The sequence below is a fragment of the Gobio gobio genome (assembly GCF_949357685.1).
Source record: "Gobio gobio genome assembly, chromosome: 14".
In the NCBI taxonomy this organism is placed as follows: domain Eukaryota; kingdom Metazoa; phylum Chordata; class Actinopteri; order Cypriniformes; family Gobionidae; genus Gobio; species Gobio gobio.
The window spans coordinates 48,881,766-48,941,429 of record NC_137107.1 but is presented as its reverse complement, the minus strand read 5'-3'; the positions used below and the strand labels follow the sequence as shown (position 1 = coordinate 48,941,429).

At 38.3% G+C, this 59,664-nt stretch overlaps 3 protein-coding genes across 6 annotated transcripts; all 3 read right to left on the bottom strand.

Moving 5' to 3' along the window:
• Positions 1-5,703: 5,703 nt before the first annotated feature.
• Positions 5,704-17,054, bottom strand: LOC307137974 (E3 ubiquitin-protein ligase TRIM17-like). 2 transcript variants are annotated; one of them, XM_079836033.1, is made up of 6 exons: positions 16,413-17,054; positions 10,850-10,945; positions 8,932-9,156; positions 8,815-8,837; positions 8,616-8,731; positions 5,704-8,527 (listed from the first exon to the last, which is right to left on the bottom strand). In XM_079836033.1, the coding sequence occupies exons 1-6, from the start codon at positions 16,809-16,811 to the stop codon at positions 8,055-8,057; spliced, it is 1,332 nt and encodes a 443-aa protein (XP_079692159.1). In that variant the 5' UTR covers positions 16,812-17,054; the 3' UTR covers positions 5,704-8,054. The 2 variants fall into 2 exon arrangements, with proteins under 2 accessions (XP_079692159.1, XP_079692158.1); XM_079836032.1 differs by having other exon boundaries at positions 8,932-9,162; positions 16,413-17,043.
• A 15,240-nt stretch (positions 17,055-32,294) lies between these two features.
• LOC307136987 (uncharacterized protein) lies at positions 32,295-39,019 on the bottom strand. The gene is made up of 6 exons (XM_079834405.1): positions 38,591-39,019; positions 37,975-38,070; positions 37,658-37,888; positions 37,530-37,552; positions 36,756-36,874; positions 32,295-34,549 (listed from the first exon to the last, which is right to left on the bottom strand). The coding sequence occupies exons 1-6, from the start codon at positions 38,984-38,986 to the stop codon at positions 33,495-33,497; spliced, it is 1,920 nt and encodes a 639-aa protein (XP_079690531.1). The 5' UTR covers positions 38,987-39,019; the 3' UTR covers positions 32,295-33,494.
• Positions 39,020-43,177: 4,158 nt separating this feature from the next.
• Positions 43,178-57,748, bottom strand: LOC307136809 (E3 ubiquitin-protein ligase TRIM17-like). Of its 3 annotated transcripts, XM_079834088.1 has the most exons (6): positions 57,299-57,748; positions 56,643-56,738; positions 56,323-56,553; positions 56,191-56,213; positions 46,327-46,445; positions 43,178-46,240 (listed from the first exon to the last, which is right to left on the bottom strand). In XM_079834088.1, the coding sequence occupies exons 1-6, from the start codon at positions 57,710-57,712 to the stop codon at positions 44,217-44,219; spliced, it is 2,907 nt and encodes a 968-aa protein (XP_079690214.1). In that variant the 5' UTR covers positions 57,713-57,748; the 3' UTR covers positions 43,178-44,216. The 3 variants fall into 3 exon arrangements, with proteins under 3 accessions (XP_079690214.1, XP_079690216.1, XP_079690215.1); XM_079834090.1 differs by lacking the exons at positions 43,178-46,240; positions 46,327-46,445 and having other exon boundaries at positions 55,290-56,213; positions 56,323-56,380; positions 56,464-56,553; positions 57,299-57,741; XM_079834089.1 differs by lacking the exons at positions 43,178-46,240; positions 46,327-46,445 and having other exon boundaries at positions 55,290-56,213.
• Between the last annotated feature and the right edge of the window lie 1,916 nt (positions 57,749-59,664).

The window sequence follows — 59,664 nt, the reverse complement described above, 5'->3', positions numbered from 1 at the left end:
AAAACAAATCGACAATATACATCATTCTTTTGGAAAAGTCATATTCATGTGAATGAAGTAAAACAGAGGACAAATTTAAGACTAGGTTGCAATTCATTTTAACACTAGAAATCTCATACCAAAAGAAAGATTAAAAAAATACATGCACAATAGATTCTCTTTCACAATTACAAAAAGAGCAATTGTAATCAATATCCAGACGAAAACGCTCAAATGTTTCTTTCACAGGATATATTTTGTGAGCAATTTTAAATGACACTTCTTTGGTTTTATTTGTTACACAATACCGACTAAGAACTCCCCAAAGATGTTCCCACTCAAATGAAGGAAACATATTAACCCAAACCAATTTAGATGGAGGAGAAGAGATATTAACAAAAAGAGATCTAATCGATTGGTTACTGCATTTATCATGAATTAAATCAAGTTTATCTAAAAACAAATGTTTAGAGACTTTACTCCCTAGTAGGGATGCAACAATACAGTTAGTCCACGATTCAATACATACCTCGGTTTTTTACTACGGTTTCAGTTCGGTTCTGATGGCTAGTCGCATCAGAGTTTTGCGATTCTATTCTTAGCCGAACAGCAAGAGCTTAAGGAGGAAAAAAAAATACTATTTTTTTTATTGCAATACTTTTGCTTTATTTTACTTAAAAGACTTGAAAAACCTTACTTAAACTTAAAACTTTCCTTTAAAGGTCCCGTTCTTCGTGATCCCATTTTTCAAACTTTAGTTAGTGTGTAATGTTGCCGTTAGAGCATAAATAATACCTGTAAAATTATAAAGCTCAAAGTTCAATGCCAAGCGAGATATTTTATTTAACAGAAGTTCCCTTTCAAAGCCTACAGCGAACGGCCGGTTTGGACTACATCCCTGTACTTCCTGCTTTAATTACGTCAGTAGAGCAGTTTGTTGACTAACCTCCGCCCACAAGAATACGCGGAAAAGGGGGCGTAGTCTTGTTGCTCCCTCGTGGAGAAGAGGGAGTGTTGCGTTCGGTTCGGTTGCGTTTGTCGCCATCAGACGCTGTTATTTTCATCCCGGAGTCAAATCACCTTTGTCTGGCCTTCAGGGGCTGTAGTTTGAGCGCGTTCATCTCCCCGTGATGGTAAGAGGCGTGACCTTCCCGGGCAACGTGCCCTAAGCTGCTGTCGAATCACAACACGGGAACCGCTGGCACAATCAGAACTCGTTAAGTATTTCTGAAGGAGGGACTTCATAGAACGAGGAAATTCTCAGGCCGTTTTGAGGACAGTGAAAACAGCAGTATACAGATAAGTAAATTGTGTGAAAAATACTGTGTTTTTTTACACATGAAACATTAACACATGTTATATTGCACACTGTAAACACAATCAAAGCTTCAAAAAAAACACGAAAAACGGGACCTTTAAAAAAACCTTGTACACATTCCTAGTGTACTGTATAATATAAAATAAATATATATAAAGATTTACACTGGCAGCTCAGAGCTGTACAGCAGCATTTAAATATGAAATTGAATGAATGAATGTAAAAATAAAACGCTACATAGACTTCACTATAAAATATACACTGATTCTTATTAAAGCTACTGTATTCAAGTTCTTCAGTCAAGAGCAGTGAGGGATTTTCTCTTTGTCTTTTGTTATTTTATTAACCACTAAAGGAATAGTTCACTCAAAAATGAAAATTCTGTCATTGATTACTTACGCACAAGTTGTTTTAAACCTGAATAAAATTCTTTATTCTGTTCGACATAAAATATATTTTGAAGAATGTTGGAAACCAAACAGTTGCTGGTCCCCATTGTAGGAAATAATAATATGGATGTCAATCGCTGCCATCAACTGTCTGGTATTCAACAGAAGAAATGAATACCGGTTTGGAACAACATTAGATGAGTAAATAATGACATCATTTTAGAGGTGAACTGTCCCTTTAAGGACAAGCTGCAGCGTGTTCACTTGGCTGCCCTGCTGTCAATAAAGGGATAGTTCACCCAAAAAAACGAAAATTTGATGTTTTTCCTGCTTACCCCTAAGGCATTCAAGATGTAGGTGTCTTCGTTTCTTCAGTAGAACACAAACGAAGATTTTTAACTCCAACCGTTGCTGTGTGTCACTCATATAATGCTTGTCAATGGAGTCTAATTCTATTAGAGTAAAAAAAATATAATGTATAATAAATATATAATGCACTGTCTGATCGTTCCCTATCCCCTATATAGTGCACTGTCTGATCATTCCCTATCCCCTATATAGTGCACTGTCTGATCGTTCCCTATCCCCTATATAGTGCACTGTCTGATCGTTCCCTATCCCCTATATAATGCACAGTCTGATCATTCCCTATCCCCTATATAATGCACTGTCTGATCGTTCCCTATCCCCTATATAGTGCACTGTCTGATCATTCCCTATCCCCTATATAGTGCACTGTCTGATCGTTCCCTATCCCCTATATAGTGCACTGTCTGATCGTTCCCTATCCCCTATATAGTGCACTGTCTGATCATTCCCTATCCCCTATATAATGCACTGTCTGATCGTTCCCTATCCCCTATATAGTGCACTGTCTGATCGTTCCCTATCCCCTATCCCCTATATAGTGCACTGTCTGATCGTTCCCTATCCCCTATATAATGCACTGTCTGATCGTTCCCTATCCCCTATATAATGCACTGTCTGATCGTTCCCTATCCCCTATATAGTGCACTGTCTGATCGTTCCCTATCCCCTATACAGTGCACTGTCTGATCGTTCCCTATCCCCTATACAGTGTACTGTCTGATCGTTCCCTATCCCCTATATAGTGTACTGTCTGATCGTTCCCTATCCCCTATATAGTGCACTGTCTGATCGTTCCCTATCCCCTAAAAAAACGAAAATTTGATGTTTTTCCTGCTTACCCCTAAGGCATTCAAGATGTAGGTGTCTTCGTTTCTTCAGTAGAACACAAATGAAGATTTTTAACTCCAACCGTTGCTGTGTGTCACTCATATAATGCTTGTCAAAGGAGTCTAATTCTATTAGAGTAAAAAAAATATAATGTATAATAAATATATAATGCACTGTCTGATCGTTCCCTATCCCCTATATAGTGCACTGTCTGATCATTCCCTATCCCCTATATAGTGCACTGTCTGATCGTTCCCTATCCCCTATATAGTGCACTGTCTGATCATTCCCTATCCCCTATATAATGCACTGTCTGATCGTTCCCTATCCCCTATATAGTGCACTGTCTGATCGTTCCCTATCCCCTATATAGTGCACTGTCTGATCGTTCCCTATCCCCTATATAGTGCACTGTCTGATCGTTCCCTATCCCCTATATAATGCACTGTCTGATCGTTCCCTATCCCCTATATAATGCACTGTCTGATCGTTCCCTATCCACTATATAGTGCACTGTCTGATCGTTCCCTATCCCCTATATAGTGCACTGTCTGATCGTTCCCTATCCCCTATACAGTGCACTGTCTGATCGTTCCCTATCCCCTATACAGTGTACTGTCTGATCGTTCCCTATCCCCTATACAGTGTACTGTCTGATCGTTCCCTATCCCCTATATAGTGTACTGTCTGATCGTTCCCTATCGCCTATATAGTGCACTGTCTGATCGTTCCCTATCCCCTATATAATGCACTGTCTGATCGTTCCCTATCCCCTATATAATGCACTGTCTGATCGTTCCCTATCCCCTATATAATGCACTGTCTGATCGTTCCCTATCCCCTATATAATGCACTGTCTGATCGTTCCCTATCCCCTATATAGTGCACTGTCTGATCGTTCCCTATCCCCTATATAGTGCACTGTCTGATCGTTCCCTATCCCCTATATAATGCACTGTCTGATCGTTCCCTATCCCCTATATAGTGCACTGTCTGATCGTTCCCTATCCCCTATATAGTGCACTGTCTGATCGTTCCCTATCCCCTATATAGTGCACTGTCTGATCGTTCCCTATCCCCTATATAGTGCACTGTCTGATCGTTCCCTATCCCCTATATAGTGCACTGTCTGATCGTTCCCTATCCCCTATATAATGCACTGTCTGATCGTTCCCTATCCCCTATATAGTGCACTGTCTGATCATTCCCTATCCCCTATATAGTGCACTGTCTGATCGTTCCCTATCCCCTATATAGTGCACTGTCTGATCGTTCCCTATCCCCTATATAGTGCACTGTCTGACCGTTCCCTATCCCCTATATAGTGCACTGTCTGATCGTTCCCTATCCCCTATATAGTGCACTGTCTGATCATTCCCTATCCCCTATATAGTGCACTGTCTGATCATTCCCTATCCCCTATATAATGCACTGTCTGATCATTCCCTATCCCCTATATAGTGTACTGTCTGATCATTCCCTATCCCCTATATAGTGCACTGTCTGATCATTCCCTATCCCCTATATAATGCACTGTCTGATCATTCCCTATCCCCTATATAATGCACTGTCTGATCATTCCCTATCCCCTATATAATGCACTGTCTGATCGTTCCCTATCCCCTATATAATGCATTGTCTGATCATTCCCTATCCCCTATATAGTGCACTGTCTGATCATTCCCTATCCCCTATATAATGCACTGTCTGATCATTCCCTATCCCCTATATAATGCACTGTCTGATCATTCCCTATCCCCTATATAATGCACTGTCTGATCGTTCCCTATCCCCTATATAATGCACTGTCTGATCGTTCCCTATCCCCTATATATAGTAATAGTAATAATAAATAGTAAATTAATGAACAAGTGACAGATTCCAGCCACAGCTTCAGCGTCTGTTTATAATGCAAGGGGCGGGGCTTCAGATTCTAAAGAGCATTTGATTGGACAGAAAATCTGATGAAAAGCTGAAGTGCAGAGTGATGTCATCAAAATCATTTATCCATATTGGCAAAAGTGAGAGACTGTATGTTTTGAACGCTTATATCTTCTGAATGTGAATTTTGTCATTGTTTTGGAGCACACTAGCTTTTGGAGAACAGTAATGGTGCGTCCACACCGGACGCGAATGGCACTAATAATTTGCGCTATTCGCGCAAAGTTGGACGCTTGAACATTTTGAGTTTACCCGCTTCATTCGCGTGTGACATTCACTTCACAACAGATGCGAATTCGCGTCATGGAAGGGGCTTCTGCCAGCGGCTCGTCTGTGTTTACACGTCTTTTTTGTTAAAATCTACTGTTAATGTGTGACAAAACGTAGTTTTAAGACTTTTTTAGGCGATAATGTAGTTGTGTAAAGCTCAAATCTGTGGTTTATTTATAAAGAGAGTGTCTATTTTAACATGTGATCTGGCGTTTTCTGAGTTTCGCTCCGCGCTCTCTAACCCCGGTGAGAGCAGCCTTTCCTCGGCCAGTCCTTCAGCCGTCTGCCGCTGGCTCTGATGTCTCTGTGGTGTGTCTCGAGCTATAATTCGTCTTGTGTAGATCTAACGGCCGATCTTTGGTCTCATGGATCTATAATTTGTTCCCTGGCAAATCGTTTAGGCTGAGGGCAAAGTGAAGTTTCATTACATTTTTATTTTTAGGCTGTTTAACTTTACGTTACCGTTGTAGCCGACTAGCACTGACTTTGAATGTTTGACTGAATTGTTTGCTTTATTTCATGAAGAGCTTATTATACCTTTTACTTATACTTTTGTATTATTGATCATACATAAACTTGCATTTAACAAAAAGAGACTGGGTTGTGTTTCATGTGATTTAATTTTATTACAGTGATAATCATATGCACACTTGCCTGAACCAGATGTTAATATATGATTAATATAAACCAGATTTTCTCCTCATTGTTGTCACTACTAGAACAAGCTCCTGATTGGTTAACGCGGCGCGAATATCCGCTAAAGTTCAGATTTTTCAACTTGCGCGAATCATGTGCCAAACATTCAGTTCGCTCAATTCGCGCCGCAGAATGTCTATTCGCGTCTTTGTATTGACTTAACATGTATATCACTCGCGCGAAACGCTTCATTCGCATCCGGTGTGAACGCACCATAAGACTAACATTCTTATTAAAGGGGTGGTAAAACATTCTTTTGAAGGCTTGACTGTGTTTGTGGGGTGCACTGTAACATGTGTTCATGCTTCGTTTAAAAAAAAAAAGCCTTATTTTTCATATATTTGACCTTTATTCTACACTGCTCTGTCCCTCCTTGTAAAACGGTCTGATGCTTTCCGGGTTGTATGAAGCCAGTCCCTCAAAAATACGCGATGGGCTCTGATTGGTTAGCTGGCCCAGTGTGTTGTGATTCGCTAACCGCCTAGTGCACGTTTGTCGGAAACGTCACGCCCCTTACCTTTACCGGAGGCGGTGCTTTGGTCAGTGTTAGAAACAATGGCGTCAATAAAACCATATGAGCCCGAATCAGACCCAGAACATTTGAGTGAAGATGATCGAGCAGAACCTGTTCAGTCCTCAAGAGTAAAGACTGCGGGTCTATAGTGATCGCTACTGAATGGCACTGTTACTTTTGTATTTTTAGAACGATTCTAGCCAAATATCTGTCGCAAGAACTAACCCAAAACGGACACTAAGCACTGGCTTTAACTAGTAAGTTAGCCAAATCACACACAGAACCATGTTTAGCATGCCTGTAGATAAACAATACATAAAAGCTCTAATCAAAGAATCATTTACACTAATGCCAAGTTCGCTGTTGAGATTTTAACGTTAGTGTTTGTAACGTTAGGTGTTCGTCGGATAACGCTAAGTATGAATGAGCATTTAACAGACTGGTTTGCAGAACAGCGCTGTCATCTGTTTACTTCCTTGCTACAACCTATTACAGGAAAACACATCGACGAAATATAAATCAGACTTACAGGTTGTGGCCCGTAAACAGCTTCTGTTTGTAAATCCAGCTTTCAGGACAAGCCGAGGTGCATATCCTGCATTGAACTCGCAAAGTTTGTGGAAGTTTGTGTTGTCCTCCGTGAAATGTGCAGCGCGCGCGTCGTGCATCCACGCACTGGCAGTGTTTTTTTCACGCAGCTGACGTTGTGCAAATCCGGCATTGAAATCGCGAAGACGGTGGATGTTTTCCTCCGTGAGATGTGCTGCGGGAGCCCGCGCGCGCCTGATTCCCCGCTGTCTCAAACACACGTGCATATAACATGCTGTATGTTAAACGCTCTGCAACGCACCCCCGTCCCTATGAAGGCTGAACAGAGCAAGTGCCCCAGACCTGCAATCCGGATGAAAATAACAGCGTTTCCTCGGCATCGCGGCAACAACACTCCAGCCTAACTATACCACAACAGCGCCGCGATACAAAATGGCCTCACCCCCCCTTATTTAATATTCTCGGAGGAGGGGTTTATGTAAATATTGAGCCTGTTGATGTCACCAACCCTGGAGGAATGTGTGTAGTCGCCTACTGGCCGTTTGCTGTAGTTCTTAGAAACTGATTTCTTTAAAAGCAAATATCTCCCTTTGCTTTAAACTTTGAACGTTGTAACTTTGCAGATGTTGTTTATGCTCAAGCAGCAACATTACACGCTAGCTAAAGTTAGAATAGTGAAATCGTGGTTTACCACCCCTTTAAAAGCCAAAAAACGTCCATTTTGATTTAATGCCGACTTTACGGATGGTGTCAATTTCAAACTTATTCAAGCCTGATTTAGACTTAAGATGTTAACAAACAAGAGGATCGAGCAGAACAGAACGCATTTTATTCATGGACTATGCAAGCACGGATTTCACAGGGCGTCTCTGAGTGTGTTTTTTTTTTTTTTGTAGTTTTCTTAGACACTTTAGATATGATGTTATACACCATTTAATCGTGATATTTGTTGGAAAACTATGGTAATCCAAACAGTAATATAAGTGTTTATTACTGGATTATTTAAATGAGCAACATTATGACTTCATAAGATCGAGAAAAAAATGCATTGTAGCCCAAAACGAGCCGACCGTTGTAGTTCTTCAGAGTGGATTCTGTTAAATAAAAGATCTCCCTTTTAAAAATATCTAAAGTTGAAAATGCATAATAGGACGCCTTCAACATTAGTATATCAGATTGCAACATTTCAGTTGTATTTTGTTTACATCTTCATCTGTTCATTTATTTTCTTCACTAAATTCTTGACACCTGGGAACTGGATCTCTTGATTTTGAAGCTCTAAATTCTCAAGCTCATCTTCGTTTTGGCTTTTTTTGGGAGTGAAATTGCGTACGGGGGTGGCTCCCCCTCCATTGAGATTGTGTTCTGGGGGGTGGCTCCCTCTCGGTTGAAATTGTGTACCGAGGGGAGGTGGGGGGTTTAGACTTCCCCTCCGTTGAAGTTGCGTTTTTGGGGGACGTGGGGGGAGATGCTTAAAACCACGTACTGGGGCGAGTAGAGGGGCGCTGGGCCCATATGCACACTCATACCCACTGCTCTGGGGAACTTTGCTATCTAGGTTGTAGTAGCTTCTTCTACTCCGAGCAGAGATTTGCTGTGATTTCTTATACTTCAAGGAAATGTATCTTTGATCATCAGGTAGGTCACCAGAAAGCTCAGCGTTGACATACGAGGCTAAAAAGAGAGGACAGATACGCACTTGTTCACACATATTAAGGCACATATGCATTGACATAACTGATGTGTTCTGATGCTCACTTACCTTTAGCAACATTGTCCTGCATCTGCTGTAACACAGTGAGCTTCAGGTTGCTCAGGTGTTTCGGGACACTGATCGTCTCTGTAACGTTCTGTGGATCTGGAAGTCTAATCTCAGCTCTGGAAAAACATTCAGGAGTCAGAGATGCTGAAGGTTTCATTCAGAACCACAGAAAACATCAACCGGAAATAAAAACACAAACCTCTGCAACGTGCTCCTAAAGTTCTGTAACAAAAAAAACACCGTTCAGCAAAACTGAGTTTGGTTTAAATCTCGGAAACTGACGTTCATATGATGAATAGTGAAGATTGATGGACACCTGCAGGAATGAAACATCTTCAGTCTTCATCTGCTGCTCGATGTCTCTGATTGTGCTGCTGAGAGATGAGATCTGTCTGCTCGTCTCCTCAATCTTCTCCTTCATCTTCTGACTCTTCTGCTTCCCTTCCTCTCTCAGCGCGGTTATTCTGTTTCCTTCTTCATTATATAGAAACTGGTGAAGTTCCTTAAACTCCCCCTTCATTTGAATCTCTGTGTCTTTAGTCTGAATCTGAAATGAAAGACATATTTATACAACAATATACAACCCCAAATCAGAAAAAGTTGGGACAGTATGGAAAACGCAAAAAAAAAGAAAAAAAAGAAGTGATTTCTAAATTTACTTTGACTTGTATTTCATTGCAGACAATATGAACAAAATATTTCATGTTTTGTCTTGTCAACTTCATGTCATTTGTAAATATGCATCCTTTCCTGTCATTCAGACCTGCAACACATTTCAAAAAAATTTGGGACAGGAGCAATTTAGGGCTAGTAATGAGGTAAAATGGTTAAATACTGATGTCATTTGAAACAGGTGATGTCAACAGGTGATTGTAATTATGATTTGGTACAAAAGCAGCATCCAAGAAAGGTCTAATCCTTCAGGAGCAAAGATGGGCCGAGGATCGCCAGTTTGCCAACAAATACGTGAGAAAATTATTGAAATGTTTAAAAACAATGTTCCTCAAAAAAAAGATAGGAAGAGATTTGGATATTTCACATTCAACAGTGCATAACATAAAATTAAAAGATTCAAAGAATCTGGAGGAATTTCAGTGCGTAAAGGACAAGGGCGCAAGCCTAAGCTGAACAACCGTGATCGCCGATCCCTCAGGCGGCACTGAATCAAGAATCGTCATTCATCTATAAGCGATATCACCACATGGGCTCAGGACTACTTTGGCAAACCTTTGTCAAGGACCACAATACGTAGTTACATCCACAAATGCCAGTTAAAACTGTACTGTGCCAAAAGGAAGCCCTATGTTAACAGTGTCCAGAAGCGCCGTCGACTTTTCTGGGCTCGGAGGCATCTGGGATGGACCATCACACAGTGGAAACGTGTACTGTGGTCAGATGAATCAGTATTTCAGGTATTTTTTGGGAGGAATGGACGCCGTGTGCTCCGGACCAAAGAAGAAAAGGATCATCCAGACTGTTACCAGCAACAAGTCCAGAAGCCAGGGTCTGTCATGGTATGGGGTTGTGTCAGTGCCCTTGGCAAAGGTAACTTGCACTTCTGTGAAGGCACCATTAATGCTGAAAAGTACATAGAGATTTTGGAGCATAATATGCTGCCTTCAAGAAGACATCTTTTCCAGGGACGTCCATGCATATTTCAACAAGACAATGCAAAACCACATTCTGCACACATTACAAAGTCCTGGCTGCGGAGGAAGAGGGTACGGGTACTTGACTGGCCTGCCTGCAGTCCCGACCTGTCTCCAATAGAGAATGTGTGGAACATTTTGAAGCGCAAAATGCGACAACGAAGACCCCGTACTGTTGCCCACCTTAAGACTTGTTTGCAGGAAGAATGGGACAAAATTACACCTGAAACACTTCATCACTTGGTGTCTTCAGTCCCTAAACGTCTTTTAAGTGTTGTGAAAAGGAATGGCAACATTACAAAGTGGTAGATGCTTTACTGTCCCAACTTTTTTTTAAATGTGTTGCAGGTCTGAATGACAGGAAAGGATGCATATTTACAAATGACATGAAGTTGACCAGACAAAACATGAAATATTTTTTGTTCATATTGTCTGCAATGAAATACAAGTCAAAGTAAATTTCGAAATCACTTCTTTTTTTTTTATTTGTGTTTTCCATACTGTCCCAACTTTTTCTGATTTGGGGTTGTAAAGGATAAACTAAGATCTATATCAACATTTCTAGAATCACTGTTTATTTCAAACCTTAATTTGTTGAGCAGTTCGATCCAAAGTCTGTTTAAAATTCTCAAATATTCTCAGTCTCTTCTGTAAATGTCCCAGTGAATGTCCGAGTTTCATCTGAAAGAAAGCATCATGAAAATAGTGTCTTGCCCTTATTTTCTTTTAGTTTATATAGCCCAGACAGTGAAGGGAAGGGACTTGTGCTGACTGACGCACACAAAATACGACTACTTCCTGTTTTATAACTTAAAGGGGTCCTGTTATGCTTTTTCACTTTGTCAGCTTTAGTTATTAATAATAATAATAATTTGTTACATTTATATAGAGACAGAGCGTATTTAGGCCACGCCCACACCGGGGGGGGGAAACAATCCAACACTCTCCATTGACTTTGCATTGCGTGAGGCTGCCTCATTGTCATTTCGGACTTATAACAAAAAACTGAACAATGGTTAAAAGCTGATATGTGACAAGGTGTACAGCAAACAAGCTAAAAAACACAGAAATACGTTTTTATAAGCTGTCGTGTCGACCCAAAAAAAACAAGCGTTTAAGAAGATAAAAGTGGCAAGTCAATGGGCTAGGGATCAGCCCATTGACTCTTGTCCTGTTAACCATCAACACACAACCCCAGGTAACCTTCTCCACTGGGTCTTCTGGGTTCAGAGAAGGTGAGAAAGACCTGATCAGTGCCCTGACCACTGAACCAGGAGCTGATTGAGACCTGCAAGGCCAAACTTTTCACAGCATGTTGGAGCACTTAAAGAGGAAACAACTAAATAACTAGCGGTAAATCTCTTTAATAGAGAATGCAATACTACTAATAATTGTGTAAGGTGGTGCCGATCGGTCTGGGCCGAGAGATGCCGTTCAGTCTGAACAGAGAAACCGTGATTTCCCGGAAACAAAGGACTTTCCCAAAGATTACCATTCGAACACTTCCCCAAATACACAACAGCCCCACCCGAGACACATCACACTGAGACACACACACCACACATTCACACCCTGCACAGCACCCTCTGTATAACTCACTCTCACCCACACTGAAAACTCATTCAAAATCTATGCAACGTTAAATGTATACAATGTGTAACTATGCATGTTTAGTATCATTTGAAACGTATCAGTGCGTCTGGTAAAATGGTCTCATTCTCCTAAATCATAATGCAAACCTCCAAGAAGTTATGTAAGTTGATAAAAATACTATGTATCACCAAAAGGTGACCCCCCACAGATCATCTACTCAAGTGCCTCCTGTATGTAAATAAATGCCCTCCTTTGCAGATGTCTAGAACCCATTCAAACACAGATCCTGGTTGCCCATTTGTGACCCCCCTGGATGAGGGACCAAAATCTAATTATAACCTCAAACACCACCATTTGTGGTCTTATTGAATTATCTGGGTATTTAAGGGAAGGTGATACAAGAATCGGGGAGTCTGTATTGAGATTTCCCACACTGCTTGTGTGTAGTTTTTCATGACCAGGTAAAGATTTCTAGAATCCTTGATTCTTGAATTATTGTTTCTGTATATGATTGATTGATGCTTTTTTACTCTTTGAGTTGACTTTTGATTGATGTTTCTTACCTGGTTAATAAATCGTTATGCTTTAAACTTACTGCAACGCATTTTGTGTTATTAACTCAGTATTTCATGTTATAACCATAACAGTACGGATATCTGCTCAGGTTAGTTTAACACGGACTAAGACACGGTTTTGGTGAAGCTTAAAGAGCACACCGGATCGATGCTTTAGAGATCCGACTAACACATTGGCACTAGGTAACGTATACTTGGACTGTAGAGGTTGATAGGCTAAACAAGTCTTTCCGTTTAGAACAATAGTAAATTGTTAGACCAATCTAAATAGGGCAACCTCAATTCCTGATTATTGCAATATTGTTCTAATTAACGTATACGTGGGAAACCACGGCATGATTATAGAAAGTTATCATCAGAATTAGCAAGTTGGTCGCTTGATTCTGTGATAATGGTCATGGCCTCTGATTAGAAACAGTTTTGCATTAATTAAGTGAATTCAGATCTAAGGGAACTGAATAAAAATATTCTGGAATGATCAACGTATTGCACGGGCGTCCAGAATATCAGTGTGTCGCCTCTGCCTAGATGACCAAGACTGACTGGTCCGTAACAGAGATCGTAAACCCGGCCGGTGCGAAACTCTAGACCGTTACTGGAATCTTGAATGCTGAGTATAACATAAGATAAACGATTTAAATTGAAAGACAAAGTATAAATCTAAAGTTAATGGTTAACAAAATCATTTAACACATTTTCATTTAATGGAGTCAGATGAAACAACAAGGTAAATACATACAAAAGAATGTGTTTAAATTGAACTGTTTTATTGTGTAAAAGGAAAGACAGCGATACGCAGAAACACCTTCTCCCTGCCATTGGACGCCGAGAATTGGACCAGTGGGCGGGGTTTTACAATTGTAATAATATTAACAATAATAATATAATTACAGTAATGTGATGATTTATTTAGCATAGAATAAAGTTTGATCGTGCTTGGAGTCAGGACTGTTTTTATTATTATAACACTATTAGGTATTAAAGTCTCATCACTCGCCTGTATTTTGTTCCATATGCATGAAGACTTACAAGAGGCGATGTTAGGAAGAATATCATGTCAGTTACTTTTTCATATTGTTAATTAAAAGGTGAATGAGAATCTGTCAGCTCAATTGTCATGTAAGAGATTAATATTATGTCATTTTGTCTGCAATGTCATTTGCAGATTAATATTTTACCATTCGTTGTGTCCTGAAGTAAATGTCCTCTTTTTCTGTTTCAGTTCTAAGAAAAGCAGTGGGTCAGTTATTGTTTTACAAATGAAGCTCGATACTGCTGCCAAGAGATGTTTACATTCAAACATCTATTTTATTTGATTTTTTGTCTGTAATGCAGCTAATTTTTGTTAATTATTATTTATTTTTTCAATTGAAAGTGAACAGAATATTTAAACAATGCTTGGAGAGCATTTGTGTGTGATTTGAGTTCTGAGAACTTAGCTCAAAGTTCATTAAAACAACCATTTCAAAAGCTGAAGTGACTTTCTTTTTTATATATTATAGTTAGAATATGTTTAACTCAAATGTTTTAACTAATTGAAAAAGCTGAATAATCGTTAAAAATGTACGAATTAGTCGGTGATGACAATAATCGACGATTAGTCGATTAATCGTTCTAATAATCGTTAGCTTAATCGATTATTAAAATAATCGTTTGTTGCAGCCCTATTTATTTGTTGCAGACCCTGTCTTTGACATAGCCTATATTACGCATCTATGCACTTTTCATTATCAATATAGCCTAGATGTTATTTATAAATAACAATATACTATTTAAACATAAAACAAATGACATTGTTTAATGGCATAAAAGTATAGTAGGCTACAGTACAGATACATGTCATGTCTGACATGCGGTATAAAGCAGTTAGCTACTGCTTTAAAAGTAACTGAGCTACCGAAAAATGTAGTAGCGCTAGTAGCGTCGCTACTGCCCAACACTGCTCAGACGTCACACCCACGGACCGTTGGCTGAACGTCTGATGCATATGGCACTCTTATCTGGAAACTCTTCAGTAGTTTCGAAGTCGTCATCTGATTGGTTGAATTCTACAGGATGTCTGTGAGATGTGTGTGTTGCGTTCTTTAACGGTCCGACTGGAAACAAATGCTGTGACGCCAAACTTACTCGTGGAAGAAGAACGCTGTCGTGTTTACAACTGTGACAAGGAGAGCTTATATCAGGATCATCTAAACGCTGGATTTTCAAAAGTAGGGGAGAGCGGGGCACAACCTAACGCTTTTTGACTTTCTCAGTTTGTGTAAATCCACTTAGGACTTTTGTCTTGATTTACCCCGAAAGATTGGAAGTGAAATGTGACAACGTGCCTCGTAGGTGGGGTACATTGTAACATGACCAATTGACAGCTTAAAATGTTCTCTGATATAATCAAAAAAATATCCAAGACAAACTAAAATATTTTGTCAACAAAATACAATTATTACATTTTTAAATTAAAATAATGGCATTTTTTAATCATTAAAAATATAAGCATTTTTGAGTTTGACTACAAACACATCGCTAAATTCAGCTATACAGCATAATTCAAAACATAATAATAATTAATATTATCTGAACATTAACTCTCAGTCATTATTCACCCTTTTCTCATGGTTTCTCAAAAGAATTCATAAAAGTATAGAATATAATGGCATATTTCTAATAGGGGCTCATTGTAACGCAGTGTTAACACACACCCCAATCTGCACAACTGGGATTTAAATCTTGGCTCGAGTCTTCTGCTGTTAGATCAGCATTAAAGAACCATCTCAACTGTTAAATAACAGATATAAGATTAAAATATTATCGGATTTGTCTTATTTTAAATAAACACAAAAAACAGAGATGAAAACTAAACTTAAGTAAGAAATTTACTTTTGCTATGGTTAAATACATGTTCAGTAATATCTCCCAGAGATTTTTTAATTTTGGCGCTATTTTTTCTCTAAATAATGTTGATATGGCAACTAGTAAATACACTAAGTTTCGTCATTCCGACGTGTGGAAAGGGTTAAAACGTCCCCTATGTGAGGGTTCGCAGCTCCATTGTTGCAGTAAACTAGCACAACGTTCATGAATGAATAATTTATAGCGACCGCCGGTCTGTTATTGAAGGGACACCGACTTTACATGTTCACGCCAATAAACATGACGCGAAACAAAACTAACTGGGATTGGTTGCTTTACATGTCAGTCAAACGTCCTCTTGAGCGGTCCTCGACCAATGAAAGCTGCGATAGAGTCCAGCAGACCTTCTGCCATCAGTTTGAAGCTCTGACTACGCTAGCCTACTGTAAGGGGACCCGCGGTGTATAGAAATGGCTCATTCTGAAGGTAATAGAAACATAACGGTCTTTATACACCCCTGAAAACATAGTTGTGTAGCCTATATACTATATTGCATTTCTGTCAATAGATCCTCCTAAATATTACACACGGCACTTTTAAGGTGTAAGGGATGGGTCAACTATAAATATAATTACAGAAATGACATACAGCTGAGCTGTAATTACAGTTTATATATATATATATATATATATATATATATATATATATATATATATATATATATATATATATATATATATATATATATATATATATATATATATATTATATATAAGTACAAAGTACAAAAAAAAAAACATAAGTGCATTGTATCAAATTATTAATATACAATTAAGGCCACCTAAAGTGGGACCATGCATTGATTTAGTTTAGAAAGTGCCGGAGTAAAATATGAAATAATTAAAGAAACTTTTTTTTTTTACTATTGGCATCTTTACAAAATATTTGTGAATAGACTCGGTAGGTGAAATAAACATCAATGATGCTTTGCCACAAGCAAAACTACAGGAGAAACTACGGATGCAATATAGGCTATTCGTTGGTGGCAGCGTGATTTAGATTTGATAGATTTATATTTTTGTCAGTTGAAGATTAATCATTAAGTAAAATGTTTTAAAGATCATTGATCTGACCTTATTATCCGCGGCAGCTTCATCGACGGGACAGAATCTGTGGTCGGTGTGTTTTCTGGAGTCTCGACACACCACACACACGGGCTGTTGATCATCCAGACAGAAGAGTTTGAGCTGCTCTTTATGAACACTGCAGACGGTTTCAGATGAAGATGAAGATTTCTGCCTTCTCTCCTGTAGGAAACTCTCACACAGGTTCCCCAAAGCCAGATTTAACGGAGGACGACCATTTGATCTTGTTCGGCAAACCGGACATTCTTTAAATCTTGTATTTCCCCAAACCCTCTGAATACAGGTTGAACAAAAACTGTGGCTACACGACAGAAGAACAGGATTTATAAAAATGTCCAAGCACACCGGACAAGACAAATCCTCCTCAGCAAAAGATCTACACGCCATTTTACAAGTTACTGCTGCCTTCACGCGCTATCGGAAATGTCGTTGCCACTTCCATTTCTGCATTTAGGTTTCGAGTTGAGAGGGCGTTCATGTCCAATTTTTTAACTAGGGAACTAGTATTTACAATCATTCCGATAGCACGTGGAGGCAGCATTAAAAGTGAATCTCAAGGTTTCACTTTCAGTAAGGGTAGGGTAGCACTGGCAGCAGTAGTGATGTTTGATTCTTGAGCGAATCGTTCTTTTGAGTCGGTTCGGAAAAGAAACAAAGCCACTGGAAGGCTTAATAAAAAAAATAAAAACACTGTAAGGCACTTTATCTCCTGCAATCTTTTACTGGAATAATTTATTTAATCATTTAAATTAGAAAAAAGGTTTGGTCCTTCCAACAAAATTATTTTATGATTACATATCAAACTAAAGCTACAATATGTATTTTTTCGCCGCTACACTCTAAAAAAAAAAAGGTTCTATATGGCACCAAAAATGGTTCTTGGCTCGTAATCATAGGGGAACCTTTTTTAGTGCTATATAGCACCAATTTTGGTGCTTCAGTGGTTCTTCAACGGTTCTTCAGAGGTGCTATCACCTTAGTCAAAGAACCGGTGAAGAACCTCTGAAGAACCGCTGAAGAACCACTGAAGCACCAAAATTGGGGCTATATAGCACTAAAAAAGGTTCAGTATTTGCTATGTTCAGGGAAAATGGGACTAATGTCAAATAAAAAAACGAATAATAACAAATAATTTAAATACAAGCAGCAGCACAAATAAATACTATTGAGTAAAGATACTAATAAAATAAACTATGCTTTTCAGGTTTTTCAGGTATGTCTAACATTAGTTTTCAGATACAGAAATTGATCGAATGTAAAATAGCATTGCATATTTGAGTGTATAAATTAAAGATTAAATCCTATTAAACTTACAAAAGCTATTCAATCAAGAGCAGTGAGTGATGTCCTTGTCTTTTGTTGTTTGACATTAAACAGACAGCAGTAAAGGCTACTGCCCCTTTAAGACCTAATGCTACTGCCCCTTTAAGACCTAATGCTACTGCCCCTTTAAGACCTAATGCTCGGATATGCGTCGTCTTTCTCGACTGTATTAAGTTCACTTAAGGCATATACAGACTATGTCTGCTAGAATACTCATCAAGATGGACATGTTGACATACTTTTTGTGTGAGTTTGTCCGTTCAAGAACAAGACTTGAAAGAGAACTCAATATTTGCGCGCTGTGAGACGTGTGCGCGCTTTCGGATGAGCGCACAGAGACACATTTTCTCACAGCGCGCGCGACTTCTCATTCGCGTCTTCTGGCTCTAAACCCGGGTGATGATGGCGAAAATTACTGGTCATATTCGAACATACGGCAGCACTCGCATGCATTGAACAAAGTTTCAAAGAGAGAATTATTTGAAAAATGTGAAAATATATATATATATTTGAAGGACTTTTACACGGCACCCCTGCTCTCGGCACCCCGGTTGGGAAACACTGGTCTACACTATCTAAACTGCCTTTGAGTGTGTTGAGAGTTAAATGAATTTCGATTGATTTCGAATGACGTCGTTTAGAGGTAACGAAGACGACTTGATCAAAAAATAAAAACGGTCGACCTTAAAAAAGGAATGCAATGTTTATCAGATGCTACGATCTTTCACAGACGTCTACATCAACATTAGAATATTCTAATATTTCATTGTGTTGAGCTACATTACATTGATTCGTTTTATGTACATTTGCTCACCTGTCTAATAAAGCACAAGCAAGAACGGCATCTCTGTCAAGTCTCTGTTGATTTCTCAGTTTGTTCCAAAGTCTGCTTGCCATGGTCCATGGTAATGTTTGAATGAAACTACAACAGCGTGCCGAAGACGTTACGCAGTTGTCCACGTCTGTTGTCAAGTCAACTTTATTTATATAGCGCTTTTTACAATGCAGATTGTTTCAAAGCAGCTTTACAGTGTTAAACAGGAAAATAATGCAGCATAATTTTATTCAGCTGTACAGCCATTCTGGAGAAAACGCTGATGTCTTCAGTTCATTTCAATTATCATACAGTGACAGTGTAGGCTTTAGATCAATAATTTAGTTTAAATTGTTAATTTAGTTTATTAATTAGATTTATTTCGATGTTTAGTTGAAAAATGTAGTGTTGCTGAGCACGCCAAGCCAGAGGCAACATGGTTTCTATGGCAGTAAAAGCGGAAACCGAGGGTAATGCAGATATGACGCCATTGACATAAAAAACATTGGAAACATTGAAAAGCTTAAACATGAAAACATTTGGTATATTGTAAGTACTCAAATGAACAAAATATATAACACTGGCCAAGTGGTTTTTGGATATTTTACTGCAAAAATCCTACATATTGCACCTTTAATTAATAAAAAAAATAAAATCTTACCCTCTTACACTTTTTTTTATCTAGCTGTCTTTTTATTTTTTTTTTGGCAAATTATTGTTAACTCCCACAAAAAACTCACATACCACTTGACCACTCACATACGAATGTTCATCTTAACATACATGGCAAAAATGGAAAGTGAAAGTTCCCTGAGGGTGTTTTACTTCTTTCTCTTAAAATTTCAAAACGTCCATTTTAATTGTCAAATGAAGTGCTTTGGTCCAGTACACACCAACGAACAGAGGCAATCGAGATAATTCAAACCAAAAGATCTAATCTCATTGGCTGAATCGAATATGACTTCTTATCGATGGTTGGTCAGTTTACCTGTCAGTCAGTTCTACTAGCCTCAGTGGGCGGGTCTTGTTGGAAGTGAATGACAGCGTGAGTTTAGTGTGGAATTCCAAAGCTGCCAATATTAAAAATAAATAAATACATAGATAAATATACAAATAAAAATAAGAAAGTAAAAATAAATATCTAAATACATTTACATAGAAAAGCAATAAAACAAAAATAAATAATTTTTTCCTTATTTATGTATATATTTATATTTAATATTTTTTTGCATATTTATTTATTTATACATTTATTCATTTCTATTTTTATTTATTTTCACATTTATTCATTTATACATTTATTTATACATTTCTTTGTGCGTAGGGTAATGAGGAGGGCGTGGTTTACCTCAGACATAGCAATCGAGCTCAGAGTAGGCGAGGGCGCAGCGTTGAGGCCACAGTGACACCTTGTGGTCGACATACAATAAGTATATCCTACTGACGTTGATACTGTCTGTGACATGGATAGGCTAGGCCTACTCTTTATTCCGGACATGGCCATAGAACATAGTCTGGTCTGGATTTGTAAAATGTCCTGGACTAACAAACATGAACAGCAACATCTTCAACAGACAGGGACTCTGAAATGGAAGCACTTGATAGATTGTCAGTACAAGGTATGATAATAGAGAGATGATGACTTTACTGTGAGAAACAATGAGATGATTGTGTCTCTACTAAGAACACATTTTCACAGATATATTTAAATCAGAATACACATCTAGCCTATACATTTGCTATTTAGATGTTTACTTATATATCGTTGCAACTTATTAAAAACAAGAATAAAGAGATTGAAAAAAGTGAGGAAAAATGTACTTGTTTGTCGTTTCTTTATTGTTAACATACACTCACCTAAAGGATTATTAGATTATTAGGATTATCAGAACACCTGTTCAATTTCTCATTAATGCAATTATCTAATCAACCAATCACATGGCAGTTGCTTCAATACATTTAGGGGTGTGGTCCTGGTCAAGACAATCTCCTGAACTCCACACTGAATGTCAGAATGGGAAAGAAAGGTGATTAAAGCTTGGAAAATACTCTGCAAGAACAAAGACATTTGTTTGTTTTCTCGAGGTGGCAAGAACAAGAACAAAGTTCATCTGGCCAGGACATTCCATACTTCACGAGAAAAACAGGTGCCGAACATCTCCGTTTATCCGCATTAACCCCGCTCACTTTAAAATTCTGACCAAATCACACAATAGTTCTCGGACACCCACAAGAAAAAAGTTCTGCTCAGACGATGTGTGCGAGAACTCCCAAACCAGGGCTCCGAGAACAAAATTACGTAATTTTGTTCTAGCTGCCCTGGGAGCGAGAACTTTTTTCTCGGTTCTTGCGGAGTATGTTGCGGTCTTTAAGCAATTTAGAGCGTGGCATGGTTGTTGGTGCCAGACGGGCCGGTCTGAGTATTTCACAATCTGCTCAGTTACTGGGATTTTCACGCACAACCATTTCTAGGGTTTAGAAAGAATGGTGTGAAAAGGGAAAAACATCCAGTATGCGGCAGTCCTGTGGGCGAAAATGCCTTGTTGATGCTAGAGGTCAGAGGTCATGGGCCGACTGATTCAAGCTGATAGAAGAGCAACTTTGACTGAAATAACCACTCGTTACAACCGAGGTCTGCAGCAAAGCATTTGTGAAGCCACAACATGCACAACCTTGAGGCGGATGGGCTATAGCAGCAGAAGACCCCACCGGGTACCACTCATCTCCAATACAAATAGGAAAAAGAGGCTACAATTTGCACGAGCTCACCAAAATTGGACAGTTGAAGACTGGAAAAATGTTGCCTGGTCTGATGAGTCTGGATTTCTGTTGAGACATTCAGATGGTAGAGTCAGAATTTGGCGTAAACAGAATGAGAACATGGATCCATCATGCCTTGTTACCACTGTGCAGGCTGGTGGTGGTGGTGTAATGGTGTGGGGGATGTTTTCTTGGCACACTTTAGGCCCCTTAGTGCCAATTGGGCATCGTTTAAATGGGTGCTCCGGGGCTCAAGCACCCACGGAAAATACCGAGCACCCACGTGTGCCAGACTGTCAGTAGGCTACATTCATTTAAAATTAAACATTGAAGTTGGTGCTATGTGTCGCTGTCAGTCGCCTGCTCCAATATCCTATCCACCAATCACAGCGTTTCTAGGATGAAAACGCCTCTTTAGTGACCCCGCTCCATGCCTCCATCCCCCACTATACAATTTTTGGTGTATGTGCTTTCCGTAATCAGATTCAGAGTGAGACTAAAATGGACAGATTTCTTAATAAAAAAAGCAAAACCTAATAATGATGCAAGTGTATCGACATCCACCACAAGTGCCCTGTCAGAAGCACATAACAGCGAAGCTAGAAGCAGCGAAGCTAGGAGCTACAGTGAAGCTAGCAGGACCAGTAGCGAGGCTAGGAGCTACAACGAAGCTAGGAGTTGCAGTGAAGATGGACAACGACATAAGGCAAGGACATACCAGGCTAGTTGGAAAGGAAAATTCCCCTGGATAGCTTATGACTCCACAAAAAACAAAGTGTTTTGTAACATCTGCACTACAGCTAAAAACATGAATGTCCCTCTTCCATCGTCAACCCACGACCAAGAATCTTTAAAAGCTTTCATTCAAGATGGGTTTTCGAGCTGGGCTAAAGCACTCGAACGATTTAGATCACATGAAAAGGGTAATTTGCGTCGCACTGCCGTTAGCATTATGGCAGCTACTAATGCAGGTGTTAATGTTGCTGCTTTGCTCTCTGCTGGTAAACAAATGCAGATGGCTAATGCCAGAATCGCTTTGCTGGCTATTCTTTCTACTCTCCAATTTCTTTCCTGTCAGGGGAGTGGCCATTAGAGGAAAAACTGACCAAGAGTCCAATTTTATGCAGATGCTATATGTGCGTGCTAAAGATATCCCAGAGTTAAAGTCATGGCTGGCTCGTCAGGAGAACAAGTGGCTCTCTCATGACATCTAAACAAGATGATTGAAATGATGGCTCATGATGTCTTGAGAAAGCTAATAGGAGAAGTACAGTCTGCTGGGGTTTTCTCTGTAATTATGGATGAGACAACCGATATTACGGTCAAAGAACAAGTGTCTGTTTGCTTACGTTATGTGACTGAAAATCTGGAGCCAGAAGAACGTTTCTTAGGATTTTTTGAGACACCAAAAACAACAGCAGACACACTTTTTCAGCTTTTAAAAGACGTTCTGATGAGATTTGCCCTGCCAGTCAATAAATGCAGAGGACAGTGCTATGATGGAGCATGTGTCCGGTATTCGAACAGGTCTGCAGGCTTTTCTCCGGGAAAAAAGGCATTTGGGGGGTAAAATATGTGTTATCTTGGCAGGGCTGCCAGCTAAAATTCGCATTCCTGGGTCTGTATATCACATAATTGGGGTCACTTCAACCTGCGGACATGGCGACAAAGTGCAGTTGAGTTCTGTTGACATTTGACAACTAACGTTATGCGTCGCTCCGTTGCTCTGATTGGTTGTAGGTCTATCCAATTGAGGTCTTTCCTGGTTCGGTTGAAACACGCCCCATAATCACAGCCCAACGGAGCAGATCAGACTCATATTCTGATTAGAATTGAGTATGACAACGTCAGGCTACTTGGATAGCCCAAATGTGCCCAGACTAAGAAGAATCCCCCGGCGATTGGACAGTGGATGTGCGGCACACAGTTTTCAAACACCAGAGGCAATGTACCGAAAGCAGTACTTTGAGGTCATGGATACAGCATCAGCAGCTCTGAACTGCAGATTTAATCCTTCTGTATTCAAACACACGCAAGATGTTGAAGATTTTGTAACCGGGAAGGCCGACTGTAAAGACATTTTTCAGTTCTATGGGGATGATATGGATGGAAGCAGGCTGACATTGCATAGAGACATGTGTTTGGACTTGGCAAAACAAAGGTGTTCATCTTACAACTTTTCAAGATGTATATGACTTCATGAAAGGAGATGGAGGCGAGCACTTGAGAACGTTACTACCAGAAGTCACAAAGCTTTTGAAACTGGCTCTGACTGTCCCTGTAACATCTTGCTGCTCAGAGAGGTCATTTTCTTGGATGCGCCGACTGAAAACGTATCTACGGTCAACAATGGGGCAAGCCAGACTAATTCACATCGTTATAATGAACTCTCACAAAGAAGTGGCTCGACAGCAGGACCTGGACATCATCGCTGATAATTTCATCAAGCGCACTGCTGTAACAGAGACACGTTCCTCCTGAAGAATTAACCACAATGGTGAGTCAACAAATCTAACTTTTACTGTGTGGACTTGTGTGACATTGATTCTTAATTTCCCACGAAGCTGATCGCGGTTACGTCTCAGTTAAACTCTTCATCTCCAATCCTGTCTGTATTTGTGAGAAGTGGCGCTGTCCTGATTTGAAAGATATGCTACTTTACGGCTTTATTATCAAGTAAATAGGTGTGTGTGTTCGTGTCGGCCGCTGTCCATTTCCTAAGGTTCTGAAATGCAAAAAATGTTTGACTACTTTTTTTACTTCTTTTTTTTAAAGGGCGCGTGCGCCCATGAGCACCCACGGAGGAAAACATAAATCGGCGCCTATGACCACAGTCACCAGATCTCAACCCAATAGAGCATCTTTGGGATGTGGTGGAACGGGAGCTTCGTGCCCTGGATGTGCATCCCACAAATCTCCATCAACTGCAAAATAATCTCCTATCAATATGGGCCAACATTTCTAAAGAATGCTTTCAGCACCTTGTTGAATCAATGCCACGTAGAATAAAGGCAGTTCTGAAGGCGAAAGGGGGTCAAACACAGTATTAGTATGTGTTCCTAATAATCCTTTAGGTGAGTGTATAATATGAATGATAAAAGCCCAATTAAAAATATCAATTTATGACAGAACACTAACCCTTCATTCATTATAAAACAGCCTATTTGATTATTGTTTCATACAAGTTACAGAGAACAATTTTGTGAATAATACACAATACCCAAATTACAATGAGCTTGATTATTGTAACAGATCAAGATAATATGAAATGACAAAAATAGAACAATTTATGACAGAACCTTATTCCAAATAATAATAATAATAATAATAATAATAATTTGTTACATTTATATAGCGCTTTTCTAGGCACTCAAATAAATATCAATTACATTTAGATTTAATATAATTATACTTTTCATAACAGAGAACAATGTTGTACAAAACACCCAAATTACATCTGAGCTTGATTATCGTCACAGATTATCATAATTTATAAGATGAAGAATAAGAACTAAATTAAAAGAATAATTAATGACAGAACCACATGAATTATGTGTGCCTCAATTATTGACTGTCATACGGATATATTGTTAAACTGTTCCTCTTGTTGCTTGAACAACACTGTAATAGATTATAAAATAATAAACATGTAAGATTTATAAATGGCTTCTTCTCAAATCAACATTTCATGCCCCCGTCATTTATGTGGTGAAAATTTGTGTAATAAGTGATACAAATGTACATTATCACTTAAGTCACCATGAACTCAAAATAGACAATTCTTATTTTTTATAGAATATTGCAGTAAAAACTTCCCCTCCCTCTTGCAGTGACATCACTTATCTGATGACGAGGGCGGGGCAACCTGTCACTCACATGAGATCCACCAATAGCAAACAACAACCATCCAATCGATTCCCCACAGACAAAATCAAGCCCCGCCCTACATTTGTTCTTGTTTGCGAAGCGTTTCACTCGGATATAAGGCACAGTAAGGAGAAAAAAGACAAGAGCAACTTTTGTTTCTGGCCGACTTAATATGTCCAACTTGTTTGAACTTGTCTGTTCCACTATACGCTTGCTAGGAAAAAAATTTATTCGCGGAAGCTTTGCGTTTATTGAGCTAATACAATATTTCCACTCAACAATCTTCTATGGCAAGTAGACATGTAATAATACAAAGAGTAAGTGCTGTAAAATAATATAAACTGCACATACGAAAAAAGTTCTCGGCCATTTTCAACAAACAAATAGTGATGTTACGTTCATGAACGAATCGTTCTCGTTCAAGTAGTCCACTGACTCATATTTCTTGTTCGCTGAAATTCCTCCCTCCACAGCAGCGTGGCGCTATTAGCAACGAGGATCGAGCGCATCCGCAGCTCTGTGGACTGTTTCATCCTGTCAATGACAAAACTTCGAGCCAATAGCGTTCGAGTATAAGATGTGACGGAGCATGTGATTTGTTGAATTCAGTGTACGAATACGCCTTTTACTGACCGAGATGCTTTGGAGTCTGACTCTGGACCAAAGACTGATCTCCTTCTCGACTTGTTCGTGAACGAACTGTATTTCGTTCATGAACGAAATGAACCAGCTATTGAACGATACTGATAGCGAACATGTAGAACTCGGCTTGTGTAGTTAGGAATATATGCAGCAAAGAAAGACATTTACACGTTACCATTTTAATGAAAACAGTGTAATAATGCAGGCTGATGGCTAAATGATTACTTAAGGACTGATGTATTGTGTTTGTATTATTTATTTTCATTGTTGTTGTTGTTTTATAAAATTAATAAAAATGACTTCATTACGTTTGAGTCATGTCCTGCAATTCTCCAAAAACTGTAAAACAAATAAAAAATGCGATATTATTGGAGGTAACGAACATGTACATCACTGACCGAGTTGCTTTTTTGAGTCTGAACGAGAGAGATCTCGTTCGTGAACAAATCGAACGAACTGGTATATCTGGTTCATGAACGAATTGAACCACCAACGATACTGAACGAGAGAGAGAGAGAGAGAGAGAGAGAGAGAGAGAGAGAGAGAGAGAGAGAGATCTCGTTCATGAACGAACTGCTACATCTCGTTCGTGGAAATGGATGTCGGTCATTTAGCATGTGAATCAGTCTCGTTCAGCAATAAGCAGAGAGCGGATGGCTGCAAAGCGCAGTTTTAGGCTACGCTTGTTTATAACTCCACGTTCACTTACCATAATCCCAGATATATGAATGTGTAAATTTCTGACCAAACAATTAAATGTTAATTATGCAAGAAAACCTTGTGCTTTGGTCATCTGAACCACTTATTTAGACTTATTTTATTTAATGAGTAGATTATGCACACATTTTAATAAAGCCAAATAATTTTTTTGTAAGTAAATACGTTCGTTGACTTAAGAAATAACGCATAAAGGCCTGTTCACACCGGGACGATTTTCGCGTGCGTTTATCACCGACGTTTAACGCCTTGTGACTAAACAATGGGCGCCAATGTGAGTGTTCACACCGACGCGTAAAACGCCAGGCGTAAAAGCTTCATTTAAAAAAAAAAAACGCCTCGGGTTCGTTTTTTTATTTTGACACGGCGCGTTAAAAACTGGCCGACCAATGAGATCAGCGCTTTTGTTCACGTGCCTGGAGCTGCTGAAGTGACAGTAAAACACGACTTGGTGGCGCTCAAGCACAAAACGGTCTTGCCGAGCACACATTGATACGAAGAAGAAGTAGTAAGTAGACAAAGAAGAAGATGAGCTGCTAATGCTGCTTGCCAGTTAGCGAAAAGTGTGTGAATGGTTTTGCCATAGACATAATATGTCTGTGGTTTTGGCAAGCACGTAAATACTGTCTCTCTTCTTCTTCTGTGTGACAAGCGAGTGTCAGAGGCTTAAAGTGCCGCAGCACCATCTTGTGTAACGGGAGCGCATCTACTGAATGTGCACGTTCACTCGGCGCATCGCCAGTGAAAATCGCTTGGGTGTGAACACTCAAGACGCGCCAAAAAACGTCACGAAAAAAACCCTGGCGGTAAGCACGTGCGATATTCGTCCCGGTGTGTACAGGCCTTAAGACACTCTTTTTGCCACCTGCTGGGATATTTATGTAATATAAAAAAAAAAGGTCACTGAACGAATCAGTGAACGAATCATTTTGATGAACGAACTGAAAATTAACGAATCAAAGAGTTGATAAGGTAATAATAAATAAATAAATGTTAACTTATTTCTAACTTCTGCAGTATTAATATCTGATCATATTTTATGTCCTTGAATAAATTTAATTACTGAAATTTGTCGTTTTTTTTTTTTTTTAACCAGAAAATTCACTTCAATAAATGCAGAATATACTTTAAGGTACAAAGGGGGGAAAAAAAGAATTTTTGAAGTTGTAAATAAAGAATATTGGATGGGTTTTACAAGAACAAACTATTTCAGTGTTTCTACATCAAAACTTAGTTTAATTCAATGTGCAACTTGCCACTTTCTTTGTAATTGTTTGTGAAATTTACTAAAAATTTCTGAGCTAAAATAGTTTCTACACCAAATTTGTTTTAGTGTATTTATATATATTTTTTAAAACATATCGTAATGTTACATATTTTTACTTATTTGATTTGTTTTATTCATAAAATAGTATAAACTGCTTGTACACTACATGCAACAAAAAGTTTTGGGCTGTTTTCAACAAACCTTCACTGATTCAAAGTTGATCATAAAAAACTTTTTTTTTAAATGCAAACTTATGTCAAACTTCAATGCTTAAAGGCACAGTATGTATGTTTCATCCCTAGAGGTCGCTTTTTCAAAACGATACCAAAGGTGTTGCTTAATGAGGCCGTGAATGAGCGTGGAATCATGGGAGTTGTCATTTTCAGCCGATGGAAAGTAATCCGACGTGACTCGGGCAGAAACTGGAAAACGAGGGTAACGGGTATGACATCATTGAAAGGCAACCCAATGATTCGCCATTACACCAAAAACCTTTGCATAGTTTACTCTGTGACTAGAATCAATTTAATTTCTTAAATTTGTAGTTTTTGGGAAATTAAAAAATTAATGTCAATAAATGCAGAATATGAGGTACAAAATTAATCGATTATGTTTAGCATGTTTTTTCAGTTTTTGTACATCAATTGATTGCCTACATTTTTTGAGTTTTGCCAACTTATTCGGGTTTCATTGAAGGACAAGGATTAAGGATGAATTAAGGATGAATAACTCGTCATATGATGCATTTCACTTGCTATTCACTGATAATTTCCAAATAATCTGCAATCAATGTCAATGAGTAAATCTGCATCATGAGAAAACTTTGAAAGCAACCCGGAATGCTTGAATAAAGACTTTTGCATTTTCAACATAACTTTACCAAGAACAACATCACATTCCCTTACATAACCTTAGTGCTCATCATTCAGGGATTTCAGTTTCTATAATGGAATTATAAATCACGTCAGTCCTATTTATTATTATGATTATGTGCTATCAGAACCAAGTTCAATGCAATCGCTTCTCTTTCATTCTCAGCTCACTGATAAACATGACAAGTAAATGAGTTAATAAATGAATGACAGAATACATTACATTAATAGGACTGTGGACAGTTTTCGTTCACTTTGAAAACGAAAGCAATGTTTCTTAATTTCCTTGCAAATGAAACTGATGTAACAAAGGCAAGTTCCAAGAAAACATCTGCTCAATTCTCTATGACGTCCATCATCATGGATGCATTTACGGTGCAATTAAGGTTTGCACTTGAGTTTATGGAGGCAAAAGAAGCAATTGGATAAATGGACAGTATGTAAGACCTTCACAGTGTTAAAAGAAGTTTACGTGGACCCATTATTTGGACATTTTTACAATTCTAAGTATAGGCATTATAAATCAGTATTGCAATGGCTTGCTTAGAGAAGTATCTTAAGTGAAGCGAGATGGAAGATACTGTAAACCCTAATAAGTTGAGTCTTACTGATTCCTTAAATTTAATTGACCAATGGTGCCAAACTAAATTTGTTTTATCAAGTTCACCTCATGTGGTCCTCCCACTGTATTAACTCAAATAAGTACAGAGAACTTAAAAGGCAAGTATCACAGCACCAATGTAACCCCTCCTGTTCGAACCGCCCGCTCCAAGCAGGACTTGAGCGCGGGTCCGCTGGCATGAGTTGGACGCTCTAACAAAGAGAATAAAGGCTGCAACCTCCAGCGTCAGTCGCTAGAGCGTCTCTTGAGATCAGAGGAGTGAGGTTTACTCGCACACACTCACACTGTAAGCCTATACAGGTTGATTGAACTTTTAAAAAAATATGGAAACTCGTTGCCCTAAAAAAGTTAATTTTGTCTTGTGGAAAAAACAAAACATTTCCAATTTAATGTACTTAAGATTTCAACAGCATTTAATTACAAACTTTTAGTTAATTGAACTAACAGTTTTTAATTCAGTGGTATTGAAATTGTAGGTCACCATGATGGAGATCAGTGTTCATTTTATTTGGTCACATTTGTTATGGCAAGGAAAAGCTAATTGTAATAATAAAAGAGAATTAGTCACAATTGAGCACTACATGATTTAAAATCTTGAATATTATTCAATTACCATAACAGTGCTGGATCTCATGCTGTTGAATAACATAAATAACATCACGTAAATACAAAATTGATAACACATTACCTCTATAACCAGAACATTTGAGTCTGAATGAGATTAGTGATTCAGCCACTACATGATGATGTCATCATCATCAATAAGCCAAAGTCACCATATCACATTTTCTCTTTGGCTTGTCTTGGCATAACTAAAGTGTTTTTTTTTTTTTAAACACACAGTTAAAGCAGCCAAAGAGAAATAAAAATAATGTTAAAGAGCCAAGGGTCAAGAGTCCAACTAAAACAAACACTAATCTCCATCATGGTGAAACAGAAATAAAGTAAATTTGATTAGTAATGCATGAAGCTGGTAATGCTGTTTGTGGAGTTGTTTAATCCTCCTCTGCTGAGATCTTCAGAGATTTAATGTCTTATTTTATCTTCAGTTGATTTATTTAGTTATTTCAAAATGAAAACCTTAAAATAAATTGTTTAAATAAAGTCAACAGTATCGTAAAATAATTTTGAGTGTAAACAGCCTAAACTTACATTTTGTTTTACTGGCTAACTGTTATACATCTACAACCCCAAATCAGAAAAAGTTGGGACAGTATGGAAAACGCAAATAAATAAAAAAAAGAAGTGATTTCTAAATTTACTTTGACTTGTATTTCATTGCAGACAATATGAACACAAAATATTTCATGTTTTGTCTGGTCAACTTCATGTCATTTGTAAATATGCATCCTTTCCTGTCATTCAGACCTGCAACACATTTAAAAAAAAAGTTGGGACAGGAGCAATTTAGGGCTAGTAATGAGGTAAAATGGTTAAATAATGATGTCATTTGAAACAGGTGATGTCAACAGGTGATTGTAATTATGATTTGGTACAAAAGCAGCATCCAAGAAAGGTCTAATCCTTTAGGAGCAAAGATGGGCAGAGGATCGCCAGTTTGCCAACAAATACATGAGAAAATTATTGAAATGTTTAAAAACAATGTTCCTCAAAGAAAGATAGGAAGAGATTTGGATATTTCACATTCAACAGTGCATAACATAATTAAAAGATTCAAGGAATCTGGAGGAATTTCAGTGCGTAAAGGACAAGGGCTCAAGCCTAAGCTGAACAACCGTGATCTCCGATCCCTCAGGCGGCACTGCATCAAGAATCGTCATTCATCTATAAGCGATATCACCACATGGGCTCAGGACTACATTGGCAAACCTTTGTCAAGTACCACAATACGTAGTTACATCCACAAATGCCAGTTAAAACTGTACTGTGCCAAAAGGAAGCCCTATGTTAACATTGTCCAGAAGCGCCGTCGACTTCTCTGGGCTCGGAGGCATCTGGGATGGACCATCACACAGTGTAAACGTGCACTGTGGTCAGATGAATCAGTATTTCAGGTATTTTATGGGAGGAATGGACGCCGTGTGCTCCGGACCAAAGAAGAAAAGGATCATCCAGACTGTTACCAGCAACAAGTCCAAAAGCCAGGGTCTGTCATGGTATGGGGTTGTGTCAGTGCCCTTGGCAAAGGTAACTTGCACTTCTGTGAAGGCACCATTAATGCTGAAAAGTACATGGGGATTTTGGAGCATAATTTGCTGCCTACAAGACGACATCTTTTCCAGGGACGTCCATGCATATTTCAACAAGACAATGCAAAACCACATTCTGCACACATTACAAAGTCCTGGCTGCGGAGGAAGAGGGTACGGGTACTTGACTGGCCTGCCTGCAGTCCCGACCTGTCTCCAATAGAGAATGTGTGGAACATTTTGAAGCGCAAAATGCGACAACGAAGACCCCGTACTGTTGCCCACCTTAAGACTTGTTTGCAGGAAGAATGGGACAAAATTACACCTGAAACACTTCATCACTTGGTGTCTTCAGTCCCTAAACGTCTTTTAAGTGTTGTGAAAAGGAATGGCAACATTACAAAGTAAATGGACTGCATTTATATAGCGCTTTTAACAGACCAATGGCCATCCAAAGCGCTTTACACACCGACGGCGGTGTCAGCCATGCAAGGCGCCATCCAGCTCGTCGGGAGCAGCTGGGGTTAGGTGTCTTGCTTATGGACACCTCGACACTTGGTCAGGTGGAACCGGGGATCGAACCACCAACCTTCAGGTTTGTAGACAACCTACATGAACCACTGAGCCACTGCCGCCCCACAAAGTGGTAAATGCTTTACTGTCCCAACTTTTTTTTAAATGTGTTGCAGGTCTGAATGACAGGAAAGGATGTATATTTACAAATGACATGAAGTTGACCAGACAAAACATGAAATATTTTGTGTTCATATTGTCTGCAATGAAATACAAGTCAAAGTAAATTTAGAAATTACTTTTTTTTTTTTTTTTTGCGTTTTCCATACTGTCCAAACTTTTTCTGATTTGGGGTTGTAATTTATTAGGGATTAATAATGTATTAGCTGTTTAAGACCAAAATGTAAAGTTATAAGGCCTATACTCACCAGCAAACGTTGATAAAAATGCACGCAGCTGCATCCATACCTAACTTCAGTTTACAGAGACAATCAGCATCTTCCTTGTATTGCGTTGCATTGACAACCGACTAAAATAGGCTCTGTTAATTACATTTAATTTAAACAATTAAAAAGAATGAAAAAAATCATGCAAATCGTACAACAAACAAAAAACATGGAGTAATTGAACAAATCTGTTGGAGTTTATGTTTATTGTACCTAAATAATTTTAACTAAAACAATTTCAGGGATAACAGTGCAGCGACTAGTTGAGAGCGAACTCTCCCTAAATTCCTTCGGTCCGTAAACCCGTCTTTTCTTGCTGGTTTGTCTTTGTTGCCATGATACCAGAGGCAGCTGCATCTTGCCGTTGATGTGATCGCTGAGGGTGGCTTACTTATTTTTTTTCTCAAATAATTTAGAAATGTCCATTTAAATTGTCAAATTAATTGATCTAGTCCAGTACACACCAACAAACTCATGAAAACAAGATAATTAAGTGCTGAAGATGTATTCGCATTGGCTGGACCGAATATGACTTCTTATCAATGGTTGGTCAGTTTACCTGTCAGTCAGTTCTACTAGCCTCAGTGGGCGGGTCTTGTCGGTAGTGAATGACAAAGTAAGTTTGACACGTTTAGATGTGCAGAGAGCAGAAATGATTTTAATGTGCATGAAAACTCAATGATTGTCAGTACAAGGTATGATAATAGAGGGATGATGACTTTACTGTGAGAAACAATGAATGCAATTCAAATATGAAACACAAGTATAAATTGTTCTTATGTTTTTACAGGTGGTGCTTTTTTGTCCTTTCTGCGCCACTTTTACTTTAAGAATTATCCTTTTTTATTTTACTGTAGTAATATAAACTTTGTAAGTCTCAGGAATTTGATGATGTTAATGTTGTTTCAGCATTTGTTTATCAGATTGTTTTATGTCAACATTACATTTCCGTTGCACTTTTAGCTTTAAATGAGGCTGCAAACATGATGTTGAACCAACATTAAGGTGGAACATCGCTTTGACGACATACATTTTTTGCACTTAAAATTTTTTTCTGACCACTGGAAACTGGATCTCCTAATTTTCATCTTTGGCTTTTCTGAGACGTCGCCAAGTTTGCTGTGAATCTGGACTTACAGTTCGCCGTGAGTCTTGACTTACAGTTCGCCAATCTGCATTTACAGTTCGCCGTGAGTCTCGACTTACAGTTCGCCGTGAGTCTCGACTTACAGTTCGCCAATCTGCACTTACAGTTGGCCGTGAATCTGGATTTACAATTCGCAGTGAATCTGGATTTACAATTCGCAGTGAATCTGGATTTACAGTTCGCAGTGAATCTGGACTTGCAGTTCGCCGTGAGTCTCGACTTGCAGTTCGCCGTGAACCTGGACTTACAGTTCGCCGTGAGTCTCGACTTACAGTTCGCCAATCTGCACTTACAGTTGGCCGTAAATCTCGATTTACAATTCGCAGTGAGTCTCGACTTCCAGTTCGCCAATCTGCACTTACAGTTGGCCGTGAATCTGGACTTACAGTTGGCCGTGAATCTGCACTTACAGTTGGCCGTGAATCTGCACTTACAGTTGGCCGTGAATCTGGACTTACAGTTGGCCGTGAATCTGGACTTACAGTTGGCCGTGAATCTGGACTTACAGTTGGCCGTGAATCTGGACTTACAGTTGGCCGTGAATCTGGACTTACAGTTGGCCGTGAATCTGGACTTACAGTTGGCCGTGAATCTGGACTTACAGTTGGCCGTGAATCTGGACTTACAGTTGGCCGTGAATCTGGACTTACAGTTGGCCGTGAATCTGGACTTACAGTTGGCCGTGAATCTGGACTTACAGTTGGCCGTGAATCTGGACTTACAGTTGGCCGTGAATCTGGACTTACAGTTGGCCGTGAATCTGGACTTACAGTTGGCCGTGAATCTGGACTTACAGTTGGCCGTGAATCTGGACTTACAGTTGGCCGTGAATAATTTACCGGCCATGCTTTTATATCATTTTCTTTTACTTGTGGTGGTTCATTGGACTGATAGCCTCCAAACACATTTGTGCCGTCCCCTCCACCACTCTCATTATATTTCCCTGAATAATCAAGTACCACATGATCGATGTTGAATTCTGGACCTGAAGAGAGAGAACAGATACACATACAGGTGCTGGTCATATAATTAGAATATCATCAAAAAGTTGATTTATTTCACTAATTCCATTCAAAAAGTGAAACTTGTATATTATATTCATTCATTACACACAGACTGATATATTTCAAATGTTTATTTCTTTTCATTTTGATAACTAAAGAAAATCCCAAATTCAGTATCTCAGAAAATTTGAATATTACTTAAAGGGATAGTTCACCCAAAAATGAAAATTAGCCCACAATTTACTCACCCTCAAGTCATCCTAGATGTATATGACATTCTTCTTTCAGACGAATAAAATCGGAGTTATATTACAAAAGTTACTTATAAAGTAAACTTTCGGCCGACCGCCTTCCGTGGAAAAGTGTTGAATGTTGAAAGTGAAACTCAAGATGTGTACGTGACGTCATGACGAGCCTACCTGGTCACGTTAGTCTTTCGATCGGCAAAGGAATTTAACAAATTTTCCATAAATGGAACAGTGAAGGCGGTCGGCCGAAATTTTAATTTATAAAGTTTTAAATATGGATATTTTTCTTACACAAACACATCGATTCGCTTCAGAAGGCCTTTATTAACACCCCAGAGCTGTGTGGAGCATGTTATTCGACGGACAGATGCACTTTTTATGGACTTCAAAAACAGAGCTATTACTGCAACTCTAATGCTTGGATTAGCCTGGAATTTTGTAAAATAATTAAATAAGAAGAATGTCATATACACCTAGGATGACTTGAGGGTGAGTACATTTTTGGGTGAACTATCCCTTTAAGACCAATACAAAGAAAGGATTTTTAGAAATCTTGGCCAACTGAAAAGTATGAACATGAAAAGTATGAGCATGTACAGCACTCAATACGTAGTTGGGGCTCCTTTTGCCTGAATTACTGCAGCAATGCGGCGTGGCATGGAGTCGATCAGTCTGTGGCACTGCTCAGGTGTTGTGAGAGCCCAGGTTGCTCTGATAGTGGCCTTCAGCTCTTCTGCATTGTTGGGTCTGGCATATCGCATCTTCCTCTTCACAAAACCAGGCGATACCAGGTCAGGCGAGTTTGCTGGCTAATTAAGAACAGGGATACCATGGTTTTTAAACCAGGTACTGGTTGCTTTGGCACTGTGTGCAGGTGCCAAGTCCAGTTGGAAAATGAAATCTGCATCTCCATAAAGTTGGTCAGCAGCAGGAAGCATGAAGTGCTCGAAAACTTCCTGGTATACGGCTGCGTTGACCTTGGACCTCAAAAAACACAGTGGACCAACACCAGCAGATGACATGGCACCCCAAACCATCGCTGACTGTGGAAACTTTACACTGGACCTCAAGCAACGTGGATTGTGTGCCTCTCCTCTCTTCCCCTGATTTCCAAAGGAAATGCAAAAGTTACTTTCATCAGAGAACATAACTTTGGACCACTCAGCAGCAGTCCAGTCCTTTTTGTCTTTAGCCCAGGCGAGATGCTTTTGACGCTGTCTGTTGTTCAAGAGTGGCTTGACACAAGGAATGCAACAGCTGAAACCCATGTCTTGCATACGTCTGTGCGTAGTGGTTCTTGAAGCACTGACTCCAGCTGCAGTCCACTCTTTGTGAATCTTCCCCACATTTTTGAATGGGTTGTGTTTCACATCCTCTCCAGGGTGCGGTTATCCCTATTGCTTGTACACTTTTTTCTACCACATCTTTTCCTTCCCTTCGCCTCTCTAATAATGTGCTTGGACACAGAGCTCTGTGAACAGCCAGCCTCTATTGCAATGACTTTTGTGTCTTGCCCTCCTTGTGCAAGGTGTGAATGGTCGTCTTTTGGACAACTGTCAGGTCAGCTTCTTCCCCATGATTGTGTAGCCTACAGAACTAGACTGAGAACATTAAAGGCCTTTGCAGGTGTTTTCAGTTAATTAGCTGATTAGAGTGTGGCACCAGGTGTCTTCAATATTGAACCTTTTCACAATATTCTAATTTTCTGAGAAACTGAATTTGGGATTTTACTTAGTTGTCAGTTATAATCATCAAAATTAATAGATATAAACATTTGAAATATATCAGTCTGTGTGTAATGAATGAATATAATATACAGGTTTCACTTTTTGAATGGAATTAGTGAAATACATTTTTGATGATATTCTAATTATATGACCAGCACCTGTACATTAAGACAAATAACACTGAAATCATTATTGAACTCGGTCATACTAACTTTTGCCAACATTGTCCTGGATCTTCTGTAAGACATTGATCTTCAGGTTGGTCAGGTGATCAGTGAAAGTGGCCGTCACACTTAGACTGAGGACTGGATCTGGAAGGTTAAACTGGGCTCTGAAACAACATTCAAGAGTCAGAGATGATCACCGGAAAAATATGCGTTACATTTTTTTTTTCCTGTCTAATCTGTTATTTCATTAAAAAAAAAATCATTTTTAATAATAAAGTTTACAAGCAGTTTAATTCATAAAATGTAACTGAATGAATGAATGGGTTAATTCAAACTAAATCCATAAAATGATGGCGACCTCTAAAAGGTTCTATATATGAACAGGGGCCATCACTATTATGAATAGGCCCCCCAGTATATTATACAAATATAATCATATTAGTTAAATAATAGTTGTTTAAATTATTTTAACGTAATTACTAGAACATCTCAAATACTAAAACAAATACAATTTTACAGTCTATAGTTTTTGGATAATTCTTGAGTTTGATTGACAGCTGTGTTAGGCAATTAGGTGTCAGGCTGTCTCATGCATGTCACGCCTGTGAGTTCATGAAGTGTGTTTGCCTATTCGCTTAGCAGTTGTGTGAAAGAAATTCCATAAAAAGGACGTTTAAAAACTATGTATGCCCTCACCACTGCACAATCTCCATACCAAGGCCACTGATATGAAGAGTTTGACAGAACCCTTTAAGATTATATATAGAACCTTGTCTTGTAAAAGTGTGATGAAGCACAGAGAGAAACACACACACAAACCTTTGCAATGTGGCCTTAAAGTTCTGTAGAGAGAAAAAGAAAGAAATGCAATTATTCAGCAAAACTGAGTTTGGTTTAAATCTCGGAAACTGACGTTCAAATGATGAATAGTGAAGATTGATGGACACCTGCAGGAATGAAACATCTTCAGTCTTCATCTGCTGCTCGATGTCTCTGATTGTGCTGCTGAGAGATGAGATCTGTCTGCTCGTCTCCTCAATCTTCTCCTTCATCTTCTGACTCTTCTGCTCCTCTTCCTCTCTCAGTGCTGTTAATCTGAACGTTTCTTCATCATGTAGAAGTTGGTGAAGTTCATCGAACACTTCTTGAATCTGTGTCTCTGTGCGTTGAGCGTTAATCTGAAATTAAACAACATTAGCTAAACTAGATCTACATCAGTGTCTAAACTTCCAGAATTGCTTTAATCACATTGTTTATTTCAAACCTTAATATCGTCAGCAGTTTTACGCAGATTATGTTCACAATCCAGATATATTCCCAGATCCTCCTCTAAGCGTTCCAGTGAAGCTTTGAGTATCTCCTGAAAGAGAAAACAACAAAAAGTGTCTCTTGTTGAATTGGTTTTATTTACTATAGTGCAGACAGTGGAGGGAATGGATTTGCACTGACAGATGCACCAGAACTCAAAACTTAATCTGATGATGAACTAAACTGAAATATTAAATGCAAGCATTAGATAATTTAGTGTCTAAAGAAAAATAGCCTACTTTTTTTCCACGTCAGTTAAAATTATTGCTGTAATGCAGAGCAAAATATTTCACTCATTATCTGTAACGTAGGGGGATTCAAAAATGGAGAGATGGATCCAAAACGCAGTGAATTTTATTAACAGAATAAACAAAAACAAATTGAAGAACAGATCCAGGCACAGAATGAGCTCAAACATTACATCCAAGAAGGACAGGACTCGACAAGAAACACAATTTCAAATGTAAACATTTTATTTATTCGCATAAAATTAGCAGTTTTACAATCCGATTTTGGCTTGAAGGATTAGGAAGGGATATTTAATCAAATGTTTTGAACATCATTGATCTGACCTTATTATCCGCGGCAGCTTCATCAATGGGACAGAATCTGTGGTCGGTGTGTTTTCTGGAGTCTCGACACACCAAACACACGGGCTGTTGATCATCCAGACAGAAGAGTTTGAGCGGCTCTTTATGAACACTGCAGACGGTTTCAGATGAAGATTTCTGCCTTCTCTCCTGTAGGAAACTCTCACACAGGTTCCTCAAAGCCAGATTTAACGGAGGATCGTCATTTGAAGATGTTCTTCGGCAAAGCGGACATTCTTTAAGTGTTTTATTTTCCCAAACCCTCTGAATACAGCTTGAACAAAAACTGTGGCTACACGACAGAAGAACAGGATTTATAAAAATGTCACAGCACACCGGACAAGAGAAACCCTCCTCAGCAAAAGAGACAGACGCCATTTTACAAAGTTACTTAGAAATGAAGCTCAATGTAAAGTTTCACTTTCAGTTAAACCTTTAGAGAGAGGCTACCGATGGCAAGTTAGCCAATCAGATTTAAGCTTACATCAATCGGCCAATCATAATCGCGTGAGGGCGGGCCCACCTGGTGGTACGTCATCAGCTATCGACAACTCAAATCATGGCCAAACTGCGGAATATTTACCCAACCAACGAGCATCTACATTTGGTAATGTTAATTTGAATTGTAATTTTTGTAATTCCAATAGCGAGTCAATTGATCATCTTTTCTACATGTGCCCTTATCTATTAATTCTGGTCTGATTTGTCAAAATTCATTGCTTCAAAGTCCAGTTTGGTTATTGATTTAACCATGTGTGATATAATGTTATTTTTCTCATTGTAATCATAACATAGATTACATAGGAAATGTATGTATCTTACTGGCATAATACTATATTCATAAATGTAAGTTTTCATCATCAATACCCAAATTTAATAATTTCCTTTGTGACTTGAACTTAATCAGGACACTAAAAAAAGTTAACAACAAAAAAAGTGTCAAACTTGTGGAATTATACAATGATTTGTTAAAAATTGTGTAATTTGACTCCTTGCCTCGCTCTCTCTCTCTCTTTTTTTTATAATTTACTTTCCTTCCCACTGTTCTTCTATTATAACTTCATACTGTCATCCATTTTGCTTGTAAAGCTTATTTGTTGTAATGTTGTTTACATCTGCAATAATACAAAAAAAAAGTCCAAACTGCAGTATGTGCAATTTGATCGGTTCATTTCTGTGTTTACTGAAACTAAGAAGTTAGAGATCAGTTGAAGTGATAGTTTATTAACTGCTGTGTGAAAATAAACATTTATTTTAAGTATGGATTCTCATGTTTACTTCATAAAGAATTATTCATGTGCATACCATACAATGTTAGGATTTTAGATTCATAAACTTCATAGAAAGCGTAACAATGGGTTAAATGATGAGAGATGGTGTACACCATCTATCTGGTGAGCGAGCAAGCGAAAGGGACGGACCCGTCTCTTGCTCGTCAACAAACCCATTCGAGAGCTCCGAACACGGGTGCGGACTGAAAGTAGCCCAGACGAGCATAAAGCATTCTAACTGCAAAGGCTTGCAATGCTCGCACTCGTCTGACTCAATGCAGCGACCGCATGCTCTTCCCCAAACACACACAGCAATAAACGTGCGCATCCAGTTCTATTTGAAAGAGAACATGGATATACAGCGTTTTACTCTGCTGACTAGTTTCCAACTGATTAGATTTAACTAGAACTCTTTCCACTAATGTTTCTTTGTAACAGAGATGAGAAAGAGAGAAAAATCTGCACACTGCCATGTTGAAAACTAACTCCTAACAAAGATCTCGAGTTGAGTCTTGAAAGAGAGAGAGATTTTTCTTTTGTTTTGTTTTTTCTCAGAGACTTTGTAACACACCATAACACAGAGTTGGTCTGAAAACAAAAAGACCTGGTTTGCTCCAGCTGAAGCTCATCTATTTATAGCCTCGTGCAGCAGGTTACCTCCCGGGTCAATTTCATTGACGTGTTTTCACACTATTTTCACAGCTGGTTATGTCAAAGACATCCCCATTTGCATAAGCTTATGCAGCATTGAGTGTAGCTTTTGAAAGGGAACATCTGTAAACCAAACCAGAACACATATATATATATCATCTTCATCACAATCGTCATCAGTGGCTGTTTGAAACTTTAATAATGTTTCATCAATAATGTTTTACACAAGTTACAACAGTGTTGTCAAGTTGCTGACGTGTTTTAAATTAAACTTATAGAGCCCCGCACATGACATGCAGATTAAAAAATATATATATATTTGTTTGTGACCAGTGGTTAAAGTGGGATTTGGCAGGTGGGGAACCCTCAAATTTTGTGTTGGTGCAACAGGGAAAAATTACTGTGGGACAACATATTGAGTGGTATAGCAATACTTTTTGGGACAAGAGTGTCAGTGTGGCACCAACTATTGGTTGGTGGTTCGATCCCAGTGGTCACCACCAGTGTGTCCTTGAGCAAGGCACTTTACTCCATGTTGCTCCAGGGGGATTGTCCCTGTTATAAGGGCACTGTAAGTCGCTTTGGATAAAAGTGTCTGCCAAATGCATAAATGTAAATGTACTCGCTCCGCAATATGTGGGCTTCGAACACTGGACACTAACAGTGCTACACTGTAAAAAATTATTATGATTTTAACGGTATTTCACTGTAAAAATGCTACGGTGAAAAACAGTTCATTGGTTAACAGAAAGTTTCCGTACTATATACAGTGAATAACTGTGATAGATATAACCTTACATTTAATTTAATTTTACAGTAAAATACTGTTAAATGTACAGTTTTTGGAAGTGAAAAAGAACAAGTCATTGTGTAATTTACAGTGAAAACCTATAAATTGACATTCCCAGCATTCCCTGTGTGACACTTTGCATTTGATGTATTTTCATTGCAATTTTCTAATCAGTTATGTACCTTAGGGTTTTATGTTACATCTGATGTTGTTAAATTAATGTTTATTGCATTTTTTAAATTTCATGTGTTTTACCATGATGGTGTTTAGTGTTTGTGTGAATGACACTGAGCACCTTCTATATATTAGTATTGTCCTCTTAAAAGCTGCTTGTGATGAGCTTTGATTCATCACGTGATTCTCATCACCACTGTGATTGGTGGTTGTTCGTATATATAAGAGATATTAGTATTTCAATAGGTTGGTAATTTAACATTATTTCAGTTAATGAAATATGTTTTTTTTTTACCGTAAATTATTTACAGTGTACACATAATCATTAGAATATAAACCTTTAAATTATACAGTTTTGAACTGCAAAATATTTTTTTTTTAACCGTAATTATTACATTATAAACCTTTAAATTATATGGTGCTGTCCCTAAAAACCTAAAACGTTACTGCCATATTTTTTACGGTAAAGTTCTGGCAACCACAGCTGCCGTTTTTTTACCGTAAATTTTACGGGGATTTTTTTTACAGTGACTCTTTGCTCCACATCTTGCTTAGACAACTTTTGCCCCCTTTCATCCAGACCACCCCCTCTGCCCCATGGCTATCCGATGTTCTCCGTGAACATCGCTCCAGACTCAGGGCTGCAAAGAGGAAGCTGCACAAATCAAATACTCTGCTGACCTTCTCTCTTTCTTCTGTGAAAATGTCTCTACTGCACACTTTTCAAAACCTTCTCTTCTTTTTCAATTCTCCACACCACAAACTGACAAACACATAACAAATACACATTCTCTTTCCGCCTTCTCTCCGCGGCAGACATTTCCAAACTTATCCTTTCCAACCATCATACTACCTGTCCACTTGATCTCAACTCCTTCAGGCCATCTCTTTTTTAGTTGTACCTGCTCTCACACATATCATCAACACCTTTCTTCTCACTGATACCTTTCCCACAGCATTTAAGCAGGCTCGGGTAACCCCAGTGCTTAAGAAACCCTCTCTAAATCCAGCACTTTTAGAAAACTACAGACCAGTATCCCTTCTTCCATCCTTTGTAAAGACACTTAAGTGAGTGTGTTCAACTTTCTCTCTACCTTTCTCAGACAGAAACTCCTGGACAACCAATACGGCTTCAAAAGCGGCCACTCAACCGAGTGGTTGGCTTCCAAATCCTCAGTACTCATCTTGCTGGATCTGTCTGCTGCTTTTGGCACAGTCAACTACCAGATCCTCCAGTCAACCCTCATGATGAAGGGCATCTCAGGAACTGCACTCCAATGGTTAAGTCTGACCTTTTTTAGGTAGGTCCTTCAGGGTGTCGTGGAGAGGTGAGGTGAGGTGTCGAAGTCACAACTTGAAGAATGACAATGTTAGTCTGACTCTGTTGTGGTCGGGAGAGTCCTCTCTCCCGGGTGGAAAGTTAAAACTGGCTGAAGTGATCGGAGAGGGTGTTTCACTTATTTTTTCTTGAAGAATTTTCAAATGAATTGATCTTGTCAAGTACACACCAATGTTTTCAGGAAATCAAGATAATTAAATCCAAAAGATCTAATCTCATTGGCTGGATCGAATATGACTACTTATCAATGGTTGGTCAGTTTACCTGTCAGTCAGTTCTACTAGCCTCAGTGGGCGGGTCTTGTCGGGATTGAATGACAGTGTAAGTTTGACACGTTTAGATGTGCAGAGAGCAGAAATGATTTTAATTCACATGAAAACTCAATGATGATCAGTACAACAAGATATGGTAATAGAGAGATGATGATTTTACTGTGAGAAACAATGAGATGATTGTGTCTTTACTAGATAAACAATACATTTTCACTGACATACCTGATCATAATACAGTAAATATTCAAATATATGTCATCTAGTCAATTTGCTATTGAGCTGTTAATTTTTATTTAAAATATATTTGCGATTAAAAAAAAAAAAAAGAATAAAGAAATATATAGAAAACTGTGTGAACAAATAGCATTATAGAATCATTGCACATTAAAATTTGGATCAAATACCCAAAAAAACAAACCAAAAATGTACTTTGTTGTTTCTTTATTGTTAACATATAATATGATGGATAAAAGCTAAATTATAAATATCAATGTATCAGTACAGAACCCTAACCCCAAATTCATAATTAACAATAATACAATAGCCTAATCTTTTCATAAGTTACAGAGAACAATGTTGTAAACTGTAAATTGTGGTGATCATTTATAAAATGAAAACCAAAAGCTACATTGAAAAAGAACAATTTATGACAGAAACACACCCTAATGAATAATTTTCAATTGAAGTTACAAGTTTATAACTCCTAGTAATAATTCAAATATCAAACACAAGTAAAAATTGTTCTTATGTTTTTACATTTGCTCTATTTTAAAGGTTGTGGTGCATTTTTTGTCCCTTTTGTGGCACTTTTACTTTTTGTACGAATTACTCCTTTGTTGGAAAGTAGTAATTTCTATTGATTGTTTTGAAATAAAAGAGAAATGTGTTTAAAAAAGTCCTCATCGAAAAGACTTTTACAGGTCATTTACAGGCTTTGCCTCCCCAAAAAAACCTGCAGTTTGCTGTGAATCATTTACAGGCCTTGCCTCCCCAAAAAACTTTTAATTTGCTGTGAATTATTTACAGGCCTTGCCTCCCCAAAAAACTTTTAATTTGCTGTGAATTATTTACAGGCCTTGCCTCCCCAAAAAAACATTTAGTTTGCTGTGAATTATTTACAGGCCTTGCCTCCCCCCCAAAAAACTGCAATTTGCTGTGAATCATTTACAGGCCTTGCCTCCCCAAAAAAACCTTTAGCTTGCTGTGAATTATTTACAGGCCTTGCCTCCCCGAAAAAACCTTTAGTTTGCTGTGAATTATTTACAGGCCTTGCCTCCCCAAAAAGACCTGGAGTTTGCTGTGAATCATTTACAGGCCTTGCCACCCCAAAAAAACCTTTAGCTTGCTGTGAATTATTTACAGGCCTTGCCTCCCCAAAAAGACCTGGAGTTTGCTGTGAATCATTTACAGGCCTTGCCACCCCAAAAAAACCTTTAGCTTGCTGTAAATCATTTACAGGCCTTGCCTCCCCAAAAAAACCTTTAGTTTGCTGTAAATCATTTACAGGCCTTGCCTCCCCCAAAAAGCCTTTAGTTTGCTGTGAATCATTTACAGGCCTTGCCTCCCCAAAAAAACCTTTAGTTTGCTGTGAATCATTTACAGGCCTTGCCTCCCCAAAAAAACCTTTAGTTTGCTGAGAATCATTTACAGGCCTTGCCTCCCCCAAAAAGCCTTTAGTTTGCTGTGAATTATTTACAGGCCTTGCCTCCCCCAAAAAGCCTTTAGTTTGCTGTGAATCATTTACAGGCCTTGCCTCCCCAAAAAAACCTTTAGTTTGCTGTGAATTATTTACAGGCCTTGCCTCCCCAAAAAAACCTTTAGTTTGCTGAGAATCATTTACAGGCCTTGCCTCCCCAAAAAAACCTTTAGTTTGCTGTGAATTATTTACAGGCCTTGCCTCCCCAAAAAAACCTTTAGTTTGCTGTGAATCATTTACAGGCCTTGCCTCCCCAAAAAAACCTTTAGTTTGCTGTGAATTATTTACAGGCCTTGCCTCCCCAAAAAAACCTTTAGTTTGCTGTGAATCATTTACAGGCCTTGCCTCCCCAAAAAAACCTTTAGTTTGCTGTGAATTATTTACAGGCCTTGCCTCCCCAAAAAAACCTTTAGTTTGCTGTGAATCATTTACAGGCCTTGCCTCCCCCAAAAAGCCTTTAGTTTGCTGTGAATCATTTACAGACCTTGCCTCCCCGAAAAAACCTTTAGTTTGCTGTGAATCATTTACAGGCCTTGCCTCCCCCAAAAAGCCTTTAGTTTGCTGAGAATTATTTACAGGCCTTGCCTCCCCAAAAAAACCTTTAGTTTGCTGAGAATTATTTACAGGCCTTGCCTCCCCCAAAAAACCTTTAGTTTGCTGTGAATCATTTACAGGCCTTGCCTCCCCCCAAAAGCCTTTAGTTTGCTGAGAATTATTTACAGGCCTTGCCTCCCCAAAAAAACCTTTAGTTTGCTGAGAATTATTTACAGGCCTTGCCTCCCCAAAAAAAACTTTAGTTTGCTGTGAATCATTTACAGGCCTTGCCTCCCCCAAAAAGCCTTTAGTTTGCTGAGAATTATTTACAGGCCTTGCCTCCCCAAAAAAACCTTTAGTTTGCTGAGAATCATTTACAGGCCTTGCCTCCCCAAAAAAACCTTTAGTTTGCTGTGAATCATTTACAGGCCTTGCCTCCCCCAAAAAGCCTTTAGTTTGCTGTGAATTATTTACAGGCCTTGCCTCCCCCAAAAAGCCTTTAGTTTGCTGTGAATTATTTACAGGCCTTGCCTCCCCAAAAAAACCTTTAGTTTGCTGTGAATCATTTACAGGCCTTGCCTCCCCAAAAAGACCTGCAGTTTGCTCTGAATTATTTACAGGCCTTGCCTCCCCAAAAAGACCTGCAGTTTGCTGAGAATTATTTACAGGCCTTGCCTCCCCAAAAAGACCTGCAGTTTGCTGTGAATTATTTACAGGCCTTGCCACCCTGAAATGACTTACTGCTTTCATTTCATTTTCTTTTACTTGTGGTGGTTCCTTGTACTGATAGCCTCCAAACATATTTGTGCCGTTTCCTCCACCACTCTGAAAACGCTCAAATTTATGCTCGTATTTCTCTGGATCCTGAAGTTTGACATAAGAGAGACCGATGTTGATGTCTGGAGCTGAAGAGAGATAACAGATACACACTCATTCACAAACATTAATACAAATCACCACTGAAATCATTGTTGCATTCAGTCATACTCACTTTTGCCAACATTGTCCTGCACCTTCTGTAAGACATTGAGCTTCAGGTTGGTCAGGTGATCTGTGAAAGTGGCCGTCACACTTAGACTGAGATCTGGAACTGGCAGAATATACTGGGCTCTGAAACAACATTCAGGAGTCAAAGATGCTGATGTAGTGCTGGGTGGTATACGGGTTCATACCGAATACCGGTGTTTATTTTTGTTATGATATTATTTTTTATTATACCGCAATATTGGTATGTGTCACTTAAACAACGTTGGGAACGCGACTCTGTTTGGGAGGGGTCCCGTTTCACTGTTGCACTGTAGTGAGAGCACAGCTTAGCATAACAGCGGAGAATCCAAACAACACATGGCGCGCACAACAGAGCGGCTTCTGTGCGGAGCACATTAGGTTAACAACGCTCACCACATGGATCATAGATCAGATACAGACCGGAGTGAGCGCGTTTCAAGTTATGGACATATTTCATATACTCTAGTGCTCTAAACATTAACCAGCAGTGTGTATGCGCACATATTTCATCACGTCTTCCTCAAATGAAATATATGCAATATAAAGGCAATGATACAGCTGTATGTCTGATCATGACCTCTGTTTTTTTCTCTCTCCGTGGTCATATTAATATTCATGTGTCTGTATAATGAGCGAGTTGCAGGTCAGTGTTTTATTGGTTGTTGTCTCCCCACAGCATCACTTTGTGGGGCCTTTATTAATATAAAAATTAAAGGGTAACTAAACCCCAGCTCAGAGCTTAACTCCACCCACTGGCAATTTTTGAAAAATGCTGGAAAAGTGGGCAGAGCCCAGTGGAGACAGAGGGGACGAACAGAGGGCGGAGCTGAGCGGAGGGCGTGAGACCTGCAGTGACGGATTGATTGACAGCGGTCTGACTCGCAAAGATGGAGAATGACTGGAGTGACGCCAGTAGCTTTGCAACAGAGCGGTCATTCTCTGCCACCTTCACCTGAAAGTGGAGGAGGGTGAATTGTCTGTAGACACAGACCCAGAGCCTTATCAATGCGAGTCGCTGGCTCAAACTGCGTTAACTCCCGATGCAGACGATGCTAGTGAAGCAGCAGCGCAAGAGAACTGACCTAATCTATGAACAGTCAAATCCTCATACTGAATGCCACTAAAAATAGAAATAAGATGTATTTTCATTTACATGAACTGAATCAATAAGCAGCGCAGGACCAATAAGTTCAGACCTAATAGCCTATTATAAACATATTTCCTCAAATAAAAATTAGACTATATATGCCAGCACGTTACAGTATTGTTGTTCGTTACCGCGGCAACAGTGGTGTAAAGTTACGAATTACAAATACTCTCGTTACTGTAATTGAGTAGTTTTTCTCAGGAATTGTACTTTATTAAGAAGTTTAAAAACAGTGTACTTTTACTTTTACTTGAGTACATTTTAAGTGCTGTATTTGTACTTTTACTGCGCTATTTTCCCTAAACCTGCAGTCGCAGGTCGCTATTTTTGTCCTGTCAACGTGATTGGCCAAGGCGAATAATAAGTCCTGTCTCCATGCGTCACGCGTGTGACTCTCGTCATATCAACCATAGCATCCAGCCTAGAGTGAGAGGCATGCGTGCTTTATGAAAGGGGGATGTTGCTGGTTACTGTATGATGACTTAAATCGTGAAATTGCTCCGTGAGCCAACATACATCCTCATCTCAGCGTAGTTTATCAACTGAGCGAGTAGAGAATGCATCCAAAGTTAAGTGTTTCTTAAAGGGGCGGTACACTTCATTACAAATCATATAAAACTCTAAATATATATATAAAAAAAATATATACATACCAGCAGCATAATTAAATCAAAAGACAATCCAATGAAAATCAAAAAATATATTAAAAATAAGAGAATCAGGAGTTTTTAATAAGAAAGAAAAGATTTTGAGTGAAAATTATAATGTTGATTTTACACTCATTACAAGTGCATATTTTAATGAAATGTGTTCTCATGGCGATTTAAAATTGTAGTCTATGTATATAGCAAATAACTTTAATAAAACATCAGATTTATATTTAAATCAGGTTTATGTTTTTAATTACAAGCAAAAATAATCAGTGATGAAAATTGTGAAGTACTCGATTCTGATTTCTGAAGTGTCTTTTAACAGAGAAAACATCCATTGAAATTAAAGCAGTACAATGAATGCGTCTTGTAAAGAAGGACCTGCTTTTTTAAACATAAAATTGTTAATGTACAGCGCTTTGCAACCTTTTTTAATTAACCACAAGAAAACCTATACAGACTGGTTGTCATAAATGTTACCAGATTATTGGTTGCTTTCTCAAATATTACATGGCTGCATTTTTAGTGCTAGCAGTCAAAAATAAAACTTGGAGGAATATTGAAATACTGTTGATCTCATGTTTTTTTTTTGTTCTTACTGAGAATCATCCATAAAAGAGTAAGCTACATTTTTAATTTGCAGGGTATAAGGTGGAATAACATTCATAGCATAATACTCACTACTCACTAGTCTTGAGTACTTTTACAAGGGCTACTTTTTATTCCTACTTTGAGTAGTTTTTAGGACAGGTAGGCCTACTTTTACTCTACTTGCACTACATTTTTTGACAAGTAACAGTACTTTTACTTGAGTATGTTTTTTCGGTACTCTTTCCACCACTGCGCGGCAACCACTTGCGTGTCATGTATGAAACTTATCTGTACACATGACGGGCGGCAATAATATCGCAAGAAAAGCCTGACGTGTAATGACAACTGCATTATTTAACAGCGTTTTCTTCATTACAATGCTAAAGCAAGTGTCCAAGTAAGTTTCATTCATAATGTTTCTACTTCAAGTAACATGAGAGTTCATACTGGAGTGAAGCCGTTCTCATCATGTGTTTGGGGAAAACATTTCTGAGGGCGTGTTGAGCTTGTGGGTCGTGGGTAGTGAGCCGTTGGAAGTACCATCCTACGTCCTATACCATCCTATGATGTAGCTATCACAACGTCCAATAGGGAAATTCAACTGCAGTAGCCACCGTTCAACCTTAAGAGGGCAGCACTTTGGTGGTTTTACACCATATTTTATAGAATTAAAACACTTTATATCCAAATGTCAAAACATTTACTCGAGTCAATAAACAGCATTAATAAAGCCCCAGTATTACAGATAATTAACTAAAAAAAGTTGGTTTAGGGTTTAGTTACCCTTTAATATTAATACAGGTATTAATTCTAGTGTGGAATTTTTCCACAGTATTCACTCGTCATGACAGTAAAATAGGGCATTCTATGTCAATCTACTGCAGTATTTCCTCTCTCAATCAGGTAGAAAATGTGGTTGACACCAGGGGCGGAGCCAGCCGATTTTGCCGGGGCTTCAGCCCCGGATGTTTTGAGTGTAGCCCCGATTCCCGAACGAGAAAAAAAAAAAAAAAAAAAAAAAAAATTCCCCCTTTTTTTTTTTTTTAAAGCCTATGTAAACCCGCGAAATCATAGTTGTCCTATTTGCGCTTTGGCTTTGCACGTACTGCATAGTGCATACAGCCTGTAAAAATAGACCTTAAAAATAATCTAGCCTAGAGTATAGGCTACATTTCTTTGCTGTCGTTTCTTCCTGTTGAATATGCAGCAGGTAGGGGAGGAGCTAGCAGCAAAGTCAAGTGTCTGAGAGAGTGTTAAAGGGTTAGTTCACCCAAAAATGAAAATTCTGTCATTAATTACTCACCCCCATGTCGTTGGACACCCGTAAGACCCCGTGGCTCTACAATAATCATACAATGCGACGACAATAGTTTTTGTGCGCAAAAAAAAATCAAAATAACACCTTTATCCAACTTGTTCTTGTCTTCCGTGTGTGCCTCCACGACGCATGCGCGAGAATATGACGCAGATCCGGCGTTCGGACATATGACCCAGAAGCGATTTGTTTACGAGCAGAGGAAGACTCGCGTGTCTAAGCTGTTGGATTCTACATTGATCGTGCTTTAGGTCTCGGCGTAGTGCTCAAAATGGGGCTTAAGTGTGTATTTCATCGATTCCCGAACACCGGCGCTACGTCATATTCTCGCGCATGCGTCGTGGAGGCGCACACGGAAGACAAGAACAAGTTGGATAAAGGTGTTATTTTGATTTTTTTTTGCGCACAAAAACTATTGTCGTCGCATTGTATGATTATTGTAGAGCCACTGTGGTGAGATAGACTTTGTAACAACGTTTTAAGTGCCTTTCATGGATCTTGGAAGTGTCAATGTACTGAATGCCAATGGAGGCCTGTGTGAAGCCTTTCTCAGCATCAGCTTTCAACTAAAATATCTTCATTTGTGTTCCGAATATGAACGGAGGTCTTACGGGTGTCCAACGACATGAGGGTGAGTAATTAATGACAGAATTTTCATTTTTGGGTGAACTAACCCTTTAATAACGACAGACAGCGGGCAGGAAAAATGAAGCAAACGAGACTTTGGGGATTTTTTGGAAAGAAGTCAGTGGGTAAGAATTCAGTTTTTTTTATCCTTTAAATCTAAAGATCATCATCTGGCTGTCTTCTTTCACTGTATGTCTATTTGTTTAACTAGCTATTAGGGTACTAGCATCACTTGTATGTTACTAGCATCTGATAGAAGTTAGTAATACTAGCAAGTGATAGAAGATTGCTCAATCAAATATAAAATAATGTGATCATCATCAATTATTAAACAGTGTGTAAATCAAAAGTAAAAAAATAAATAAAACGCTTAATATTACCAGATGAAATGAAGGGTAAGTTAACCCACAAATAGCCTAGAAAACTACTGTCTGTGAAGGTTTGGACTTTGGACTCGATCTACTCCATCTGTGTTTTTATTATTATTCTGAATCCGTTCTGAATCTGATCAAGGTGTAGTCTTCAACTTTTTTTTGTTTAAAATGTTGCCTTTCTTTATGAAACTTACCAACAATCAAGTGTTGATAAAAAATGCAACATGAAGCTAATGACATGTTTTTAAAATTAAGGTACAGTTAAAGTTTTTTTTTTTTTATAAAAAAAAAAATCTACATTTAAACACAATAGTATACTGTGCAAGTGCAAACATAATACAACAATAGTGAACTATAAGTAAAGGCTATGTTGACTTAAAGAAAACTTGCAAGTATACTTGCAGTATACACTACTAAACTAATAGTTTACTGAGAGTACACTTCAGTGTGTACTTTCATAAACAAAAAATACTACTTGTATTAAAATAGTAAACTACTACTTAAGAGTTAACTTGTAGTACAGATGCATTAAAAATGAGACACCTACCTAGCCTAGTTTACTACTCTTACACTTATAACTTAAACATATACTTTTATATACTAAAAGTGGGCCAATTTAGTCCCAAGCTGTATTGAAATAGTACACATTGATATTGGTATACTTAAATATACTTCAACATTACTTAAGTATACTTCTTCATAAAATTAACTTGAAGTATACTTCTTTTTCATAAGGGTAGCTTACGAAAAAGTTTTATCCCTAGTTTTATCCCACTTTACTGAATACTTTCCTTGTTTATCAGATGTTGTTTTCTCTAAGGATATAACCAATAAGCGTTAACATAAAATGTATGTGTGACTTATGTGTTATTAGTTTGTAGTAAATATACACTTATACACATGGTTTTGTAGAGGGTAGCAAAGATGAGCTGCAGACTGAGGAGGAGCCAGCAGCAGCAGCAGCTGCAGCAGCAGCTGTGCCAGGATCAGACATGGAAACTGGTTAGTGGTAACAATAAATAAATTTTACTTTGGAGAAAGTTAAAAGTACAACATTGATATACAGTTCGATGCCATGGTGTGTCAATGAACTTTGACTGAAGTCATTCATGTATTGCTTTAACTTAGTTGTTGTTTGAAGCTGAAGTTGTTTGAAACTGATTGGCAATTAGTTATGTGTTGTATCTGTTCTTTTGCATCACAGATGATTCAGGGAGGAGAGAGGCTGAGTTAGTTGAGGTCGCTAGTACTGTAGTGGAAGATTTAGGGACTGTAGAAACAGGCCCAGCCAGAGCAAAACTAAAAGAATACCCTCTCACAACCTTTGGACTACAGAGAAGGTCCTTCCAGCAAAAATGGTTTGAGACATTTGACTGGTTAGAGTACTCTGCTAGCCGAAATGCAGCCTTCTGCTTTGCATGCAGGCTCTTTGGGAAACAAGTGTCTAGAGTTAACAAAGATGTGATAACCAGCTCTGTTGGATTTTCTAACTGGAAACGAGCCTTGGACAGCTTTAGAGAGCACGGTAGTAGCTCAGGACACAAAGCTTCAATGCTTGCATGGAAGACTTACAAAGCCAGTTTATCACATGGCAGTGTAGTTGAGCGAATGCATGTGGCCAATGTTGACCAGATAATTGAAAGAAGAGAATACCTTCGTCGTATCACTGCTGTCGTTAGCTTTTTGGGAAAGCAAGGCCTCACATCACTACAGCAAGTGATGAGAAAGACTAGCAAGTGGATGAGAGACTACAGCAGGTGATGAGAAAGACTACAGCAGGTGATGAGAGAGAAATATAACTAATATAGAAGGACATACCAGATAGACAGCAAGAGGTGAATAGTGTATGTTGTATGTTGACTCTGTGTATATGTATTGAGCATAATGTTAAAGATGTATAATGTTATCATGCTCAGTTGAGCAATGGTTATGCTCTTCATATCCAAAAAAAAGGTTGTGCTCAGTTGAGCACTGAGAGGATGTTAGCCTGCCTTGAAGATAATGTTAAAGATGTATTTTGACTGAAAGTAAAGTGTTACTGACTGTAATAAAAAAAAAAACCTCTTCGAGTGATCCCTGTATTTGCATTAAATGTTCTGGGCTAAGCCCCGGATGTCCTTCAATGCTGGAAACGCCCCTGGTTGACACCAGGGGCCCATTTCAGTAAGGAGGTTCAAACAACTCTGAGTTGACTTACTCTGAGATGGGAAAAACTGAGTTTTGGGTTTCAGAACAGCTGAATTGAGGTAGTTCAATCAACTCTGAGTAGACTGACTCTGAGTTAAGCTCATGCACTCCAACTATGAAAAGCCACGATCAATGGAGCTCCGAAATTATGATTCACCATGGCAACAGCACCCAACAAAAAGATGTTTGCATACTTCCGGGTCAATATGTAAGTTTAATTCTTAATTATTTTAATTAAGTTTAATTTTCATGGTCTCTAAAAGGGAAAAAAAGAATGTGGCAGCAGCTGAAAATAAAAAATAAACATAATTCAATCAGGTACAGCTTTAAGCATAAAATGTTCATGGGTGTAGGTATAAGGGTGTTGAGGGTGTTTCTAATACAGCGTCTATGGGAGTGATGGTGAAAATTAACATCTTTCTCTCTTTTCACCGCCGTTATCAATCTCACTCTATTTCTTCACTCTTTTTGAAAGTTGTGAAATCACTATTGTGAAGTTTTTCTTTTGCTATTTGAGCAAATGGGGACACAAAAATATATATTTAATATATTCTCTCATTCACCGCTATGAAAGTTAAAGGGATAGTTCACCCAAAAATGAAAATTAGCCCATAATTTACTCACCCTCAAGTCATCCTAGGTGTACATGACATTCTTCTTTCAGACGAATGAAATCTGAGTTATATTACAAAATTCCAGGCTAATCCAAGCATTAGAATTTGATTAATAGTTGCTCTGTTTTTGAAGTCCATAAAAAGTGCATCTGTCTGTCATATAACTGCTCCACGCGGCTCTGGGGTGTTAACAAAGGCCTTCTGAAGCGAATCGATGCGTTTGTGTAAGAAAAATATCCATATTTAAAACTTTATCAAGTAGAGTTCCAGCCGATTGCTTTCCATGGAAAAGTGTTGAATGTTGAAAGTGAAACTCAAGATGAGTTTGTGACGTCATGACGAGCGGACCAGGTCGAGTAAGTCTTTCCATCGGCAGGCGAACTTTCAACAATTTTTCCATAAATTTAACAGGGAAGGCGGTCGGCCGAAAGTTTACTTGATAAAGTTTTAAATATGGATATTTTTCTTACACAAACGTATCGATTCGCTTCAGAAGGCCTTTATTAACACCCCAGAGCCGCTGGAGCAGTTATATGACGGACAGATGCACTTTTTATGGACTTCAAAAACAGAGCAAATATGCACAAAAGAAGGCCACAAAAGGAGGCGTACGCCGCTCTCTACGCAATAATTGGTATTTATAAAAAGCAAACTTGACGGGAAAATGTGCGGTCCTTCACGCAAGCTCTGACCCAGGCGTACGCACAAAAACGGGTGAAATGAGAAATGGCGACACCGTCGGCAGATGAAGAAACACGTGAAAGTGTGTGAAACTGTAGACCGTTGTGTAAAAGAAATGGCAATACTGCCTCTCATAAATAACAAGAAGACTTCACAAAGCAAGTCTTACAATTAACAGCCTACACGAACACCCGTTTGATCGATCTGCAGTGTAAAACAAACGAAAATTACAACAGAAATGAAAATTAACACTTGCAAAAAGAAAAGTGAAATATGTTCTGCAATAATATTGGCATGTTATGCAATTCATCCTCATAAATAATATGGTAAACAGAACGAAATAATGTGCAAAACTGATATTGTCGTCAATGTGTCCGTCTGGCGGAGCTGATATAGATGCAATTAGATAGATGGATAGATAGATAGATAGATAGATAGATAGATAGATAGATAGACAGACAGACAGACAGACAGACAGACAGACAGACAGACAGACAGACAGACAGACAGACAGACAGACAGATAGATAGACAGATAGATAGATAGATAGATAGATAGATAGATAGATAGATAGATAGATAGATAGATAGATAGATAGATAGATAGATAGATAGATAGATAGATAGATAGATAGATAGACAGATAGATAAATGTAGCCTATTAATTGTCCACCAGGGAAAGTGTTCATTGTAGAATTTCTTCACCAGCTACGGAATCATGGTATTCATGCAAATGCCTTTAGTTTTTAAGTTTTTTTTTTGATAAAATAACATGACGTATGTCTCAACCATTCAGAAAGCTGCAAGACATTACATTTGCACTGAATTATTTCCCATTTCCACGTAGATTATAACCGACATCTGTAGCTTGTCAGATGCAATTAAATGGATGGAAATAAAATGCCCCATCACAATGAGTAAAGACGCACAATGGCTGATCCTGCGCTCTTAGAAGATGTGGCAAATGGAAGGATTCGGAATGAACGCATCTTCAGACAGCAAGAAGGCTTGCTGGCAAACGAGGACACACTCTGGCGATGGAGCGCTAGACGCTTTTTTGCCTCGACTTTGATGTCCGACCATTTCTTTTTTATTTCGGCCATGGTCCGAGGTTGTGAGGCTACAACATTTATGGCGTCTGCAACCTTTTGCCACTCAAGTGCCTTTTTGGCATTAGTAATGCCAACACTGTGCCCTCCAAACAACATTTTTCTCCTCTTTTCCACCTCACCAACGATAACTTCTACTTCACATTGAGTGAAGTTACATTTTTTTTTATTTCCTCTCTGTATTTGCCATGATTTCGCAACCTATGAATATTAACATGTGGGCGTTTCACAGACTATTTATGGGCAACTATGGGCGTGAGATGAAGCCGCAAAAGCTGCGCTACATTTAGAATTGATTGTGATTTATTAAGGGAAAACTGCGTAGGATGTGCGTGCGCACGGTTTTATAAATCCGAATATTTCTGTGCGTACGCACGTCCTATGTTTCATTCGTACACCACTTCTGACGCAAATCCTACGCAAAGTTTTATAAATGAGGCCCCTGATCATGCACAGGGGAAAAATACCGTGATATAAATTTTTGGTCATACCGCCCAGCACTATGCTGATGGTTTGAGTTCAGAAGCACAGAGAGAAACAGACAAACACAAACCTTTGCAATGTGGCCGTAAAGTTCTGTAGAGAAAGAAAGAAAATAAAAATGCTAATTATTCTGCAAAACCGAGTTTGGTTTAAATCTCTGAAACTGACGTTCATATCATGAATAATGAAGATTGATGGACACCTGCAGGAATGAAACATCTTCAGTCTTCATCTGCTGCTCGATGTCTCTGATTGTGCTGCTGAGAGATGAGATCTGTCTGCTCGTCTCCTCAATCTTCTCCTTCATCTTCTGACTCTTCTGCTCCTCTTCCTCTCTCAGTGCTGTTAATCTGAACGTTTCTTCATCATGTAGAAGTTGGTGAAGTTCCTCAAACTCTTCTTGAATCTGTGTCTCTGTGCGTTGAGCGTTAATCTGAAATTAAACAGCAATATTGGCTAAACTAGATCTACATCAGTGTCTAAACTTCCAGAATTGCTTTAATCACATTGTTTATTTCAAACCTTAATATCGTCTGCAGTTGTACGCAGATTATGTTCAAGATCCACAGATATTCTTAGTTCCTCCTCCAAGCGTTCCAGTGAAGCTTTGAGTATCTCCTGAAAGAGAAAACAACAAAAATAGTGTCTCTTGTTGAATTTGTTTTTATTTTGGGGTTTTTGCCTCTTTATTTGAATTCACTACAGACAGTGGAGGGAATGGATTTTCACTGACAGATGCACCATAACTCAAAACATTTAACAACTTAATCTGATGATGCACTAAACTGAAATTAATTTAGTGTCTAAAGAAAAATAGCCTACTTTTTTTTTAAAGTATTTTTTTCATGTCAGTTAAAATTATTTCTCTCTCAAATTCTTATTGCTGTAATGCATAAAAAAATATTTGACTTATCTGTAACGTTGGAGGACTCAAAAAATTAAGGAGAGATGGATCCAAAACGCAGTGAATTTTATTAACACCATAAACTAAATTAAATACGAATAACTGAGATCCAGGAACAGAATGAGCTCACCAAACATTCAAGAAGGACAAGACTCGACAAGAAACAATTTAAATTGGAAACATTTGATTTATTAGGATACAATTAACAGTTTTAGAATCCGATTTTGGCTTGGGATATTTGATTTAATCACATGTTTTGAATAATTGATCTGACCTTATTATCCGCGGCAGCTTCATCGACGGGACAGAATCTGTGGTCGGTGTGTTTTCTGGAGTCTCGACACACCACACACACGGGCTGTTGATCATCCAGACAGAAGAGTTTGAGCGGCTCTTTATGAACACTGCAGACGGTTTCAGATGAAGATGAAGATGAAGATTTCTGTATAACGTTACTTTCCTGTAGGAAACTCTCACACAGGTTCCTCAAAGCCAGATTTAACGGAGGATCGTCATTTGAAGATGTTCTTCGGCAAAGCGGACATTCTTTAAGTGTTTTATTTTCCCAAACCCTCTGAATACAGCTTGAACAAACACTGTGGCTACACGACAGAAGAACAGGATTTATAAAAATGTCACAGCACACCGGACAAGACAAATCCTCCTCAGCAAAAGATCTACACGCCATTTTACAAAGTTTCCTTACTTACGAATCTCTCAAAGTAAAGTTTCACTTTCAGTTAAAGCTAGAGAGGCTACCAATAGCAAGTTAGCTTTGAAATCACGTGATCCTTCCCTCCCTTCAGAGTGTCTCAGAAGCCGCGCCTCCTCCAAAACACATGAACGCGCACTCCGTGTATATATATATATATATATATATATATATATATATATGTGTGTATATATATATTAGCTGATATCACCCTATATATACACACACACATATATATATATATATATATATATATATACATATATATACAACTTGAGTAAAAGTAAAAATACTATTGGTTAAATATTACTCCGTTACAAGTAAAAGTTGTAAATATAGATTTTTACTTAAGTAAAAGTACAGAAGTACTTGCTTTTAAAAGTACTTAAGTATCAAAAGTAAAAGTAAATGCATTATTTTATTATTTTTGCATTGTTTTATGAATGCACGCTGTTCCATCATGGTGGTTTAAGCCAGCAGGCTCCATCTGACATGCTAGCATATCTTGAACTCATTTAAATACTTGCTTAATAGGTACAAAGCTCTTATCAAAGTCAAAATCATACTAGAAAAGAAAGGTTTCTACATTGTGTTTATTTGACAGGATTATGTAAAAACATATATCTGAAAGAACTTCAGAAAACATTATTACCCCAACTACGCTTCTGCATGCTAACTAACATTGTCGAACATTACCTATGCGTTAGCGCTGTATCCACAAGGCTATGGCAACTTGGCGGTTAAATCTATAAAAATAATTTGACCAATCATACTTCATACCAGTGTTAATTTTGTTTTTTTAGTTTTTAGTTTTAGTCAGTCTTTTGACTATAACATTTTAGGCATCTGAATTGTTTTAGTTTTAGTCTAGTTTTAATTGACTATAATAACATTTTTGTTTTCAATAGAGTAAAATTCAGTACTTGGTCTGGTGTCTGAGAGGCAGCTTTCTGTGTGCACTTTCGTGTTGTCGCTAGTGATTTGTCGTTCATGAACGATTCGTTCATTTTGAACGAATCTTTAATAAGACTCGGGACTACCGAGTTGTCTCAGAGAGTGATTCGTTCATTTTGTGTTGACCGCGCATGCGCATTACGCTGAATCTGTACTGGAAAGAACAAAAATGATTAGTTCATCTTTCGAGTCTCGAGTCTCGAGTTCGGGTTTGAGTCTTTCGTTCTTCCTGTCAGTCCCACAGAGTCTATGCTGTCAGAAGCGGAAACAGAAAAGATTAGTTCTTTCGAGTCTTTCGGGTTTGACGTTTGAGTCGTTCTTTTGACACGTGACTTTGTCACTGTATTGAACACTAGTTCACAACCTTTTTACTAACAAGCACGTAGTTATTTTTTTATTTTATTTTTTTATATATAATTCTCAGTTAATATCAGACATATACAAATATGGGAAATATATTGACTATTCAAGTCTAACATCACAAAATCAAGTCAATTAGACTATTACTCGTTTTGAATCAACTGTACCGTATTTTATTTTTCTCTATTGAGTTATATTATTATTTTTTGTCCTTGTGTTATTAATGAATAAAAATCAGTTTAAAAATGTTACCTAAACCTTTGTAACATAGCTTATAGGCCTATAACACCTATACAAAAACATATTACACACACACACACACTATATAAATATGTATATATATATATATATATATATATATATATATATATATATATATATATATATATATATATATATATATATATATATATATATATATAATGTATATGTGTGTGTGTGTGTGTGTGTGTGTGTGTGTGTGTGTGTGTGTGTGTGTGTGTGTGTGTGTGTGTGTGTGTGTGTGTGTGTGTGTGTGTGTGTGTGTGTTTGTTTGCGCTATATGATTCAAAATGAGTAATAGTCTAATTGACTTGAATTTGTGATGTTAGACTTGAATAGTCAATATATTTCCC

Excerpts from the sequence above, each read along its gene's own strand:
- LOC307137974 (XM_079836032.1), bottom strand. The coding sequence starts at position 16,811 with ATGGCGTGTAGATCTTTTGCTGAGGAGGATTTGTCTTGTCCGGTGTGC. Across the intron at positions 10,946-16,412 it reads AAGCTGCCGCGGATAATAAG|ATGAAACTCGGACATTCACT; the intron begins GTCAGATCAATG and ends GCTTTCTTTCAG. Across the intron at positions 9,163-10,849 it reads GAACTGCTCAACAAATTAAG|ATTCAGACTAAAGACACAGA; the intron begins GTTTGAAATAAA and ends CTTTCATTTCAG.
- LOC307136987 (XM_079834405.1), bottom strand. The coding sequence starts at position 38,986 with ATGGCGTCTGTCTCTTTTGCTGAGGAGGGTTTCTCTTGTCCGGTGTGC. Across the intron at positions 36,875-37,529 it reads TTTAAGGCCACATTGCAAAG|AGCCCAGTTTAACCTTCCAG; the intron begins GTTTGTGTGTGT and ends ATGTTGTTTCAG. Across the intron at positions 34,550-36,755 it reads CCAGGACAATGTTGGCAAAA|GTCCAGAATTCAACATCGAT; the intron begins GTTAGTATGACC and ends CTCTCTCTTCAG.
- LOC307136809 (XM_079834088.1), bottom strand. The coding sequence starts at position 57,712 with ATGGCGTGTAGATCTTTTGCTGAGGAGGATTTGTCTTGTCCGGTGTGC. Across the intron at positions 56,214-56,322 it reads AAGATGTTTCATTCCTGCAG|AACTTTACGGCCACATTGCA; the intron begins GTGTCCATCAAT and ends CTTTCTCTACAG. Across the intron at positions 46,241-46,326 it reads GCAGGACAATGTTGGCAAAA|CTCCAGACATCAACATCGGT; the intron begins GTGAGTATGACT and ends ATCTCTCTTCAG.